The sequence below is a fragment of the Heteronotia binoei genome, chromosome 15 (assembly GCF_032191835.1).
Source record: "Heteronotia binoei isolate CCM8104 ecotype False Entrance Well chromosome 15, APGP_CSIRO_Hbin_v1, whole genome shotgun sequence".
In the NCBI taxonomy this organism is placed as follows: Eukaryota; Metazoa; Chordata; class Lepidosauria; order Squamata; family Gekkonidae; genus Heteronotia; species Heteronotia binoei.
In genome coordinates this window covers 34,446,290-34,518,221 of record NC_083237.1, presented here as the reverse complement: position 1 = coordinate 34,518,221, position 71,932 = coordinate 34,446,290, and the positions used below count along the sequence as shown (strand labels likewise).

The following is a 71,932-nucleotide window of genomic DNA, read 5'->3' as shown; positions in this document are numbered from 1 at the left end:
TCCCCGCGTCGGCGAGGCGGCACGTCAGAAGCCGATGGTCGACCGTGTCGAACGCAGCCGACAGGTCTGTAATAGGAAACAGAGAGTGAATATAAATGGGCAGTCTTCGCAGTGGAGGATGGTAAGCAGTGGGGTGCCGCAGGGCTCGGTACTGGGTCCCATGCTCTTTAACTTGTTCATAAATGATTTAGAGTTGGGAGTGAGCAGTGAAGTGGCCAAGTTTGCGGATGACACTAAATTGTTCAGGGTGGTGAGAACCAGAGAGGATTGTGAGGAACTCCAAAGGGATCTGTTGAGGCTGGGTGAGTGGGCGTCAACGTGGCAGATGCGGTTCAATGTGGCCAAGTGCAAAGTAATGCACATTGGGGCCAAGAATCCCAGCTACAAATACAAGTTGATGGGGTGTGAACTGGCAGAGACTGACCAAGAGAGAGATCTTGGGGTCATGGTAGATAACTCACTGAAAATGTCAAGACAGTGTGCGTTTGCAATAAAAAAGGCCAACGCCATGCTGGGAATTATTAGGAAGGGAATTGAAAACAAATCAGCCAGTATCATAATGCCCCTGTATAAATCGATGGTGCGGTCTCATTTGGAGTACTGTGTGCAGTTCTGGTCGCCACACCTCAAAAAGGATATTATAGCATTGGAGAAAGTCCAGAAAAGGGCAACTAGAATGATTAAAGGGCTGGAGCACTTTCCCTATGAAGAAAGGTTGAAATGCTTGGGACTTTTTAGCTTGGAGAAATGTCGACTGCGGGGTGACATGATAAAGGTTTACAAGATAATGCATGGGATGGCTCAGTGGCTCAGTCTGAGCCACTCAGCCACGGCCCGTAATGCCCGGTCAAGATTTTCCGGGGCGCAGACTGGCCGGCCGTCCATCAGTAGATAGAGCTGGGTGTCATCAGCATACTGATGACACCCCAGCCCATACCTTCGGGCAATCTGGGCAAGAGGCCGCATGTAGATGTTGAATAACATTGGGGAGAGAACTGCCCCTTGGGGCACACCACAATCGAGTGTGCGCCTCCGGGATAGCTCCCCCCCAATTACAACCCTTTGTCCCCGACCTTCCAGGAAAGAGGAAAGCCACTGTAAGGCCAACCCCTGAATCCCCGCGTCGGCGAGGCGGCACGTCAGAAGCCGATGGTCGACCGTGTCGAACGCAGCCGACAGGTCTGTAATAGGAAACAGAGAGTGAATATAAATGGGCAGTCTTCGCAGTGGAGGATGGTAAGCAGTGGGGTGCCGCAGGGCTCGGTACTGGGTCCCATGCTCTTTAACTTGTTCATAAATGATTTAGAGTTGGGAGTGAGCAGTGAAGTGGCCAAGTTTGCGGATGACACTAAATTGTTCAGGGTGGTGAGAACCAGAGAGGATTGTGAGGAACTCCAAAGGGATCTGTTGAGGCTGGGTGAGTGGGCGTCAACGTGGCAGATGCGGTTCAATGTGGCCAAGTGCAAAGTAATGCACATTGGGGCCAAGAATCCCAGCTACAAATACAAGTTGATGGGGTGTGAACTGGCAGAGACTGACCAAGAGAGAGATCTTGGGGTCGTGGTAGATAACTCACTGAAAATGTCAAGACAGTGTGCGTTTGCAATAAAAAAGGCCAACGCCATGCTGGGAATTATTAGGAAGGGAATTGAAAACAAATCAGCCAGTATCATAATGCCCCTGTATAAATCGATGGTGCGGTCTCATTTGGAGTACTGTGTGCAGTTCTGGTCGCCACACCTCAAAAAGGATATTATAGCATTGGAGAAAGTCCAGAAAAGGGCAACTAGAATGATTAAAGGGCTGGAGCACTTTCCCTATGAAGAAAGGTTGAAATGCTTGGGACTTTTTAGCTTGGAGAAATGTCGACTGCGGGGTGACATGATAAAGGTTTACAAGATAATGCATGGGATGGAGAAAGTAGAGAAAGAAGTACTTTTCTCCCTTTCTCACAGTACAAGAACTCGTGGGCATTCGATGACATTGCTGAGCAGACAGGTTAAAACGGATAAAAGGAAGTACTTCTTCACCCAAAGGGTGATTAACATGTGGAATTCACTGCCACAGGAGGTGGTGGCAGCCACAAGTATAGCCACCTTCAAGAGGGGTTTAGATAAAAATATGGAGCACAGGTCCATCAGTGGCTATTAGCCACAGTGTGTGTGTATATATAAAGTTTTTGGCCACTGTGTGACACAGAGTGTTGGACTGGATGGGCCGTTGGCCTGATCCAACATGGCTTCTCTTATGTTCTTAAGATCAAGAGAGTGATTAACCCGGTGACCGTGGAGTTGGAACTGCCAGCAGCTCTTGGTAAAATAAACCCTGTATTTCATTGCAGCCTGCTCCGTCGGGACCCCGGCTCTTCAATTTGGCATCCTCAAGCATCAGCTTCCCTGCGAACGCTAGCGGGGACCCAAAGCCACCACGAGGTCCACGAAAATCTGGACTCTAAAGCCAACCAGCTCCACCAAATGTCGCAAGCGGTGGAGGGGGCTTAGGGGGGGCAGTATGTCAAGTCTGATTAAAACTCTGGTCAAGTCTGCACCTAATCACTGGTTCAGGAGAAAAGCATCCTGGGTAAAGCCATACTGTATTCCATTGCTGCTAGCTTGAACTCCCCTCACCCCCCTCCCTTTTCTTTGTTATGTAGTATTGCTTTGAAATGGGAATATGCAAACCATTTATCTGAGCCTTCTCAGGCTGGGCACCGGGGGAGGTTGGAGCCAGAGACGCTCAAGGCCAAACCGGGCCTGAGAAAGAAATTTTTTTTTTTGAGTTTTTAACTTTTTATTACATTTAACAACAACAATAACGATATATATATATACACAAAACATAAACTTAGGGATGTAGACAGCGGGATGCATTATATACTTATATCATTAGAATACAAATCCTTTGTTCTAACCTAAACCAAATCATACATACTACAGTTAACCCCTTTTTACACTATATTCTTATTATCTTTCCCCCATAACCATTCATACAATAAGTTCCATTTCCCTTCTGTTTGTCTATTTGTTAATTTCTTCTCTTAATATCTCCATCAGAGTATCTACCTCAGCTCAGTCTAGAACCAACCAAAAATACTTTCTTTCTTCTACACTGTGATCCAAAAGAACATTTGGCATTTCAAGTCATCTTACTTTATTTATAAATTACACAGTATCAATTTAATTCCCTGCAACAACAACAACAAAAAAACCCCAGCAAGTTTGGAATACACTTTAATACAATAAGTTCCGTTTTCCTTCTATCTAATTGTTAATTTCTTCTCTTAGTATCTCCATCAGAGTATCTACCTCAGCTAAGTCTAGAACTAACGAAAAAGAAAACTTTCTTTCTTCTAAACTGTGGTCCAAAAAAGAAGAAAAAAAAAACATTGGCATTTCAAATCATCTTACTTTGTTTGTGAATTGCATGGTATCAATTTGTTTCCCTGCAACAAAGCAACCAGCAGTTTCGGAATACACTTTCTTCAGTTTTATTGGTGTAATATGCCAACGATATAACTTTAATGATTTGTCTCTCATCGTCTGGCAGACCAATTCCTTCATTTTCCTCCTAATACACCTTATATAAACCTCTCTCAGCAGGCGGTGTTCCTTGAAAAAAATAAGGCAAGCTCTATAGCCATTTTCTATATCTTTCTCCAATTCCTTTTTCTTCATACCAAGAACTGGTGTCAAGATCTCTACTATCACCTCCTTTATATGGTCATACCTATCCTCTGGAATATTCTGCATTCCTGAAATATACTCTACCTGCACCGTTTCTATTCTCACTAATCTGTCCCCTTTGTATTTTTGAACTTTTTCAATCTCCTCAGACTTTTCATTCACTACTTCCAACTTTCCTTCCACATATTTTGCAGATTGTGTCAAGCCATGAATCTCTTCCTTTACTTCCGTCAATTGCTTTTGCAGGCCATCTAATTTCTTATTTACTCCATCTAATTGTTCTGTCAGATTTGCCTGCACCTGACTCAATGCATTCATAAAATACAATTGCATAGAATTCTGCACTTCCTCTATAACTTCCTGTGAGGACATTATCTCCATCAGTTTTAAAGTTGCCAATAGTGGGACTAACCTATCTATTTTGTCTTACTTGTATGTCATACTCATTTTTCTATTATCCAAGGTCTTACTGACACCCCAATTCCAATTCATATACTACTACTTCGCCTTACTTCACTCAAAATTCATACATCACCTTCCTTTAACACTCTCACATACCAGTTGGTTTTTATATCCTTAAATTACTATTCTTTACCACCAAACACCCTTCACCTGAACATTCACATTAACTCATTACATATAGAAAATCATACAGAAAATCAGCAGTAATCAAATTAACAATAGTTAATTATTCAATCCATTAATTATTTGTTAACTGTCTCTTTTGAATCCTTAATATTTCCCAACCGCTTATCCTTCTGTCTTCCTCTTCTTCTTTTCCTTTTTCTTCCTCTTCTTAATCTCAATCTCTGCTCCTCTCTTCTGCTACCAGTTCAAAAAGCCAGTTCAGTAAATCCATTCCTGTTCTTCCACATCTCTGCCAACGGAATTCCAGCCTCTCCACTTCACCTCCGCCCTTGCGTTCCTGGAAACTCTATACTAACATCAAAAGTCTCCCATCTTCAGATTCAACTCATTTCAAAGGTCCAGTGACTTTATTTCCACCCTGTATATTATAACCACTGTTGAGCCTTTATTTAGCTCCCTGTCTCTTTAAGAAAATCGCCATGCACAAGCATATGGGAAAAGGGAGAGGAAAAGAGGTTCGTGAAGGCTCCCTTTAAATCGTCAGAAATCTCCTGCTTCTTTCCTCTTTTCCCCCCTTCTTCACCTCCTCTGTCTCAGTGCTCTTCACAAACTTTTACAATCATAGCCAGTCTACGACTCCCAACCTCTGCCGTTGCTGCCAAGGTAGTCCTCCACCACTCCTCCGCTTTCTACCTTTGTGCATTCGCCAAACCAGGTCTCTTTCCCCCCAGCGTCGGATTCCACTTGAGAGTAGGGGCAAAACAACGCACTTAGTAAGTTCTTTCCTTCGTTTATATCTTCAGTTTAGGGTCAGATATACTTTCCCCCCCCTTCTTCACCATTTATTCTGTCCTCCAAATGCCGCTTCGCCTACTCCCCTTCTCCGGTGGTCACAGCTAATCCGCCATTAAGGCGTCTGGTCTATCCGGGCTTGAAGTAATATGTTGAACGGGCTCTATGCTCAGAAAAACCGGCACAGAGCACCCAGCACTCCTCCGCACGAGTGCCCCTCCAACAGAGGCACCACCGAGTTCTTACCAACTGAAGAACCCCCCCCAAAAAGACCAGCACAGACGCTGCAGAGCCGGAGCTCCTACAAACACGTCTGTTAGCACCGTGCCATTACCGGAAACTCCCCAGAAAGAAATTGTAACATCAATGTGTGAATGTGCCCTGCATAGTACCCCTCCCTCAAGAATCCCTTTGAAGTACACCTTATATGATTGCATTCTACTGTATGATCTTTAGTCTTTCAATCTTACTGTAGTCGAGAACCATGATATCAATAAACTAGATACTTTGTTTCAACGAAGACTCATTATTGAATCTACAGACTTGACACCCAAGGTAGTCTACCCTGCTAAATTCATCAGGGAAGGTATTCCCCCAATAGTGCATATAACTATTGGCTTGGATCATAAAGTACTCCACCTCCTCCGGAACCCCATCGAAGGTGGCTTTCAGTTCCCGTCCCCGACCTCCTTCTCGGGGCATCAGGGGCGCCGCCAGCTGCGGGGCCGGGGCTGGAGGGTGCGGGGCGGGCGGCGCTGCCGGTGGGGCAGCTGGAGGTCTGTCCGGGGGGAGCTGTAGTGCCCTCCTTGATCAAGGCACACCTAAGGCTCAGTTAAGCTGCCTGTTAAATCCCCCAGCCATTCGGGTGGTCATCACCTGCATCTCATCACGCAGCCCTTTGATGACGTCTTCCACCTCCTTCTGGACCATTCCTCAGAACTCCCGGGCTATCTCATCCTCCTCCTCTTTCGGGGCCGGGGTATCCGGGACTCCCCCACCTGGGGCATCTGAGTCATCCCTTTCCTGCGCCAGATCGGGGTTCGGCAGGGGAATGACTAGTATGCTGTCGATCTCCTCCGGCTCTCCCAGTCCTGGGTTGCCCGGGTGGCCACCCCTTTCTTTGGTCATCTTCACCTTCCGCATGTGCCTGGTGAGGATGGCCTCCCTGCGCGCCAGGGCCTCATCCATCGTGGTTGTCGAAGTCCGTGGCTGCCACTGCCAGGGGTGACTAGCAGCTGTTGAATGTGGAGAGGTGAACTCGTCCCTATCCTTGCATCTAGGACGTGCCACAGAGGGGCCGGTGCGGGCACCCCCTTGTCAGGCTCTGGGAATTCACCACCTCCTGGAATCCTTTCGGCCATCAGGTTACAAGGTAGCCACGGCGGTTAAACTCCTTAGCGGATTCTTCTCAAAATGTCAAGCATGCGGGTTCAATGACGAGTCGAAATTGCTTCAAAGACTACGTTTATTGATAGACTGATACTTTGGCCGAAGCCAGTTCTTGAGACGAATGAAACTGTTACAATGATACAATACTTTTAAGGATTACATCAAAGGAATTCCAAGGGAGGGGAGATGGGATGAGAGCGTTCACACAGATAGCGTCAAAACTATTCACATTCCTAGAGTGTTATCGGGCTCCGACCTTGCCATACACAGATGGCCAATCCTCTCTTCAGAAGTTCCTTGGGAAGGCGCTGATTATTTAGTTCTCTTCTCACTACATCTAAGTAACAACCATAAAGGAAAGAATAACAAACTTTCAGATCTGGGTCCCCCCTTTACATTCTCCAGACCAGCCTTTTGGCAGGACCCTAAACCCATTGATTATAAATCAGAATTAGACATGCTTGACAGTGATAGATCAATAAGTTTCATCGAATCATTTCAAGAGTTATGTTTACAATTTTAAACTACATATGTGTATTGCAAAATTCTGCCTGTCCAGATGCGGAGACACCCACACTCATACTCGTGTGTGTGTGTGTGTGTGTGTGTGTGTGTGTGTGTGTGTGTATATATATATATGCAGTATGTATAGCCTCCTCTTTAATTGGCTTGTTTTTGAATTTGGCTTGAGCTTACAGAAAAGCTCTCATGGTCTTAAATTTTTTATAAACAAGCAATACCCCTGAACTTTACACTCTGTCCATTCACTTCTTCTCGCCATTTGCACTCTATTTTTACACTTCATTTCTGGAAGTGCAGTCCCCAATGGCAGTGCCACAAGGCACCATGAATGTGCGGTCATCATATCATAAGAACATAAGAGAAGCCATGTTGGATCAGGCCAATGGCCCATCCAGTCCAACACTCTGTGTCACACAGTGGTCAAAAAATTTATACACACACACACACATACACTGTGGCTAATAGCCACTGATGGACCTCTGCTCCATATTTTTATCTAACCCCCTCTTGAAGCTGTCTATGCTTGTAGCCGCCACCACCTCCTGTGGCAGTGAATTCTACATGTTAATCACCCTTTGGGTGAAGAAGTACTTCCTTTTATCCATTCTAACCCGACTGCTCAGCAATCAGGAACTCTCTGCCAAATAACATTTGCACCCTGTGGCACCTTATGCAGTTACACAGGGTGTGCAAGGCAGTGATGTTTCACCAGGCTTTTGGTTGAGGATAGTGACAGGTTCCAACTCATCTGGCACTCTTCCTCCTTGCTTTTCTGCCCTCCATTTGGCAGTGATACATGGATACAGGGAATGGATACAGCTTTTCTCGTTGGAACTCTCTTTCTGGGGCAATGATGCTCTGTATTCTTGGTGTTTGGGGTGGGGGGCACAGTGGAAGGGCTTCTACTGTCCTGGCCCCACTGCGGACCTCCCGATGGCACTTGGGTTTCTTTGGCCACTGTGTGGCACAGAGTTTTGGACTGGATGGACCATTGGCTTGATCCAACATGGCTTCTCTTATGTGGTACAACCTGTAGTTTTAGCACCATCTGATAGTGTTTTAAATGTGTTATTTTATTGTGAATTGTTTTTATCAATTTATGAATGTTTTTATGTTGTTGTTCATCACTCTTAGCCTTATGTATACAGGGAAGAGCGGTTGAGAAGTTTAATATATTAGAATAATGACCATATTTTAACTATGGTTCCCATTTAATATTTGTTGTGAACAACAGAAGAATGTTATCAAACAGAATCTCCAGATTGTTTTTGTTTGTATATTGTATTTATGTATTTATCATATTTCTGTGCCACTTTTCTCCCAGAACACAGTACTAAAAGTGGTTTACAAACATTAAAGACATAGAAAAATCTAAGATAAGTATAATCACTGAAAACGTTAATATATCAAAACATATCTTGCTTATACTCTTATTACCACAAAATTCAAAACTGGAGAAAAAAATAATGAAGGTTTAGGTTTATTGGATTTATATCCCACCCTCAGTGAGAAGAAGACCCCTAATTTCATAACTTCATAGTCACCCGTTTGGTTGCCAGGGTGCCTGGAGACTCAACTCACACACATCTGCCAGGAAAACGTGGGTTTTGTCTACCAGACTCTAAGGGACTTATGTTGCAGCAGCACTCCGTGTCTCTAGAAAAGTGCTAAACAGGAGAATAGATGGGTTTCCAGTCGCTCCATGCCATCACCATCTCGGCCGTTTCAGCGGAAGAAGTTGCGCCACCAGGAACTGTTCAGGCAAGCGGTTTCCAGCCTTAACCATAGAATCCATATTGGGAGACTAACATCACCAGCAACTATCTTTCTGCAGTGCCAGACTCCATTACAGCGAAGCAGGAGGCTCACATACTCAACAGATGTCACCTATGCATGAGACCATCAAGTTTATCTTAGGTGTGGACCCTGTCAGACCACCTAAGCCTTTGTCCAACGGAACTCAAGACAAAGGATGGTGCCAGTAAAAGACTGAAGAAGAGGAAGAACATCTTCACCCAGAGCTAAGTTTCTTTGTATAGACCAGGTGTTACCTTAGGTAGCAATTTGGCCATCTATTATCACCTTTTTAGATAAAGTTGATAGCCTTAATCACCTCCACCCCAGTAATTTCACCCATTCTTTCTCTTAATGGTCATCCTGGAGCCTCCCCCTTTGGCCCATTGTCCAATCAGGTAACCAGGGCCAAGTCTGCTCATTGGCCACATATGGGCATCCAATCAGGTGCCCCCAATAAACTGGCTATTGGCTACCGCATAAGTCCAGCCCTTATGGTCATTGCAGAGCCTCCCCTTTTTCTGAGTTCATGTACCAGCTGACCACCTGTCATCCGCCCCTGTACCTTCCATCCCCTAAGGGCTCAAGGTAGTCCTTATAACCTGTGACCCAGCTCCCCACAGGTGTGCATCTAGCAGTACCCCATTCCTGCCGTTTCGATACATCCCCAATTCCTGATCTGTTGAGTGTCCCTTCCCCCTAGTCCTCGTTTATCACCATTGGAGCCTTCCTTGAAGACTACGATCGGTAATTATCACCCTGTTTGTCCATCCTTATGTTACCTCTATGCATTTCTCTCTATTTTTATTAGGACTGTATGTGTGTTGTATGTATTCATTACCTTGTATGCGTGTGCTATATTTTTCTGTAATAAATTCTTAATGGCTTTATTTAATTAGTGTCCTTGCAAATGTAAGCGATAATTTCTGGAAGTGGAATCCTGTATACATAGATTCTAGATCCTTTTTAAGCCGAAGATGCCCACCTGTCAATTCCCCAACCTCTTTTGAGGGCATTTTGGCTTACACCTCCCTGCCAAAGCAGGCTCTGGGCTGCTCACAACCAAACAGTATACCAACAAGAAAACACCTAAAGAGTCACACGCACACAAAGCTATGAAACACAGATACTAAGAATAGGGAAGCAAAACACAGAGAGTGTGATTACAGACCAGCACTTTGGGCCAACTCAGAGACATCTCAGAAATCAACATTATGCTGTGTTTGGCAGGTTATGACTGACAAAACAAACAGAATAGTGGAACAAGGCAAAAACAGTCATACAGAATAGAGTAGAATTTTTACAACAGAGGAAAATAGGGTTGTGTGATCTCAACTGGCCTTCTCCAAACCACAATTTTCAAGATTCATTGGGAAGAAGGGGCGGCTATTAAATCAGTTTACATCTAATGCACATCTTAGAGAGAATGTTCAGAACTGGTATTTATTTATTTTTATTTTATTTTATCAGATTATATCCCACCCTCCCCTGACGGGCTTAGGGAGGCTAACAACAACAAATTAAACCACATAAATCATTAAAAAAACAAAATACACAATAAAATCATTCATACAGTTTACAATCATTAAAACCAAAATGTGTGTTTCTGATTACTCTGATGCTCTTGATTCATTTATAATGATTCAGTGGGATTATCATTGCCATGGAGTAATAGCTACCTCCCTTCAACAGTTAAAAGAGAGTTTAAATAATTTGGTCTTACAGGCCCTGTGGAACATTTACACGTGAATATTGAAAATCCCAGACAAAATTGTCGAATGACAGAATTCACTGGTGTATCTCTAACGTTCCTGACATTCACCACACTAATTTAGAATTGTCAACATTCACATTAGTGCTTTTTACCGTGTTTTCAGTTGTAACGCAAATTGGTCCTAAGGAATATTGTTGTCAGTTAATTATAATCTTCGTGGCTTGCCCTGCCTCTGTTACAACCCCACAGTATTACTGTGAGGAAAAACCCCTTATAGAACATCGTAGTCACCAACTTGGTTGCCAGAGCACCTGGAGAAGTAGCTCACACACGTCTGGCCAGAGAGTGTGAGTAAACCTATCCAGGGGTGAATGGGACTTATGCAGTACTAGCAGCCATAATGCTACGAAGGCACTCGAGACCGGTACAAGAGTGCCCACCAGGAGAACAGATGACTTCCCGTCATTCTGGATGACGTCCATCTCAGCCATGGAGCAGAGGAGGTTGCGCCGCCAGGAGCTTTCCAGGCGAACGGTTTTGAAGCACCGACCATGGAATCCACTGTGGAGGGCTAACACCACACGCAGCTATCTTCCTACCATGCCAGACTCCATTCCAGCGAAGCAGATGGCTCACGTACTCACCAGATGTCACCTGTGGCTGCAGGCAAGCGACCCACCCCAGGCGTGGACAACTATCCAACCGCCACTGTCTTTGTCCAGCGAAACCTTGGACAAAACACTGGTGACAATAGAAGACTGAAGAAGAGGAAGAACATCTTCACCCGGAGCCAAGTGTCTTTTTACCTATTGGATGTCACCTTAGATAACAATTTGGCCATCTATTGTCATCAGCTCGGTCTAGTTCTAACCACTCCCATGTACCTCCACCCCAGTGATTTCCCCCATTCTTCTCTGTACTGTCACCTTGGAGCACCCCCACCCTGGTCCATTTCAACCTGAAAGTTCACTCAGGCAACCAGGACCCAAGCCTGTTCATTGGTCAGTTATGGGCACCCAATTAGGTGCCACCAATGAACTATTTGCTATCGCAGTAGTCCAGCCCTTATGCGAAGCCTCCCCTTTTTGGAAGGTCAGGCATCAGCTGATCACCTTCCTCCTCCCTCGTACCTCCCATCCCCTAAGGGCTCAAGGTAGTTCTTATAACCTGTGGACTAGCTACCCACAGGTGTGCTTCTAGCAGTATCCCAATTCCGCTGTCTAGATCCATCCCCGATTCTAAGGCCAAGTTTCGGGTCCCCTCTCCCAGTTCCTCGCTCGTCGCCATTGGAGCCTTCCTTGAAGACTACGATCAGTAAATATCACCCTGTTTGCCTACCCATGTGTTTCTCTATATCTCTATCTAATTTTCTTAGGACTGTATGTATGATTTTATGAGTATTTTGACCTTGTGTGTGTGATCTATAATTTTCTAGAATAAGTTTTACTTGTTTTTACTTCATTCGTGTCCTTGGCATATTTTGAGCAATAGTTTCTGGACGTGGAGCCTGTATATATAGACTCTTGTTCCTTTTAAAGTCAAGTGCCCACCTGTCAATTCCACAACCTTGGTTTTGAGGGCATTTCGGCATACATTACAACCCCACAAATTCCCATCTAGCTTAGATTTTAATTGGAGCTTAAGATGAACTCTGCCCCTTTCATTCCCATCTACTTAACTGCCTAGTGCTTGCAACCCCAGCGCATAGGGCCCCTACCATATCTTCCTTGTCCCGATAAAACACAGACACGTAGCATTTGGAATAAGCACGGAATAAAAATGGCCACAACTTTTATAGGTTACAGCTGTAAGTACCATTGGCACAGTATGGGTCTATAAATCCAGCATCAATTAACCCTCCTGCTGGTCAGTGCATCTCTGTTGCCCCCCAGCCAGATGGATGGGGGTGGGAAGAACATTAAATGACAGCTATCTGGGATTCCATCATGGTAGCCACCACTAGGTAGTCTCCCCTGGCACCTGAGTATGAGGGTCACTTGTGGGCAGCCCCTGAGCTGGGCATTCCCTGATCACCCCCACTCCAAGATCCCCATATCCCAGAAATGGCACACAGGCCAATTTTCCCTTAATGGATCCAGTCCTCTGCTGTTACTACTCAAAGTTGTGACAAAGAATACATACAATTTCCATATAATATACCTCTCACCCCACCCTAATGGCCCAAGTAAAGTTCAAATTAGACCTGCATTCACTACTCTGCATGCACCATGGCACAGAGTGGTAAAGCTGCAGTACTGCAGTCGGAGCCCTCTGCTCACGACCTGAGTTTGATTCCAGCGGAAAATGGTTCAGGTAGCCGGCTTGAGGTTGACTTAGCCTTCCATCCTTCCGAGGTCAGTAAAATAAGTACCCAGCTTGCTGGGGGGAAAGTGTAATTACCGAGCAAGGCAATGGCAAACCACCCCATAAAAAGGTCTGCCGTGAAAATGTTGTGAAAGCAGCATCACCCCAGAGTCGGAAATGACTGATGCTTGCACAGGGAACCTCTCCTTTTCCTTTCACTATAAGTAGCTATCTAATAAAAGGAGGGAGAGTGGGCCAAGAGATGCAGAGTGGGTGGTGTTCCAGGAGCTTAAAACCATCCAACTGACCCATCCCTTTATCACTCCCCACAGGTCCCATTTGGACTTAGGGCTGCCAAGATCCCACTGGCGGTGGGGGAAACCCCTGGTTTGGGGGACCCCAACCCACCAACATAGAGCAGGCCGCTGGGGGGATCCCCAACCCCAAAGAGCTCCATCATTGCGTGACATGCCTGGTGCAATGATGTAACATGAAAGTGATGTCATCACCCAGGGCACTCTAACATTCAAGTTTTGAATCTGACCCACAGTTTAGGGAAGCAAAAGGACAACACATCTTCTTCCAAGCCACCATTACTGTTAAGCAGCCACATTACATCCACAGCTGCAGTCATGTCTATGCATATGGAAAATTCTTGGTTCAGATGAAAGATGGTCACACCAATGGAGCCAGGAATTCATCAGCAAGTCAATCTCTCTCTCGGCTTGGCTTCGCGAATGAAGATTTAAGAAGGGTGCAATAGTCCACGTCTGCCGCAGGCTCATTGGTGGCTGACAAGACCAATGCGGGACAGACAGATCCGGCCACAGTGGCTGCAGGGAAAAGTCTGATTTAGGGTTGATGCTGTAGCAGTGCGATTCTTCCTCAATCTCCTTTTGTCCTCAAGACCAGCTATGCGTGCGTTCTCAAAGGAAGAGACAGCCTGGTGGATGGTGTGCCTCCCTTCCCAAGATTGCCCTGTATGGCAAACTCTCCACCGGCCATCGAAATAGAGGGGCACCAAAAAAGAGGTACAAGGACTCCTTGAAGAAATCCCTTGGCACCTGTTGCAGCAAGTCAATAACCACCATCAAAATGCTGCAGCCAACAGGTCACATCCATTGTTTTGCCTTCCCTCCTTTTTGTCTTGCTAAAGTTTCCTGGAGGTGTCACCGGTAGTTAGCACCTAGACTCCAAATTCTCACATGGTAACAGAATCCCAGACTTCATTGGTCCTCCCTGGGAACCAATCAGTAGGACAGGGATCAGGTGTCCACTCCAATCAGAGTCACTGCCCAAATGGCCACTGCCCCTTTTGCCACAGGTTATGAATCTATTTAAGGTCAGGTAAGTGGGTGTTCATTGTTCTCCTGTTGGTATCCCCCTTGTATTGCCAGCAGTAATAGCCCCCATATTCTGATCAGGTGTGGGTCCATTATTGTGAGATTCACTGGTCGGTTCTTGCTACCCCATTCCCTCCTGACAATTGCTGTTGAGATCTTTTCTGCCCTTCGAAGAGGTAATTGTACAGCTCATGATCATTGCTTCAGTCCTGCTACTGCAAATGTCTCTTATCTAATTTTCACCTCTGTATATTCTTAGTTTTTTAGTGAGTGTGCGAATGCTAGCATAACTGTATGATTGTATGATCTTTAATTTCCAATAAAACACATTGAATTTTAGCAATCAATCTCCTCATATTTCATTGGGTCTCTGGGGAAGTCTGACTCCCATAGACACAGGTTGTTGATTCTGCTCTTGCCATTTGCCTATTAATTTTAATTCCCCAATTCAACCTCAGAGGTAATTTGGCTAACACAGGGTAAAACTCTATGGTATCATATCCATGTGGGGCTTGGAGTTCTCCCACCTTTACAAATGATCTCCAGTAGGCAGAGATCACCTTTCCTGGAGAAAATGGTGTCAGACGTTGGAATTCAAAGTAAACGGATCAACATTTGTTGCAAAAGTTATTTGATATCTCAAAGTTCTGAATAGGCAGTTATTGGAACTGATACATTTTGGTGTCAGGCACCTGGTTTTAAGTCTTTACATCAAAGCAATTCTAAACAATAAAGTATTCTCACACTTCTAGTCTACAAGTAACACTTCCCCTATATCTTATCGCTTGTGGCTCTTCTTCCCATGGGGGAACCCTGCTGGTTCTCCTGGAGGCGCGTTATCTTCAAAGGACTGTTGCTTTTGTTAGTACTATGCAGAAGAATTCCCAGAGGGAGTTAGTAACATCTAAAGCCGTTTGATATGCAGGTTCTTTGCTTCACGGTTAGTAATTAGGATTCAAAATGGAGTTAGTCATGTCAAGAGGCAGGTTACATATTACATTCAGCATAGCATCATAACAGTATTCTCCAATGTCTGACATACTACCCCCCCCCCTAAGCTCTTGCTTGGGGTAGGTAAAATGTCTTTAAAAGAGCAGGAGCCCGTAGGTCAGATGATTTGACCACTCATCATAACTTGTAGGGAAATATTTCCAATGAACCAGATACTATAGTACCCCCCTTTGTACCTTTGCGTCCAGAACCTCCTGCACCTCATGATGACTCTGACCCTTCACTTGAATTGCTTGAGGCTCTGGAGGGCGGGAATGCCAAGACGTAACTCCAGGATCTTTGCGAAGAAGACTGCAATGAAAAACGGGGTGAATCTTACTAAACATCTTTGGAAGGTCCAGTTCTACTGTCACCCTGTTTATTACCCTTTTGATTTTAAATGGGCCTAGGAATTTATATGCCAATTTCTTGCAAGTCTGTGGTAGGGGAAGGTTTTTCGTGGACAAGAACACACTCTCCCCTTCTTTAAAGTCCCATTCTGGGGAGTGTTTCTTGTCGAAGTAGGCCTTGTAGTCCCGTTTGGCTGCTTCCAAATTTTCCCGAATGACTGCCCAGCCCTTTTTCACTCCTTCCCACCATTGCTGACATGAGCTAGATGGTGCTGTTCCCTCAAGACTTGGTAGTAATGGGAACGGCTTGTCTTCATAACCGTTTACTATCTGAAAGGGCGAGGCTTTGCTGGAGCTGTGCAAGCTGTTGTTATAGCCATACTCGGCAAACGGGAGCAGTTCCACCCAGTTGGACTGCTGGTAATTTATGTAGCACCTTAAGTATTGTTCCAGAAGACTGTTTACGCGTTCCGTCTGTCCGTCAGTTTGGGGGTGATAGGCGGAACTCAGCCCTTGCTCTATCCCCACCATTTTGCAAAACTCCCACCAGAAGTTGGCAACAAACTGCGGCCCACGGTCGCTAATGACCTTGTCAGGGAATGAGTGGAACCTGACCACATGGTGAAAGAATAAATAGGCTAGCTTCTTAGCTGTTGGCAATTGTTTACAGGGGATAAAATGCGCTTGTTTGGAAAAAGTGTCCACCACCACCAGCACCACCTTTTTTCCTTGAGACACTGGGAGCTCTACTACAAAATCCATTGAAACCACTGACCATGGCCGGCTATCCATGGGAATGGGCTGTAGCAACCCCAGTGGCTTCCCCCCCTTCATTTGGCCATGAGGCAGATAGGGCACGAGCCCACAAACTCAGAAATGTCCTTTTTCATCCGGGGCCACCAGAATTGGCGGTTCACCAGATGTAGCATTTTCACATAACTAAAGTGGCCGGCTAGTTTGCTGCAGTGGCAATGCTGGAGGACCTCTGATAGGAGGGACTTTGGTACGTAGAATTTCCCCTCGTAGTACCAAAAACCCCCCTCTCCTTTCACTACTCCCTCCGGCCTCTCTTCTCCCTCCTTCTCTGTTTCCTCGATAAGTTTGCTGCCCCCCACCACGGCTCTGGCTGCCCTGTTTTCTTCCCGGAGCAGGTGGTCACCCCCCCCCCTCAGCTATTGCAGAAGGAGGGATGATTGAGTCTATTACTTCCTCTCTTTGGCTCTCGTGCTGGGGCAGGTGGGATAAAGCGTCAGCCAAGAAGTTTTTGGAGCCTGGGATGTGCTTGAGTACAAAGTCAAATTTCGCAAAGAACCCTGCCCACAGAATTTGCTTGGCGGTTAATTTCCGCCGGCCTGTTAAGGCTTCTAGGTTCTTGTCGTCCATCCAGATCTCGAACGGTACCCTGGTCCCCTCTAACCAGAACCTCCAGGTTTTCAGGGCGTACGTTACAGCAAATGCCTCTTTGTCCCAGACCAACCAATTGCGCTGCTCATGTGAGAATTTACGCGAAATGTAAGCGCACGGTCGGAGCCTCCCCTCCTCATCTCTCTGCATTAATATGGCTCCTAAGGCCACGTTGGAGGCGTCACATTGGACCACGAAGGGCTTTAGCTCCTTTGGATGGGCCAACACGAGTTCACTAGTGAGCAGTCTTTTAAGCTCATCAAACGCTGCCTGGCAGCTAGGAGTCCACAGGAGTTTCACCCCCGGTTTCTTGGCTTCTGGCCCCTTTCCTTTCATTTTTAAGAGGTCAGTTAATGGCAACATCACTGTCAGATGTTGTAATTCAGTCTTAATACTATAGTAGAAACATGCTTGCTTGGCATGACTAACCCCATTTTGTAAGCTGTTATATTCTGTGTCTTTTACTAACCCTGGGAACAGAGATGTGCATTTCATTCAAAGCAATCACTAACCGCAAGGGAAGGAATTTCTCACTTGGTACAAAGAACATCTGGGGCCTTTGAAGTTAGCAGGTCCCAAGGTAACCAGCAGGGTTCCTTCTCTGGGAAGGAGATAAGGGGGCATGGGAAGCGTCGACTGTCTCTGAGAGTGTGAGAGTCGTTTCTTTGTTATGCATATCTTTAAAGTACAAAACCCCGAGGCATAGCCTTGGAGAGTATCAAACTCAATCTGCTTCTATACCAGACCACTTGTTCTCAAATAAATGGATTAATCTTACAACAATTATTCGTTCTTGTTTTGAAGTTAAACGTCTGACAATCACTTGGGCAAATCCTTGTATGAACCCCCTATAAAAATTTGCGAACCCAAGGAAAGATTGGAGTTGTTTGCATGTCCTCGGGGGTTCCCAGTCTAGCACTGCTTGTATTTTAGCTGGGTCCATCGCTAATCCCTCCCCGGACACTCGAAATCCCAAGTAGTCGAGTTCCGTTTGATGGAACTCGCACTTGGATAGTTTGGCGTACAGCTTGTGCTTATATAAGGTTGTCAGCACCTTTCGCACCAGGGGCACATGCGACTCTAGATCTTTCGAATAGATAATGTCATCCAGGTACACCACCACCCCCTTGTACAAAAACTCTCACAAAACTTCATTTATAAAGTTCATAAAAAACCCCGGCACCCCTTGTAAGCCGAACGGCATTACGAAGTATTCAAACTGTCCCATGGGCGTATTGAATGCTGTTTTCCACTCGTCCCCTTCTTTAATCCTGATGCGAAAGTAAGCGTCCCTCAGGTCTAGCTTGGTAAACACTGACCCCTCCGACACTGTGCTCAGTAAGTCTTTGATCAGGGGGATGGGATAGGCATTGAACATTGAAATCCCGTTCATCCCGTGAAAGTCTGTGCAAAGTCTTAGGCTCCCGTCCTTCTTCTTCCAGAAGAGGACTGGGGCGGCGTGGGACACCGTCACTGGCCTAATGAAAGTCTGGGGGTGCTACTGGAGCCTACTCTAACTATGGAGGCCCAGATAGCAGCCACTGCCAAGTCCGCATTTTTTCATCTTAGGCGGGCAAGGCAGTTGGCCCCTTTCCTGGAGGATGGCGACCTGGCAACAGTGATCCATGCAACAGTCACCTCTACATGGGGCTGCCCCTGTGCCGAACCCGGAAGTTGCAGCTAGTGCAGAATGCCGCAGCCCGGCTGTTGTTAGGGCTCCCTAGACGGGAGCACATTCAGCCGGGGCTTCGGGAACTGCACTGGCTGCCGATAACATACCGAGTTCGGTACAAGGTGCTGCTTATGACCTTTAAAGCCCTTTATGGTCTGGGACCTGCCTACCTTAGGGACCGTCTCTCCCCACATGTTCCCCAGAGAGTGCTGAGGTCGGGGTCTCAGAACCTCCTTACAATCCCTGGGCCAAAGGAGGCCCATCTGAAAGCGACCAGGGACAGGGCCTTCTCGATTGCAGCTCCCTGTTGGTGGAATCAGCTCCCGGAGGAGGTGAGGGCCCTGCGGAACCTTGAACAGTTCCTCAGGGCCTGTAAAACAACCCTCTTCCGGTTGGCATATAATTAATTGTGATCGGAATGCCTGAATATAAAATCTGAAACATCAGATTATTGAATACTGGAAAATTTGAAAGACTGATTTAAGGAAAGGTAGCATAGTGTATATCGACGTGAGTTTTATGTATTTTTAGGTTTTTATGTATTTTATTGTATAATTATTAACGTATTTAAACTGATCTTTGTTAGTTTTTCTCTGTTGTAAGCCGCCCTGAGCCCACCTCGGTGGGGAGGGTGGGATATAAATCGAATAAAAATAAAATAAATAAAATAAAATAATGAACCCCTGTTAAGTTTTTATCGATGAATTTCCGCAATTCGTCTTTCTCGGCCCACCCCATTGAATACAGTTTGGCTTTGGGTAACTCTTGCTCCGGTATCAGTTCAATTGCACAGTCAGTGTCTCGGTGGGGTGGGAGCTCATTGGCCTTCTCCTCACTAAACACTCTGCAGAGGTCTCGGTACTCTTTGGGGCTAGAGCGGACCTCCTCCACTGACACGCATGTCTTTTCGTTCATTTCCCCTGCCAGTGCTGGTGGGTGCACCGCCGGTCAGTAAAGTCTATCATCTGCACTTCCTATTGTATGTCCGGCTGGTGGTGAGCCAGCCATCCCACCCCACCACTACATCAAAGGATGAGGAGGGGGCAATCATGAAGACTTCCACCCCCCAGTGTTCCTGAATCCCCACGGGCAGCCCCTGGGTCTCCTCCATGCAAGGCTCCCCCCTGATGGCTGTCCCGTCCATCTGCTCGAATTGGATCGGGTGAGGGAGTGGGACCTTCGCTATTCCTAAAGCGTCCACTAGCCTCGGGGTGATGATCTTGCGGGTGCAGCCGGAGTCTACTAAAGCTTGGGCGTGCATGAACTGCTTCAACTTCGGGTTTAGCAAAGTTACTGGCACAAAGAGCAGGGCCCCCATTATTCTCACCCGTAGTGGTGCCGTCAAATCCACAACCTGCCGTTCGGCACAAATCAGTGCAGGTTGCTCTCGTTTCCCACCGACTCTGCTTCCCACGATTCTTCTCCCGAATCCTCGGTGATTATAGAATCCTTGTCAAGCGCCATGGATGTGCCGACGCTGCCCCGGCTGGGCTCTTTGGGCTTGCTCCCGGTCTTCTTCTGGCCGGCCGCTGTCGGTTTTGGGGTCACGGGGGGCGCGCATGGCTTCTCCAGGCAGATAGCTGCCAGGTGCCCTGGGTCGCTGCATCGGAAGCACCGGCGCCGGGGGGCTGCTTTGGGGGTGCTTGCCTGGGGTGTTACTATCTTTGGCTCGGGCTTAGTCCCTGTCTTGGATTCTAGCCCCCCTTTCACCCCCTGTTGCTGCTGGCGTCGTAGGGCCACATGCTTCAGGTTGGTTTCTACTTCCCCGGCCAGTTGTATACATCCCACCAAGGTAGTGGGATGAGCCTGCTGGAAACATCGGTCGAGGATGTTCGCATTGAGGCTGTTGTGGAAGGCTTCATACTTCATCCTCTTGTTTCAGCCTCGCACCTTGGAGCAGTGGGCTCGGAGGTCGGCAGCGTATTCCCACACCAACCTCGCCCCTTGCTGTAGCTCTCGTAGAGCAGCGAGGGCCCTAACTTCCTGCAAGGGGTCACCGTACTGCTGTAACATTGCTTGCAGGAATCCCGCCACGGTGGTTAGTTCAGGCCCCCGGGTTTCATACAGGCTTACAAACCATCTTCTCACTGCTCGCTTCAGCTTGGACCGCAGGTAATCCACTCGGCTGAGCTCAGTGGGGAAGGTGTTCCCCCAGTGGGTCATGAAACTGTTGCACTGGATGGTAAAGTACTCCACCTCCTCCGGATCGCCATCAAAGGTGTTCTGCAGCTCCTGGCCTCTGCCTCCTGCCCAGAGCATCAGGGGTGGCGGGGCTGCCGGCCCCATCAGCCATCCAGGTGGAAGGATCGGCGCTGGCAGGGCAGCCGGGCCAGGGATCAGCAGTGGGCCTTCTGGGGTTGGCGGCGGCGCCGGCTCTGCTGGGAGGCCCCTCGGCTGATCTGGGGCTGGTCGGTCTGGGGGAAGTTCTGCTGGATCTCCCGGAGGGCCGGTCGGTGGATCCGGCGGCGGCCCCTCTGGTTCTGGTCTGGGTGCGGGCTCACCCGGCGGGACCCGCATTTGCTCTCGCGTCAGATCCAGCTGCCTTTGCACCTCGTGGGCAATGTGAATGTTGCTCACTTGGAATTTGTTTCGGATCTCTCTCATCCAGACCCGCATCTCATTCCTAAGCAGTTGGACACCCTCGCCTGCTCTCAGGGCCCGGCTTTCGTCTTCTCCCGGGCTGCCACCTCGGTTGTCCCTGAGCGATGCGTCTTCCCCTTCCGTCCCCGCTCCGGAGAACAGGTTGCTAAACCACCCGGCTGCCTCGTCCATGAGTGTGGTCGAGGTGCAGGGCTGCCACTTCTTTGGGGTGAAGAGTAGCGTTGAGAAATGCAGCGGGGATCCCCCCTTCCTCCGGTTGATTGTGACGCCCGGCGGGATCCCTTGCCCCTCAGTAGTTTCAGTAGGTTCTCCGTTATCCGGTACTTTGGCGGCCATCCAGCTAACAAGTTGCCGGTTCGGATAAACCCGTATTGGATCAGTTCCAAAATGTCAGACGTGTCATGGGTGCTGGGGACCCTGCGGAAAAAGCCGAGCCTGTGGAAGAAACTGTGCCCCTATCACCTGCACCAGTGCCCCTGCCTCCTGCTGGAGAAGAGTCAAGCCCCCCTGCCTCGCCCTCTCAGGTGGCTCGTGTGCGTGACCGCCTTCGTCAGGACCTCAGGGATCGAAGGAGGGCGGCACGCTCACGAGCAAGACGCTCCCTGATCCCTGAGTTTTAAAAGGATTCTGGCCCTTCTAGGAGTGAGGATGCTTGAGTCTCAGCAGGATCCTGGCTGCCTCTCTGAGCCAGCAATTAGCCCAAATGAGCAACAGACAGCAGAGGGCTATATAACTGTGGGCCTTGGGAGGAGGCTTTGTGGAAGCAGCTAGTCCGTTACCTGATGTTCTAGCATCCACTTTGGCTCCTGGACCCCCTGACTTCGGCTTCTGAACCTCTGACCTGCGATACCTGGATGGTGATTCGGTTTTGGCACTTTGGACCCTCCTTGCTACCCAGCTACAGACCTTGGACTGCCCCTGGACTGCCCCTGGACTTCGCCTGGCCTGGCCCCAGCCCGTGACAAGACGCTGGAATTCAAAGTAAACATTTTGTTGCAAAAGTTAAGGCGTTTATTTGATATCTCAAAGTTCTGAATAGGCAGTTATTGGAACTGATACATTTTGGTGTCAGGCACCTGGTTTTAAGTCTTTACATCAAAGCAATTCTAAACAATAAAGTATTCTCACACTTCTAGTCTACAAGTAACACTTCCCCTATATCTTATCGCTTGTGGCTCTTCTTCCCACGGAGGAACCCTGCTGGTTCTCCTGGAGGCGCGTTATCTTCAAAGGACTGTTGCTTTTGTTAGTACTATGCAGAAGAATTCCCAGAGGGAGTTAGTAACATCTAAAGCCGTTTGATATGCAGGTTCTTTGCTTCACGGTTAGTAATTAGGATTTAAAATGGAGTTAGTCATGTCAAGAGGCAGGTTACATATTACATTCAGCATAGCATCATAACAGTATTCTCCAATGTCTGACAAATGGCTTCTTTGAAGGGTGGATTCTATGGCATTGAACCATGCTGAAGCATCTCCCCAAACTCCTCCCCAAACCTCACTCTCTCCCAGATCCATCCCCAAAGTCTCCAGGTATTTTCCATTGCAGATCTATAAGATTATTGCTGTTTGGAATTTGTGTTTGTACAAAGAAAAATTAGTACAATTTGAATGACTGGGGAATGCATGCTTTGCACTGTTTTTATCAGGACCTCAAGGTCATTTTCTCTTACCCACCTCAGCAACTACAATGACAACATGACAGTCAAACTTGTAAAGATTTGCTTCTTCTCCTCTATTCCATCATATGCTGTTCCCATTCCAGATTGGGACCATAACAGCATTCAGAAGGACCTTCAGTTTCTCCAACACTATTATCCAGATCAGAAACAATCCAGAGAAGGAAATATTTAGTGCAGGAGTGGCCAAACTGAGGTCAGGAACCACATCCAGCTCTTTCACACACAGTCCCCACCACTCCATCTGCTGGCTTGGAGAAGGCATTTGTCTCTTTAAATCACTTCTCCAAGCCAAGGCAGCCAGCAGCTTGGAGAATGCATTTTAAGTTAAAGTTGCTTTCTTTTCCACCTCTCCTTCCCTCCCATCTATTTGGTTTCCTTCCTTCTAACATCTGATGTTCATGTCTTGTGGCTTTCAAATATCATGTTTATTCTTTGTGGCCCTTACATTAAGCAAGTATGGCCACCTCTGATTCAGCCCGTTCCAGAAGATCATGTATTGTCTGCTAGTTTTGACTCTGCTAGGTCACACAGTAGAACGCATGTCTAACCGAATTCTCCTATCAGCATTGGCTCCCAAAATGATGGTGCTGCCCACTGTGGGGGCAGAGGAATTACTTGTGGGGGCTCTAAGAGGCAAGGGGGCAGCAGGTGTGGAGGTGTGGTTCTTTGCCCATGTTGTTCACTTATTTACAATTGACCAGCCAACAACAACAAAGTCTAGAGCCTACAGCAAAACACCTTCCTTGGTTTGTTTTTCAAGTTTTACTGGTCTTATTGTTTTCAGTTATTTCCTTTGGCCACATTTGTAATAGTCACAAGATAGCCAATGGCCTTTGCATAGTGCTGAAATTTTGTGGAAACTGTTGGAATTTTAGTAAATACACTACCAGAGCTCTAGTCAGACCAGTATACCACATTTTGAGAAACTGTCTTCACTGCGTGTGTTTTTGTCTCTTCGTCATTTTTCAAATTTTTTGCTGTTTAGTCCTTAATGTAATAGTATGTGTGTCATTTATTTATATTATACTAGCCTGAAACCCATGCTTCGCTATGGCATTTAACTATGTTTAAATCTTTTTGTTTGTTTTAGGTAGTAAAGGTGTTTTGTTTTTTGGAAGATTTATAAACTCAGTTGACATACTGACTGTTATGAAAAATGCCTATTCTGGTTTAGAGCTAACTTCCCCTTTTAGTCTGCACAACAACCCTGTGAGGTAAGTTAGGCTGAAAGTTTGTGCGTGGTCTGAAATCACAATGTGGACCAAAACAGAAGAGAAGCAACCTCAGTGGGGTATAATGACACTGAGTCTACCCTGCAAAACAGCCATTTTCTTCAGGGGAGCTGATCTCTGCCATCTGGAGAGCAGTTGTAATTCTGAGTGATCTCCAGTTCTCACCTGGAGAGTTGCAACAATAGTTCCCCTGGAGGAAGTGACTGGTTTGGAGGGTAGAGTCTATGGCATTGTACCTGTCTGAGGTCCCACCTCTTCTCAAACCCCACCATCTCCAGGCTCTACCCCTCAGATCTCCAGGAATTTCCCAACCTGGAGTTAGAACCATATCTCTTTCCCGGCAGCAGTAGCAATGTTATTACACAGGTCCAGGGGTTGGCTGGGTGTTGATGAGTCAGTCAGGACACCTGTTCAACTGTCTGCAGAGAGAGGGGGTGGATGCAGGCAGGACCCTGCCAGGCACACAGCACAGCTTTATCCCTTATGAAAATAAATTTTACCCTTTTTGACCCCCTTAGGAGTGGAATTTCTAAAAATCCCTTCTTAGTGGGTGCTTATAACATGGAAGGAATGCAGTTCCCGAATTTTAGGCTTCTAGGTCTACAGGTTTGGGCTGGGTGTTGATGAGTCTGTCAGGACACTTCCTATTATTTATACAGATGAGAAAAGGTCTTTTCTAATGAGGCAATGAAGCCTTCCAGACTGACAAGGCAGACAAGAACTTAACATTTTTGCAGTCCCTTTGTGACAAATTTCAAAAGCAGCCAACACTGTCAAGCATGTTTTTTTCAGTGCTTCTAAACAATACACTGATGGTTTGCATGTATCATACAATATTTCATTGTTGATTGCTAAGTCTGGAAAGCCACATACAATTGGTGAAGAACTCATCCCACCAGCAGTTAGACAGATTCTTGAGTACTGTTTTGTATAAATCCCCACACTATCTTCAAGCTGATTCCTCTCATCAACGATTCAGTGCAATGACATGTGGAAAAAATGGCTGCAAATGTGGAAGATACATTATGCAGAGTACTAATATGGAACTACATTGTGAAAGATACATTGTGCAGATAAATTGTGCAAATGTGGAAGACACATTGTGCTGCATACTTTTCTTCAGGTTTTCTTTCTTTGTCCAGACCACCTTTTTGCTGATGTTTTCAGGATAAATGGATCCAAAGTGTATTTGTGGGTATTTCCCCAGCAGCAGTTGTCTATAATATTTTTAAGATAACTGCTTATGTCACAATTTTGCTATATCCATACATGATTTTTACTTTTGTATTGAATTTTGGCTTAGTTTTTATTTTCTGCTTAGTTTTGCAACTGTTTTCATGTGAATCTGTTGTTTCCCCTGCTGATGCATGTAGCTTCTCTTTTTCTTAAAAAAAAACCCAACAAATTATCTTGTTATAGTAGTATATTGCCATGCGTAATGTGATTTATATTTTTTTAGTATTTATTTTGTACAACTTACTCAAATTTCAGCATATGGCTCATGTTTTAAATCTTGTGTTCTGATAAATATGTACTGTGCTTTTCTAAGTGCAGCAACAACTGTGAAAACCAGATCTGCATCTTTGTTAGGGTTGCCAAGTCCAATTCAAGAAATATCTGGAGACTTTGGGGTGGAGCCAGGAGACTTTGGGGGTGGAGCCAGGAGACATTAGGGGTGGAGCCAAGATCAAGGCTGTGACAAGCATCATTGAACTCCAAAGGGAGTTCTGGCCATCACATTTAAAGGGACAGCACACCTATTCAATTCCTTCCTTCCATAGGAAATAATGAAGGATAGGGGCACCTTCTTTTGGGGCTCATAGAATTGGACCCCCTGGTCCAATCTTTATGAAACTTGGGGGGTATTTTGGGGAGAGGCACTAGATGCTAAACTGAAATTTTTGTGCCTCTACCTCAAAAAACAGCCTCCCACCACAACCCCACATCTCCAGGCATTCCCCTCGCCCAGCTGGCAACCCCCTCCCCCCAAGAGGGAATATTCTCCTTTGAGGCCTTCCCCCCCCCCCGGCCACCCAACTGTAGAAATCTTCATCGTGTCCTGCAGGCCAGCCAGTGAGGGCATGCAGGCAGTTCCCTAGAACTACAAAGAATTCCCAAAGTCCAGATTACCTGAGGGGGGGGTGGCTTAGGTCCGGCCGAAAAGGTCTTTTGTTCTCCACCCAAAACAAACCCCCCCCCCCCGTGCGCGTTTCTAGGCATTTCCCATCCTGGCTGGAGCTGACCTCCCCGGCCCCCCACCGCCCTTTACCGAGGCTCTCCAAACGAGCTGGTGCACCGCGCCTTCCCTCTTCAGGGAAGAGCCTTGCAGCCACAGGGCCAGCCCGGCTGCGCGCCGCCTTCCCAGCCAGACTCGGCTCCCGGAGCCTTGGCTCTCTCCGGTCCCTGCCCCCCGGCCTGGCTGAGCGGTGAAGGCTGCAGGGAGGCCGCCGCTTGGTCCCCGCGCACCTTCCCCGACAGCGCCCGCGACGCCTGACCAGCCATGCTTTCAGAAGCAGCAGCAGCGGGCAGCCAGCCAGGAGTGAGGCGCGCCCGGCACCGCTGCCGCCTCTGGAGCCACTGGCTGGGCTGCCCTCAAGGGTGGGAAGGGAAGGGGCGAGGAGAAGCTGCTGGGTGGGAAGGGCCGCCATTCCCCCCGCTTTCCAGATTTTTGGCGAGCGGGAGGAGAAGGCTCCAAATCGGGGGTCCCCAGGCCAGGCGGGGGATTTGGGAAGCTTAACCTTTGTGCAGAAACAGCTGTAGTTACCCTTTGCTTTTGGCACAGGTTGATAGAGCTCTTCTTATCTCTGTGTGACAAGGGTAGCTTTAGGAACTGTTAAGAACTGAATGGTCAGAACTTCTGGTGAGCAGCTGAGGCATTATTTTTCTTTTTAATTTTTCTCCCCAGGATGATTGCCCCCCTCTTTGGCCCCAGTTTCCATTCATCAATTAGCTGATCATTGGTAGGAAGGGCTATGGTCTTATGCCATAAGAGTGCTAATGGCAACCAATGGTCTTGCTAATTTGTCTCTACTACTTAGTGGAGCAGTTCACACCCTGAGCAGAATATAATTGCTGTAATCTTAAAACGGGCAATGGGCAGATTGCTGTGGGGCTTTTTGTGTTAATGAATGGCTGCTCATGCACAAAACTTAGAGGGTACATTGACAGGAACCCAACTTCTGCTTTACCTTGACCCCATCTCCCTTCTTGCCTTACTTTCTGTCTTCTCTGACTCCCCTGGCCATATTTTCTACCTGCCTTTCCTTCAGGTTCTTCTTTCCCCAGACATTCACACCCTGCTCTGCCTTTGAATTCTTCTTACTTCACAGAGCCTCTTTTTATCATATATATATTTATCATATATATATCATATATATTTATATATATATAAGAGCCCCATGGCACAGAGTGGTAAAACTGTAGTACTGCAGTCTGAACTCTCTGCTCACGACCTGAGTCCAGCAGAAGCTGGTTTCAGGAAGCTGGCTCAGGTTGACTCAGCCTTCCATCCTTCCGAGGTCAGTAAAATGAGTACCCAGCTTGCTGGGGGGAAAGTGTAGATGACTGGGGAAGGCAATGACAAACCACCCCATAAAAAGTCTGCCGTGGAAACGTTGTGAAAGCAACATCACCACGACTGGTGCTTGCACAGAGAACTACCTTTACCTTTATATATATATGATTTTAAAACTATACCTATTTACAAATGAATCCATGTAATCTATTTGCTCTCCAAGAATTCCTCTGGACAAAATATACATTCTCATGTTAGCAATCACCAGCTACAAAAATTTTCTAAGCATTGTGTCCTATTGCCCTCTTGTGCCTGTATCCAGAAATGCAGGCCAGCAAGTCCAGATGAAAAGACTCTCTCATCCCTAGGTTAGCAGCTTTGAGAGCAATCTCTCTTGGGGTTTAATGTCAGTAGGAAATTCTGATTGGTGACAATTGGGGGCTTCTGAGGTAGAAAAAACTAGAGCAGCACAAAAAAGTATTTTCAACCCCTATATATTCCAGAATGTGAGTTGTTATAGTGCAGAAAATCTTTTCTCCCATCATGTACGGTGGAGAATGTTGCAGTCAAACAGAATGGAAATTATTTTCTGCATCTGTGTGCAAAGGTCAAAAGTGGGGTATTGACTTTTGCCTTTGCGGAGATAAGTTGCTTCCTTATCATTATTGAAGTTATTGTAACAGGACTAATTTCTCTGCCATGGCTAGGTACCACACCTGTTTTTCTTCCTTATGATTATTGAACTTATAACTGACATGATTTTCCTGCCATAGCAAAGTCCAGGTGCTAGATACAGGAAAACTGAAAGGAATGTTTACATATAGCCCTCAAGTATTTGCTCTGTGAAGACCAGGCTAGATACATAGTGTTACATTTGGTGCTGGGTAGTAGCAATATCACTGAAACCTCCATCTTTCTCCCCAAGGAGACCCAAAGCTGCTTATATTATTCTCTTCTCTATTGTATTCTGACAACAACCCTGTGAGGTAGGTTATGTTGAGACAGTGTGATTGGTCCAAGGTCATCCAGTGACCTTCCATAACAGAGAGGGGATTTGACCCTGGTTCTCCCTGATCCTAGTCCAACACTCTGACCACTACTCCACACTGGCAGTCTCTCAGCCTTGACTGAATATTCTCCCATCAAAAGCCTAAACTGAAATCTGCATCTCAATGACAAACACTGGAATCGAGATTTTTCTTCTTCTAGCTCTGTGCATCTGAGTCAGCCTGACCACAGTGGGGAGAATTATATGTGCCCAATAAGGCTCTTTCTTTGACAGTGATCTCACAAGAATGTGAGAGAAACCTGTTATCTTAGATTAGTTGGCAATCACAATCCATATTTTTATCCGATAAGAGTATCCTGTCCTTCTTAACTACCTTCCTAGTGAGCCCTAATAAGATAACTATCATCACCTGTACAGAACGCCCCCATGTCTAAGTCCTTCCATGTTGTCAAAATAAAGAATATTAGTTCATTGGGCTGGATCCAGCCATCTTCCCCAGAGATGAAAAAGGGAGGAGGGGTCCTCTCTGAACATCCAATAAAGCAGAGGTGGCCAATGGTAGCTCTCCAGATGTTTTTGCCTACAACTCCCATCAGCCCCAGTCATTGGCCATGCTGGCTGGGGCTGATGGGAGTTGTAGGCAAAAAACATCTGGAGAGCTACCGTTGGCCACCCCTGCAATAAAGCTATGCTGAGGGACATAAAGGACCTAAATGGACAAAACCTTAAATAAGGAGGTGAAATTAGGCAAGATTGAGTGGATAGAACCCATTATTTTTCAATGTTTGCTGCTGAGATCCTTCCAGCTGTGCACATGTCAATCATCTCAAAGATATAGTCTGTGATTAGGATATCCTGCTTCAAGATGGAGAAGGAGTCTCTGACTCCAAGTGACCTCAAAGGAGGGGATGAACTCAAGGAACTGACCTTTGCCCTTGATTTAAGGTTGGCAGCCTAGCACTGGCAACCTCCTGTCAAGTCTGTCTATAACTCTGGCTCAGTCAAAGAGCATTCTGGGTAGAACCAAAGTATAACCAAATGCTGCTAGCTCATACTCTCCCTACCCCCTCCTTTCCTGTAGAGGGTAGCTGTGCTTTGAAATGGAAATATGTGAAAGTCGTATCTGTGCCTTCTCAGGCCTGGCTCATGGAAGGGAGTCAGGAGCCCACTATGATCAAGGCCATACAAGCCTGAGAACGAATTGGTAACATCAATGTGTGAATGTTCCCTGCATAGTCCCCCCCCTTAGGAATTCCTTTGAAGTATCCCTTATATGCAATGTATCTACAGTATGTTCTTTAGTCTTTTCAATGCTTGGCTCAGGCCTCAAGTATCAGTATCAATAAAGTAGTTTCTTTGTATCAACAATGACTCGTTATTGAATCTGCTGACTTGACACCTCCAGGAGATGGCAGGGTGGACCACAGTTTTGGATGAATCCTAGAGCATTGTGCTAACACAGTGACATCACTTACAGGTTCACATTAGATATTGTGGAGTTGGCACAAACCTGCTCCCCCATTTTACTCCCAACACTCCACCAAGCAGCAGAGGGAGCCAGTAGCCCCAGGATGTTTCTCACCAAAGCAGGAGATCTGGCATGGCTACCTATATGCAACATCACGGCATGGGACATCACAGGATGTGACATCACAGCATTACTGTGCTCCCTTCCTTCACTCTGCCACTGCCTCCAAATCTCCGTGAATGTCTCAAGCCAGGGATGGCAACCCTAGAGGGCAGCTAGGAGCAGGCAAAGGCATTGACTGCCACTATTAGCCTCTTGGGGGGCTTCTTCATGCATAAAAGCCTATGATTTGTTATACAAGGAGGTGTGGCTAGAGGAAAGGGGACAAAAGGCCAGAACAGGAGAAAGGGGGGGAGAAGGTCCACAATGCGGGAAATCTGTGGTCTATGTTTTCTGATTTGTATTTGTAGCCACATAGTGTTAAGTGGGTGATCTGTAACATCCAGTCAAGCACTGAGAAAGTTCTGACCACACATCACCACCTTATCAGAAGGAAAGACATGCCATTCTTTTCACCATTTGGCAGCATGTTATGAATATCTAGCTTATTGCATTCCAGAGTAGTAGCTGCATTCAAACAGAGAGTGATTAAAATGTGGAAGTTGCTGCCTGAAGATGTAGTGATAACCACAGGAATAAACAACTTTGAAAGGGGATCAAATTCATGAAGAATAGGGATAGCTCCATACACTGAATCTAAACCTGAGCCAGGAGGCAACATCAGGGAAAGGACTCAGCCTATATGCCTTGTTGTTGACCCTCCAGATGAATTGGTTGGCCACTGTGTGGTACAGGATCCTGAACTAGATGGACCATTGGTCTGATCCAGCAGGGCTTTTCTTAACAGTTTTGTGATAGACTTATTAAGAAGGGTTCCTTTGTCTGACTGTTAACTGCCTATATTTTTTATCATTCAGTTTTTTGCTGGTTTTATATTTTTGTAATGGGTTGCCTTGGTTGTAAATTATGTTTAATGTATTATCTGCTATTATAGTATATATCTCAGGATCTATTTGCTGACAATTTATTAATTAGTGACAGAGTCCCTTCTGTTCTTAGAATGCTATCAAGTGAGGCCAGTGCAGTACATCATGGGATCCCTGCTCCTTTAAGTGTGTGAAAACAGGCTACAATAGCTCACTAGTGAGAGGGAGGGGAAACACACTGTGATGGGCCCAACCAACTTTTTCCCTGGGGATGCTGGGAATTATGGGATCAACATAGACAAAAGCCATGTGGGGTAGAGACTAAATAAGGAAGAATATTGGGCAAGATGGAGTGAAAAAGTCGACTGGATCTCATCTTCTGTTCATTCTTAGAGATAGTTTATTTTGTAAGGGTTTCTGTAAACACAAGGCAGAGCCAAAGATGTGAGGTGATGCTAAATGCCTCTGGCAAGCTGAGGGAAGGTTTGACTACAAGGCCATACCTGTAAGAGACTTCTTTTTACTGAGCTGCTGAAAGTGCAAACAAGTGTTTCTTCAAACTGAATGGACGTTTTTTCCTACTTGTCTTATCTGGCAAGTACTTCACAGCTTGCTATTTGTAGAATTGAACACAAGGGGGAACCATACAACTTCCTTGCTGCAAAACTTGATTACTTTACAAGACTGCAGTTCTCAAGGGCCCTGCAGGAATTCAGTACATATAAATGCATATATCATAATCCTGATTCCCCACCACACCACCACCTTTTTTAAAAAATGGGGAAACTGAAGCAAAGGAAAATGAAAATTGTGCCACCTCAGTAAAGTTTCCTCCCTATCTATACTCTGGTTGCCAGGTACAACTCAGGAATTATTTAGGGACTTAAGAACATAACAGAAGCCATGTTGGATCAGGCCAACGGCCCATTCAGTCCAACACTCTGTGTCACACAGTGGCCAAAATATTACACACACTGTGACTAATAGCCACTGATGGACCTCTGCTCCATATTTTTATCTAACCCACTCTTGAAGCTGGCTATGCTTGTAGCCGCCTCCACCTCCTGTGGCAGTGAAATCCACATGTTAATCACCCTTTGGGTGAAGAAATACCTCCTTTTATCCGTTCTAACCTGACTGCTCAGCAATTTCATTGAATGCCCACGAGTTATTGTATTGTGAGAAAGGGAGAAAAGTACTTCTTTCTCTACCTTCTCCATCCCATGCATAATCTTGTAAACCTCTATCATGTCACCCCGCAGTCGATGTTTCTCCAAGCTAAAGAGCCCCAAGCATTTTAACCTTTCTTCATAGGGAAAGTGTTCCAACCCTTTAATCATTCTAGTTGCCCTTTTCTGGACTTTTTCCAATGCTATAATATCCTTTTTGAGGTGCGGTGACCAGAATTGCACACAGTATTCCAAATGAGACCACATCATGGATTTATACAGGGGCATTATGATACTGGCTGATTTGTTTTCAATTCCCTTCCTAATAATTCCCAGCATGGCATTGGCCTTTTTTATTGCAAACGCACACTGTCTTGACATTTTCAGTGAGTTATCTACCATGAACCCAAGTTCTCTCTATTGGTCAGTCTCTGCGAATTCACACCCCATCAACTTGTATTTGTAGCTGGGATTCTTGGCCCCAATGTGCATTACTTTGCACTTGGCCACATTAAACCTCATCTGCCACGTTGACGCCCACTCACCCAGCCTCAACAGATCCCTTTGGAGTTCCTCACAATCCTCTCTGGTTCTCACCACCCTGAACAATTTAGTGTCATCCGCAAACTTGGCCACTTCACTGCTTACTCTCAACTCCAAATCATTTATGAACAAATTAAAGAGCATGGGACCCAGTACTCAGCCCTGCGGCACTCCACTGCTTACCGTCCTCCACTGCGAAGACTGCCCACTTATACTCACTCTCTGCTTCCTATTACTCAGCCAGTTTTTGATCCACAAGAGGATCTGTCCTTTTACTCCATGACTCTCAAGCTTACTAAGGAGCCTTTGATGAGGAACTTTATCAAAAGCTTTCTGGAAGTCAAGGTAAACAATATCTATCGGGTCTCCTTTGTCCACATTTGTTCACCCCCTCAAAGAAATGTAACAGGTTAGTGAGGCAAGATCTTCCCTTACAGAACCTATGCTGAGTCTTCATCAATAACCTGTATTCATCAATGTGCCTACTCATTCTGTCCTTGATAATGCTTTCTACCAACTTTCCCGGTATTGAAGTCAGACTGACTGGCCTGTAGTTTCCCAAATCTCCTCTGGAACCCTTTTTAAAGATGGGGTTGACATTTGCTACCTTCCAGTCCTCAGGAACGGAGGCAGACTTGTGGGGGAGGGGGGTTGGAGCCAGGAGATATTGGGTGTGGAGCCAGGAGCAAGGTTGTGCCAAGCATGATAGAACTCCAAAGGGTCTTCTGGCTGCCACATTCCTTTTAAGTGCCTTCCTTCCATTGGAAATAATGGAGGTACCTTCTTTTGGAGCTCATAGAATTGGACCCCCTGGTCCAATCTTTTTGAAACTTTGGGTGGGGGGATTGAGGAGAGGCATCAGATGCTATGCTGAAAATCTGGTTCCTCTATCTCAAAAAAACAGGCCACCCAGAGCCCCAGATACCCATGGATTGATTCTTCATTATTGTCAGCGAAGGTTCATTGAAGTTTCCAAATGAGCAGACTTGTTATTTGAAACAAAGTTGCATTTATTGTATACTCCAAAGTTACTTCAGCATGAAAGACATTGGAACTGATGGCAAGCAGTTCAAGTCATTGGTATTTAACATTATACATCAAAGCAATGGTAACTAACCCCCAATTCCCAAAACAAAGGCTGTTTTTGCATGTGAGACTTTTCACACGGCCCACCTTATCTTCTACAGTTGGTGGTTACATTTCCCGGCGGCAATGTCCTTGCTGCCTCTAGGGGGGAGGTGAGAATCTGCCAGGCATTCGCTACTTCAAAGACTGCCTAACAACCTTTGATATTCTTGGGAAGCTACTCCTTGGCTATTCCCTACTTGCCCCCCCTCCACTATTTTACTATTACAGGTTAGTGGGCATCTATATTAATCAATCTGTTTAGTAGTCAGCATACAGAAATAGTATCAATGAACAGAGTCTGACAATTATACCCTATAGGTACCAGTCTCCATAAGGTATAATGAAGTGCCCAGTAGACATTCAACCCCTCCGCCCTTTCTGGTAACCCTGAAATGGGGGGAGAGCCTCCAAACTAGGGGGTCCCATGCCCACAACTGGGAACTGGCAAGCCTAATCTATACCTTCCTTTTTTCATTGATTTCAAGGTAGCCTACTTGGTTCTCCCCTCCTCCATTTTATCCTCACAACCCTCTGAGGTAAGTTAAGCTGAAAAAGTGGCTGACTCCTGAGAACCCTGTTAGCTTCATGACTGAGCAGGCATTTGTAGCAAGGCTCCTCAGTCCTGGACTAGTGCTCCAGCCAGCAAACTATACTGGCTTTCCAGTGCGCGTCTCCAGAAAGTAGGTGTTTAAAAATGCAGAAAGTTCTCCAAGATTTTTTTTTCTCTATTAAGAAAATGATTATCTGCTATTTGGTTGTATGTTATGTTCAAGGCACAAACAAATCTTCTCACTGCACACTGCAAATATACTCCCCAAACTTAGGATCCAGGGCAGGATTCAGCCACTTTCCCACTCAGTCTTGCCCAGTTCTCCTCCTTACTACAGCCCCCAATCCATATAGGTCTGAGCCACACAAATCCTCAGCATCATCTCAGTAATTCTTACAAGGTTGGTTTTATTATCTTCATATTTCTGACAGAAAAATAGGGACAAATATACTGCCTGAAGCCATAAGTGACATTGTGGCAAATTTCCCCTTTCTCTGATATAACATCAGTCTAACCCTGAGTGGCAGCAAAAGCCATACACCCCAAGTCAAATCTAGGATGCCTTAGGATCAGTTCATGCATACTTATTCTTCATTGATTCAAATGATTGCCTAAGTGTGTTCATGAACCATCGTTAATTTAATTGCCAATGCAAGAACTCCCAGATTATCCTGTATCAACTCCAACAACCAAATCACATCAAAATTAGAATTGACAAAGAAATACAGAGGGGGAGAATGAAAAAATTACTCTGAATCCATCTGTAGAAGAAACACTGTAAAATACAGCAGAAAAGAGCAAGGGTTCAGTAGCACCTTAAATACTAACAAAAAAAATATCTTAAAGATGCTACTTTTCTACTGTTATGGACAAACACAGCTGCCCATCTTCTAAAACTACATGCACTTATGGAGGCGGGGGAATGGTATTTTACATGAAGCTTCTGATGTGCCCTTCCATATAGACCAGCCCAGACTAGACACACAGACCTCAGCCTGCACAGTCCAGACCCCTTTATTGAGCAGATTTTGGGCAGTGGGTAGTTTGGATGCCTGCCAACCGCAACCAGTATCTTCTTGTGGAAAGCAGGTAACTGAAGGGCCACCACAGGGGAAGCCTGTGAGAAACAGTTTGAGCTGTTTCAGGACAGGTTCACACCGGAAGAAAGTAAAATTACTTGGAAACAATGCTTGTTCCTCTCAGCCAGCATGAGTTTAGCTACCTATGAGCCAGCACACCTGTGCATTTTGGCCTGTGGAAAAAGACTTCATTCTCCCCTTTCCATGAATATTTTACCACCTGACACTGCATAAAATGTGGCAGCTAAGAACCTGGGCTGGGAACCAAAATCTGAGGTTCAAGCCCTTGGCCATTAACTCCTAGGAAGCCTAGTACTAATCCTGCCGTACCTTACAAGGAACGGTAACTGAGAAAACCACACTAATGTTATTCTGACCAGCAGAGGTTGACAGAATGTACTCACTTGCCAGTGAAGGCCATGAGTATGGATGACTTCAAAATGGGATTAGACAAATACATGGTGGATAGGCTCATCAGTGGCTACTAGTCATGGGGTCTAAAGGGAATCTCCATTTTTAGAGTCAGTAAATCTGAATACCAATTCAAGAAGGCAATATCAGGGAAGGCCTGGGCCTCTATGATAGGCTGGCCCTCCAGGGAAACTAGCTGGCCATTGAGTGAGATGGTATGATACATTAGATTGTCCATTGGGCTGAACCAGCAGGGTTCCTCTTATGCTCTTAATGGTACAGCAGACGTTTTGCATAGAATGTCTCCTTAGAAACATAGGCAAGAGATGAAGAAAAAAAGAGCTAATGGAGACACCTCCATTAGAACCAATCTGTGAGCAAAAAATGAACTTCGCACAATTCCACTTCTGCAAGTAATTAGCCCAGCTGCAATAATGCACAGCATTTCAATGTAATGTTTAATACAACAACTTTATGGAGGAATGGAATGTACAACAGTTGGTACACATGATCTAATTTAATTTGGTTTTGAAATTGTGTGGGAAGAGATATCTTGCACTATGACTGGTATGCATGGAAAAGATGGTGGGGATACAATCACTTTCATTTAGCACAAGGTGACACCAAGGAGTAACTTTTAGGACTTCTACATATGCAAGGACTTTTGATTATATGCAGAAATCTGTGGTACCCAACCCAATGTTAGCAATTTGTATAAATAATGGCTTTTGGTGTTTTTTCCAGTAAATAAAGAAATATTCCATGGAGCAATGGCATAGATATCATATTTTAATTATGTTCATTTTTGAAAAAACCCTCTCTGAGATGAATGCTTTTTATTACCAGCATGCTCATCAGAGAGCATGCACTGTGTTAAGAGATTTCATCATTCACTGCCCCAGAATATGCATCCATACTAGAATGGTTAGCAACAGACATTTTCAACCACGAACTGTCAGCCATCTACTGTCCTTTCAACGGAAGCATATTTGAACATCATCCCTTAGGAAAGCTCATTAAGTAGTGCCATGTTGTTTCAGTAACAGGTTCCTTATGCTTCCCCCCACCCCATTCCTGAATTTTCCAAGCCCAAACTTTGGAAGAACATGATTCTCTGATGTGTCAGCAACCATTCCAGACAAACTGTGTCCACTCCAGTAGGGCACCACAGCATTGCCACAAGCAAACCAGGCCCAGTGTTCCATATTCCTTCACAGGCTGCTTTATGGGCACAGGTTATGACATTTCCAAGGAGACGACATTATGAGTGTGACCCTACCCTCACCCTCCAGTCAGTACAGAAAGGGCACCCTCCCATCCTCATGAATCCTCTGGTGAGCAGAGAGATCCTTTTGTTTGCTGAAGCAGTTTCCGCAAGTGTCACAAATGTAAGGCCAATCCCCTTGGTGTCCCTTCTGGTGTTTATAAAAATTGGACAGGTCCTCAAAGGTTTTCCCACACTCTGTACACTGATAGGGCTTCTCAGTCACATGGCTCCTCTGGTGCTTGTAAAAATTGGAGGCATCTGCATATTGCTTCCCACACTCGGTGCAGTGGTAAGGCTTCTCGCCTGAGTGAATCCACCTGTGTGTGGTGAGGTGGTAGAGCTGGGTAAACCTCTTCCCACAAACAGCACAAGGGAAGGGCCTCTCCCGCCGGTGGATCCTCTTGTGCAAAGCAAGTTCTTGTTTCACTCTGAAGCTCTCCCTGCACTCACAACATTGGTGAGTTTTTTCTCCCCAGAAGAAAGTCCTTGTTTGGCTTTCTGTGTCCTTCAGTTCCTCCCTAGTCTTAGGAGTTGGTGAAGGGAAGAACACTGGAAACTTTCTAGGCCCTTTTGTTTGAACAGTAAATTTGTCTTCCGAAGAGCCAGTCTGCTCACCCAGTTGTTTGTCCTCTTCCCACTCTGAGGATGTTGCCTCACCCATATTCCCCCATGTATCCTTGAGCATTTCCATGGCTACAAGAGTCTTCCTCAGATGGGATGTCTGCAGTCTGTCTTGCAGCCCTGGTACCTGCTGAATTTTTTAAGAAAGAAAGATAATTTTATTCCCATTGCCACACTCGCATTATTTTTAGCAACAGGGTGCACTTGTGGTGCTTTCTTTTGGACTTCCATTTGTATAAACAGCAGAATTGTGCGACAGAAGGTCTTTCTGGGTTGTAACACATCGAGACTGCAGGTGGAAGGTGGCATATCTGAATGATCCCCCAATCTCCTTCCATGTTAAAAGCATATCAGGAAAAAAGAGATCGGCTTAGCCTTCTCTACTGTATGGCATTTTATAGGCAAAAAGAGCATTTTCACAAAAATAGTGTGCCTCCCCCTCTCCAAAGTCAATACCTTTGTAAGACCTGGGGACAGGAGATTGGGGGGGAGGGTCTTATGTTGCATGACTATAACCTTTTCAGTCAGTTGCCGTTCTCTTTTCAGTCCTGAATTCTTGTCCTATTATTATGAGGATGATACCATTGTACAGGGTATGTCACAGAGTAACAGAACAAGAAAAACACAGAAATGGGTCCTTGCTCTCAAACAATGCACAATCTAAATGCAAGTTTCATCTCCACATTGCGGGCTGTAAATCACTCTAAGGCACTGTCCATGTCACAAGTAGGGATGATAATAGCAATAAGAATACAGTTTTTCACCACACTACTTGGGGAACTTTGTTTTCAAAAGCTTTATATGCGGTGTGCTTTTGCAGTGCTTGTGTCACTGGTTTAAAGAGGTGCTTATTTATATTTTTCTAAAAGAAACACATACATCTGCTATTTTTGGGACCTACATTTCACATTTTTTCTTTAATATATTTCAGGCACATCTTTTTCTTCTCTTCTGCCAGAGGAATTTCATATTCATTGTGTGGGTGGAATATCATGTACACAGACTTCAAAGACTATGATGATGAGGTAAAAAAAATGAAGCTGAACCTCATTTTTCACAAATGCTCAGGAAGGCCTAGTTCCCTCACTCCAGCTTGATTTCCAAGCCATTTAAAGAAAAACAAGACCCCTACACCCTCAGCCTCAATGGTTACTTAGCAACTGAGTTGCCTCTGCTCATGGTACCATGACCAGCCCTAAGGGCTCATGGGTAAGTATCACAGCACCCACCCACTAAACTAGCCATGACCTGCTCCAGCTTAAGGCCAGCAGCAGCTTACAAGGTGTGCTCTATCCAAACCTGCTTCAGGAGCTTGTTGAGCCAGTAAGAGTCACTGTGCATGAAAGAATGCATTCATGTCCAGACTGAAACACTTTTTCACACATGACTGATTTTTCCCCTTCAAGTGTTCCTCCCCCTCCCTCCATAAAACTGGTCATAGTGGTCCAACGGAACGAACAAAAAAGCTTGTGCAACAAACACTGCACTGCTAAATGAGAGATAAAAATTCAGGATTGCCTACACCAGCTTTCTTCTATATAATTCATACCCCATGCATACCTTGTGCAATGCTCTCCTTATACGACATCCAGCCAAAATTACAGTCCCAATTCTGATTTGAGGTTGTGCATGTGTGTGGATGCAATACTAGCACTTCTGCTATATTCTTTATTATGATTGTCTGGGTATCTGGTTACATCCCCCATTCTAATCAATTCCTCACTGCACCACTCCTTCTCCCTGGCTTTTTTTTTAAAGGTTTAGTTTTTATACCCTGCCCTTCACTACCCTGTGAGGTAGGTGAGGCTTAGAGAGTTTTGAGAGAAGTGTGACTCGCCCAAGGTTACCCAGCTGGCTTTAGGTGGAGGGGTGGGTAATCAAACCTGGTTATCCAGATTACAGTCTGTCACTCTTAACCACTAAACCAAAAAGTTGATATATGAGATTGAAAATGTGAATCTCTGCCTATGCACCTTTTCTAGACTCCTGTTTGCTTCCTGACACTACACAGGACCAAGTTTCACAGTAAAAAGAAGGTCTCTTGATTTACACATCCCCATTTTTAAAAATTGACTTGCAAAGGTATCAGCAAAATTCTAGAATGGCAAAGAGCAGACTGTGCATATCTCATCTCTCTGCGTTTTTTTTACATTTCAGATCCAAAGCGTAACCCACACACCCTTGAAAGGAAGGAACATATATGAACAAGAAACACAAACAGCAGTAGAGGGACAGAGACAGAAATACATGCATTAACAGGTTGGACCTACTATAGTAGAGACCTAGGTTTAAACCCCTATTCACCTCTGAGGTTTATTGAGTGACCTTGAGCAAGTAACTAAATCCCAACCTAACCATTTTCAGATGGTTATTGTGAAGAGAAAATGGAATAGCCCTGGAGCAGGGGTGGCCAAATTTGCCTATTATAAGAGCCACATAGAATAAACATCAGATGTTTGAGAGCTGCAAGTCATTAATGACAGATGTTTGAGGGAGGGAAAATAAATGGGGAGAGAGAGGTGGAAGGAAAGCAACTTTAACTTTAAATGTATTCTCCAAGCCACCTGCTGGCTTGACGAAGTAATTTAAAGACACAAGTGCATTCTCCAAGCCAGCCATTAGGGCAGTGGGGGCTTTGAGAGCCACACACCAAATCCACTTTTGCTGGTTATCTGCCTGAGCTACTGCTCTTTTCACTGTTTGGCATCAATTCTACAGCTGAAGTTTTATCCATAGTACAGTCTTCTCTTCCTCAGCACACTTGCTGGAATCATCATTTATTGGGAAGAATGGCTGCCTCCCACCCCAAGCACTAAATAATTGCTTCAGAGCAAGGCCTGTGGGCCAGATGAGCTGCATCCCCATACCTTGAGAGTTTCACCAGAAGTGGGGTACCCAGGACAGCCACTCCAGAAGAACTGTTCATCACTTTTGCTGATGCATACTTGTCCATAATCCCCACTCTGCCTTCTACTTGTAGACACTTCTACATGTTCGGAAAAAACCTGCCACTACTCCTCCTTCCTTTTACTTGCATAAACAGATTTCATTTTGCTCCATCACAATGTGTGAGTAATAAAGCATTTACCAAGACATACAAATTTGGGCTGAATCCAGGAGACAGCAGTAAGGTAACCCTTGTGGTCTTTGAACCCAGCCCTTGAGTCTAATTCAAGGATTACACAGACCACATTGGCCTGGTGTAGTGGTTAGGATGTCAGGAAATGACAACCAGGTACAACCAGGTTCCAATCCCTGCTCTGCCATGGAAGCTGATCAGGTAACTTTGAACCTGTCACAATCTTTCAGCCTAATCTACCTTACAGCACTGCTGTTGACACAAGGACAGAGCAGGAGAGGGAAGATTTGTTGTTCAATTTCTAGAGGCTGCAGAAAAGTGTCAATGGGAGGTGTTTTTAGATATGGGTTTTATTTAAGTTTTTTTGGTTTTATTGTTCAAGACCTTGGTCTAAGAACAAGAGATGAAAGAAGAGGAGGAGCAGCAACAATGTGATAGTTCCCAAGAGGGAGAAAAGCAGGATGTTTTAAAAAATGAATAAAATTACCTATCTTCTGTGGAGGCTGAGCCTCTTCTCTAGTCAGCTTATACTGGGCTTCATTCCATCTGGCTGCCTCCTGTGAGTGGCATGTAGAGTGGGACTCAGAGTAAGGAATGTCCCACAATGAGGCCGGGGGTGCCATCTCCTCATCAGAGATCACTTCCTCCATCTTCATGACCTGAGATTGAATCAAACATATAATTTCCAAACTGAAATGGGATGTCTGGGATGAAATGGGAGGGTCTTCATTAATGTCCTCCCCCACTCTTTGTACTGCAGGATATCTGAAGACAGATCACCCCAGATAATTTCAAGCCTGACATGTAACTATCAAACCTATCTCTAGGGGTTCCCATTCAAAAGTTCCTAGCCACCCCTGAGAAAACTACTCTATTGCTAGCTGCTTTGAAGTGGTTCTAATTTAAAATGTCAGTGTTTCTCATTCCAATAATACACACAACCAGAGTGCTTTAAATTCATGCAGTGTGGATACAGCATGTCATGGGGTACATTAGTGGCATAGGGTACACTATTAATGGAAGTGGCCCTCCACAGTGATTTAGAATGTTTTTGACTATAGGTACCATAGAGTTTTTTCCTCCAAAAAAATGCTAGTGTGTCCAGGAAAACCATAGAGTTTTCCCAGAAACGCCTATATCAGCCAACACACAACATCGCTGGTGCAATGACGTCACTTGCATGTGACATTATCATGCCGCATGCGCTTTGCAAGTGCGAAACAACTCCTCTGCTAAAGCCTATGGGGAACTTGGCAACCCTAAGATCATCTGCCATTACTGATTTCCCACTTGAGGAGTGCTAGATAATCTGTCAAAGTTCTCTGGAACAGAACCTGAAAAACCACTGTTCTATGGGAAAAGATACCTGCCTCTTTTTATGGTTCCTCATACCTGAGCTCTTCCTGCCTTAAGAAGACACCAGGTGTTTCCTCTACATACCTGTATAGATCCCTTCCAGAATGCATTCTGTGAACATGCTAGTTATATTGGGCAACACTTGGCCATCACATGTGGGCAGAGGCATCAGTTGCAGCAGAAGGTTTGACAGGACTCCTCCCTTGTAATGAAGCTCCACTACTTGCTTCCAGACATAAGCCAATGAATGCATGAAGATACAGAAAAAGCGAATACAGATATAATTTATGTTGTTGTCACACGGGAGATTAAATAGCCTCCTGCCTCTTTGTTTGTGTGGGGGAAAGCAAATGAGATAGAAAATAAAAAGCTCTCATAGACAGAAATGAATCCATGAGAGTTTTGTATCATTTCCAAAACTAAAACTTTTTTTCCTTACACGGAGGAGAACACCCCTCTAAATCTGGGCACCTCAAGTTCATTCACCTGAAAATCTGACCTCTTGCTGCCGGGCGGTAAATTCTTCCACCAAGGCTACAGCCTGGGCACAGGTCTCTGGATGACATTCCCAAACCCAAGTCCGTACTTCCTCTGGCAAGATGTTCAGGAACTGCTCCAGGATCAACAGTTCCAGAATCTGCTCCTTAGAACAGACCTCAGGTTTCAGCCACTGATGGCAAATTTTGTTCAAGCATCTCCAAGTCTGGCAGGGCCCAGCAGCCTCCTGGGCCCCAACCTGCCTGAAGCGTTGCCGTCGAGTCTCACTACCAGTGTCACAGCAGCACAAGATGGCAGCCTTCACCTTCCTGTAATCTTTTCTGTCCCTCAAGTCAAGGCAATGATAGGCCTCTCGGGCTGCTCCACTGAGGGCAGGCACAAGTCGGACCACCCATTGCTCTCTTGGCCACTGGCAGGCATCAGCCACACATTCAAAAGTGGACAGGTAGACCTCAATATCATCTGCCAGTGTGAGTTGAGGCACCTGGAGGTTACCACATGCAGGAGAGAAGGCTGATGGAACTTAATCAGCCACTTTTTCCTGCCACTGGACTTTCCAGCTTTGTTATGTCTCCTGGTGTTGATTCCTGGATTGTGGCAATGCCACCCATCTCAAAAGCTCTTCTGATGTCCCCATCTGAATAATAAGAGGGGATTTTCTTACACCCTTCAGGTCCTTCTTTGGCACTGAGTCTGCTGGGTCTTGTTCTTCCATTTTGACCACTGGTGGTAAGCCCCATTCAAGCAAAGTGTCACTCTGAAGATTCAAGATTTTTGCTGCTCCCTGCTTTGAAGTCATTGTTCTTTTTAGCCTATCTCTGTAATTTCACACCAGGATCCACCTTGTCTGCTGTGTGGTGGGTGAGACAATGCTGGGAACTGCTGACCTCAAAGCTCAAATGTAAGCCATTGAGTCCTTAATGGTTTCCATGGCAGGCCTGTGAGGACATGTTGCTTCAAATACAGATGTTTTTCTGCTAAAGCCCCCAAGCTTCTCCCTTGGATACAGAAATGCAAACAAGCATGAGAACATATGATGAAATATCCCCTTTCACACACACACACACACTCACACTCACCCTTTCAGCAGCATTATCATAGACATAACGATCTGGCCACAAATGTAAAGTTACCAGAATCAATGCAGGGCTGAGCTCCTAAGAATTTCAAGGACTGCAGCTCCTGCATTCTACATCTCACCCCTGTAACACAATCAAAGTCCTCCTTTCTACTCAGTTTTTTCGTTCTCTTTCCACTCCTATGGCCTACAATTCTTAAGCAGTATTAATCAATACCAAGTAATTTACTGTGAGGATTTTATCCTTCTCTAAACCCCCTCTCCAAGGCTTAGGGTCAAAACATGGTTTGGAACCCAAAATTCAGTGACTCAATTTTGTGGATCTGAAGGCTAGGAAAGAGAAGGTACTGCATTGGATCTTAGCCCAAAGTCCAAGAAGTGATGGAAAGAGAAGGGAGAATGGGGTGAACTAGGAGAGGCAGCTCTGGGAAGTTGAGGGACAGCATGTTACGTGTGGCCTGCAATGGTCTGGGAGATCCAGGTTCAAATTCTCACTTTGTTGTGGAAGCTCACTGGGTGACCTGAGACCAGTAAATCTCAGCCTAACCTACCTAACAAGGTTGTTACTGTAAAGATAAAATGAAGGAAGATGAGAGAATGATGTTGTATGTCCTTTGCGTCCCCCAATGGGGCAAAAAGCAGTGTAATAAATATTTAAACATGGAGTTGCCTGTGCATATAAAGTGCAAAAAGGCCACATAATACAGGCTATCACTCAATAATGCTATATATGTATAAATACTAGAACAATGAAAAATAAAATATCAATTGTTTTCTGTATTAACTGATGTAAGCATCTTGTGTTTTATTTGGTGGAGAGGTAAGCATCATTGGAATTATTCTGCATGTAGATCCCCCAAAGTAGTGTAAGTTTAGAAGCAAGTCCTGCTTTTAAAAATTTGAGATTCTGTGTTGTACAGGAAAATATTATTTATTACACTTGCACTGCATCCTTTTTTCAAAATGCTCACAATGGCAATGTTTACCTCACAGGCAGATAAAGTAACTTAAGTTGACAGAGAGTGACTAGTAGGGATGCTAGCCTTCATGTAGGACCTGGGGTCTCCTGGAATTACATCTCATCTACAGAGATCAGTTCCCCTGGAAACTAGGAGGAAAGTTTGATTTATACCACACTCTTCATTGGTAGTCTCAAAGTGGCTTACAACCTCCTTCTCTTCTTTTCTCCACAAGAAACACCCTGTGAGGTAGGTGAGCCTGAGAGAGCTCTGAGAAGACTAGGACTGACCCAAGATCGCCCAGCTGGCTGTAAGTGGAGGAGTGGAGTATCAAACCTGATTCTCCAGATTAGAGTCTGCCACACTGAGCCATTACACCAAACTACCTCCAAACTGATGCTCTGGAGGGTAGACTCTATGGCACTGTACCCCACTGTGGCCCTTGTCCTCCCCAGATTCCACCCCCAAATCTCCAACCTGGATCTGGCAACCGCAGCAACCCTAGTGACTAATCCAAAGCCATGCCAAGGGCTTCTGAGCAGGGGATTTGAACCAGGCTGCAGTTTCCCTCTGCTGCTACACACTATTTAAACTGCACATTTTTCAATTTATAAACCTTCTTCCATCATTCATTTCAACAATTAAAGTACTAGGCAGATCTTGGTTTTCTGTTTTACAAATGGACAACTGATGCAAAAAAAATTCTGTGAATTCACAGAGGAATATTCAGATAAGGCAGGACCCCCTACCTCCCACCTCTTTTCCTCTGAAAAAACTCTAGCCAGTCTAAACCACAAAAGCTCCCTACAAATGCATTTAGTAATAACAACCACCACTGAGTCATTTCATATGCTGTATGTGGGGAGACTGAAAAAACAATAGCAGAGCTATTTACTGCTTTGCCCTGGAGGAAAAATCCCTCCTCAGCTTCAAATTTAAATCACAAGTATGACAAAAGAGCACAGTCCTAGCCACTACCCTGACCTTAAAAATCTTCCTAAAAGTTTGATCTTGTTCTTTCTAATATCCCACCTACAGTTATGACTGGAGGGGGGGGCTCTGAAATCTTCATATAGAGATTTAATCCCCCCCCCTCACATCAATAGATATCCAACCAGAGAAATGTATTTTTTGTTGTTGGGAGATTTGAGACAGTTGGTGTTGTATGCTAGTTTGGCATAATTGTTAAGAGCATGGACCACAGACTCTAATCTGGGAGAGCTGGGTTTGATTCCTCATTCCTCCACATGCAGCTGCAGGGTGACCTTGGGTCAATCACAGTTGTCTCAGAGCTGTTTTCGAAAGAGCTGTCTCAGTCTCACCTACCTCGCAGGGTATCTGTTGTGGGGAGAGGAAGGGAAAGGCAATCACAAGCCACTCTGAGACTCCCAAGTGAAGGGCAGGGTATATATCCAATCTCTTCTTTTTCTACCAGAAGAATATTGGAATAAAATAAGAATTTAAGTCCTTGCTCAAATGTGAAGCTTTCTTGGGGGACTAGATTGGGACAGACATTATCTCTTACTATAACCTACCTCACACATATTCACGTGAAGCTAAAATAGGGGGAACACAATAGAACTTTGGAAAAGAAAAACAATGTTGATGATTTGGGGGGGGGGGGGACCGCAGTAATTTTGGTCATACAAAATATATATATTTCCCTACTGTTTAGAAAACATGTAGCCTGGAGAGAAGGCGGCTGCAGGGCCGGCTCTTCCGCTAGGCAAACTAGGCGGTTGCGTAGGGCGCCGGGAGCGTGCGGGTAAAAAATTGGGCTCCCCACCCCCCCTCCCGGTGCCCCAAAGTTTGCCTTTGGCCGCAGCCCGCCCCTCCATTCCCTTCCTACTTTCGCCTCCCCGCCGCGCCTCCTCCTCCCTTCAATCCTTTGAACCCTTTCCCAGCCTGGCGTGTCAATTTCAACGCCAGAACCGGCTCCAGCGCCGAGTTCCGGCCCTCTAAAGCCCCCCCCCCCTCGAATCGCGGGTAAAACAGCGCTGCGGGGCTGGACTGCGCTCACCATCTCTCTGCAACAGCCAGAGCAAGCAGGGAGTTTAACCTGAGTAAAAAAAAAAAAAAAAGCTGCAGACATTTGAAGTAAATAATCATTACTTTGAGCAAGCTTCATTATACCCTGGAAGTGTAACAAAAACTATATGACGATTTTGCAGATTTGAGCCCTGGATGCCAGCTGACCAGAAATATTACTGTTATCATTAATATTATTACATTCCAGCCATTCCCCCCCCCCTTTTTTTTAATAGTCACCCGATCTATAGGAAGCAACATGAAGTCTTTCCACTTCGGAAAGATGAAACATTATCTTCTGTTTAGAGCTGCACGCTAAGTTATTATTTAAGCCTGACGGGCACTTTTGAGAAGTCTGTCACTTTTAAGCACTGTCGAGGCAAAAATAATTCAGTTCAGGCGAGGGCGCTCTTGGAACAGCAGAATTTGCAGGCTTTTTGAAATCTATTCTAGATCTAAACGCGAGGAGTACCAGTTGGTGGAACTCTAAGCTCCATTAACCAAAGACAAGATCTGTGCATAGGGAGAAAGGTCCTCGGGGTCAGTTCTGTAACCTCCCAATCATAGGGATATTTCCTCCGAAGTAAGTCTCACTGCGTTACTCCCAGGTAAATGTGCACAGGACTGCAGTTACTCGATTGACTGGACATACTTCCGAGGAAAAATGCCTAAAACCAGGCTTCCAGGATCTTTTTTTAAAGTGCTTTTTAGGTAAGCTTCATGCTGTAATTGTATGATCACTTACCTCGGAATAAGTTTCCTTGACTCCCTGGGACATACGCCGAGTAAACAGGCTAAAAAGCGCCGCTTTTAAAACGAGCAGAAAGATTTACAGCAGTTTATTCCCAGTCTTTCCCTTCACAGGCAACAATATTGTTTATTTGCCCTGGCTATTCTTCTGAGTCTCAAACCATTTCTCTTTCCATCGCCCCCAAGAGCACCCTGAAAAGCTCTCTGCTCCCCAGATCGCTTGCGAGAAGATGAACTTCCTGCCCCTAGCACAATCGGGGCGGCTCTAGGACCCAGAGGGCTCAACCCATTTAACCCTTCCTCATCTGGTTTAGCTAAAACGAAGCTGTATTTGAATCAGAGCTGAAGATCTCGAACCTTTTTATAAAAAAAACAACGGGGGGAGACTCTCAACACTCGGAACAGACGAAAGAGTAGTCAAGAAGGAAGGGTTCCTGAGCATAAGCAGAGTGCCATTCCAACGCCAGGGCATAATGCACGGCCAATTTCCACATCTCTGGGATCACCAGGGGGAAGGACTTCCCAGGTCAGAGGGATGCAGTTTCCGGGCAGGCTTAAGCCCCGGCACCTCTTTATTTTGGAAATTAACCGCCGGCAGCAGCTCCAGGCTAGGTCAAGGAGAATAAGCCCGCAGGAGCAGAAGCCTTGGCTGAAGTTGCCTTCCCAGGATTGTTAAGCAAGGCTCAGCGCCCTGTCCTTTACCCACCCGGTGCCAAGTGCATGCCGCGGGGCAGAACTTACTACCAGCCGGGGGCTCACCGAAGGTATCGATCTACCGTCCGAAGCTGCTGCATCAATGCAAATATCCTGAGTGTCTTAGTACACCGAGGGTGAGTGGGACGAGGAAGTATTGGACCTGTTCCTTCCACTGTTTGCTTTGCGCAGTAGATCCAAGGGGGTAGCCGTGTTGGTCTGAAGCAGTAGAACAAAGCAGGAATCAAGTTGCACCTTAAGACCAACTGAATAAAAATTGGTTGGTCTTAAAGGTGAAACTTGATTCCTGCTTTGTTCTACTGCTTTGCGCAGTGGTAGACCATAGAAACAGGCAGCTCATCCACGGCACGATGAAGAATGCTGTGGGACCCAGAGATGTCTTGGGGAGGGAAGAGAATGGGGAAAATGTAACTACCGTTTTTTTGTTTAAAATGCCTATTGCTTGACTTTCAGGAGGGGGCGGCGGGGGCAAACCCTGCCAGACCAGTTTTAAAATGATTAGCAAAGAGGCGTTGGGAGGCACTGTTTGTTTTTAACTGTAAAGGGGCAGTTTGGAACTGCTGTTCAATGGGTTGTGTTTATAACCCGGCGTTAAGCGAAAGGAAGAAACCAGCTTCCCCTTCTGGTCACTGGGGCAAATGGCATTGCAATCCTATGGCGTGTTTGCCGGTGATGAGTAAGCCCCACTTGAACCGGGTGAGACTTGCTTTTGAGCAAAGCTGCATAGAATCAGACTTCAAGAGCAGAGAGAATAGAGTGAAATCCTGAACACCTGTAGGAGCAGTATGTAAAGATGTATCCACACCAGCCTCCTACATTGATTGATGGGAGACTGGTCAGTAGGTACAAACGATTTGAGCATGGGAAATAAAGCTTCGAGATTAAAGGAGGATTTATACCCAAGCAAGTGTGGTTAGGAGTGGAATCTTAATAAGTTTGTCGAAAAGGGAATTTTTAGCTAGTGCAGCTTTCTCACACCTGTTCGCAAACTACACTGACCAAAATTCTCTCTTTTATGTGCCATTTAAAGCTATAGGAACCCTTACTTGTTTTGGGTCAGACTGCCTTCTAACCTGGGTATTCCTTTTGAACATTCCAGATTTTAAGGAGCTTCATTTCCAAGTAGGCCAAGTTTTAGTAGCCCATGATTTGGCTCACTTGCTTGAGCCATATAGAGCTCTTCACACAGTACCTGAGAGGTGTTGAGGTATGAATTGAGGATTTCAGCACACACTGCAAAAATCATGCTCTAGTGTTCCTGCCTTTGTTTCTTTTTCTGTAAAACTTTCCACCATATTGCTCCCATTTTGAGAGTGGGTATGGCAATCTCAAGAGGACTGTTTTTCCTTGGTGCCCAATACAGTAACTTTTCCCCCTGTCCCTTGCTTTCTAATGCCTGATCTGACGGCTGTTGAGTGCGATGTGTTATTTACCATGTGATATGTAGTCAAGACACATAAGGAAGTAAAGTAAGAAAAAAGTGTGATGAAGGGATCTTTGTTTTGCTGTTGGTTCTACACATTGCCAGCTGCATTAGGATCTCTTACTGTACTTGCTCCTATGATGCTAGCAGTCTCACTTAAATTTGGTTCCCATTTTACAGAAGGCAACTGAGGTTGACTGGCTTGCTGCATTTAAGTAACGTTTGCTAACTGACAGGCCACCCTTTTATTAGCTGTAATAAAACTCTCAGCTCCTTTATGATGCTTTTAATGGGTACCTTGAAGGTTTACTTGTAGTCCCATGCAAACTAGGCTTTAGTTCTGGAACCCTTAGAGGCAAACACTCACAGTACTGTGATTGCTTTAATCACTTTGTAATGGTTACTGCTTTATATAAAGAGTGCACCTCCAGAAAGTGAATTAAAATCAATTATTAGAAAGGAAATGAAAACAGGTTTTTTAATAAAAAACAGATTTTTAAAACAGGTTTTGATATATTTTTTTGTTTCAAAATATGCATCTTAAAATAGCTTGGTTAAAATTAAATCTGAATGTAAGCGTGTTAAACCTGCAGTCACAATCTCTAACTGAACTGGTGGTGACCCTCAGTCAGCTGCATTGAGCCAGAGCCCTCTTTATATGTATATATATATGTGTGTGTGTGTGTGTATATATATATATATATATATGTGTGTGTGTGTGTGTATATATATATGTGTGTGTGTGTGTGTGTGTGTGTGTGTGTGTATGTATGTATAAAGCATTGCAAGTCTAGCTGAAACTGGTCCTATAGTGTATTATTCTTATGAGCTTGATACTGTAAGCAGGAGAACGGCAAGTGATCGCAGGCACCAGGGTCCAAGAGATGTCCCTCATTGTCACTGAGGAAAACAGTCCACTCTGCCAGCCTGAGTTGTGTCTATTTTTTAACGTTTAACTTTGTGGTTTGACATTGTGCTGTCATTCAGTGCACATAATGAGTAAATCTATCCATGAAATAAGCAGTAATTTCTAATATGAGGTAGAAGATCGAGTTTCCTATTAGATAGGTAATTACACTAAATGTATTATCATGGATGGCAGAAATGGGCTGTTTAACTGTAAGCCATTTGATTATTGGCTTTATACCTCATTTTCCTCCCCAGTGGGGATTCAAACTGGCTTACAACATTTTCCCCTTTTCAATTTTATTCTCACAACAATCTTCTGAGGTAGGTTAAGCTGAGTGTGTGACGGTCCCAAGATTACCTAGAAAGCTTCCATGGCAGACTGTGGGTTCAAACTTGCCACTCATCCAGGGCTTTTTTTGTAGCAGGAACTCCTTTGCATATTAGGCTACACACCCCTGATGTAGCCCATTTGCCTAGAACAGGGGTGGCCAAACTTGTGTAATGTAAGAGCCACATAGAATAAACATCAGATCTTTGAGAGCTGCAAGACAATTAAAATGAGATGTTTGAGAGCTGCAAAACATGAATATGAGATGTTTGAGAGCCTCAAGACGTGAACATCAGATATTTGAGAGCAGGAAAGAAGGAAGGCAAATGGAGGAAGGGAGGGAGGAAGAGAAGGAAAGAAAGCAACTTTAAATACATGCTTCAAGCTGCCAGCTGGCTTGGCTTGGAGAGGTGATTTAAAGAGAGAAATGCTTTCTCCAAGTTGGCAGATGGAGGGGGGCCTTCAAGAGCCACACAGTATGTGTGAAAGAGCCAGTTTGACCACCCCTGGCCTAGAGCTTACAGTAGGCCCTGAACTAAGAACCCTGTAAGTTCTTGGAGGATTGGCTACATCGGGGAGGGTGTCCTGATATGCAAAGGGGTTCCTGCTACAAAAAAAAGCCTGAAGTCTCATCCTAGTATAATATGGACCACTACACCACACTGGCTCTAACATATTTTAGTGACCACATTACCCAGTTACTCTGGTTTAAGCAATACGATGTGGTGGAAAGTGCTGTCAAGTCACAGCTGAGTTATGGTGACCCCGTAGCATTGTCAAGGCAAGAGACATTCAGAAATGGTTTGCCGTTGCCAGTTGTAAGTATTGTAATGTGTAGTATAGTGTATGTGTGGTATAGCCAGGAGATCCTAAGATTGTCTGGTAGCCAGAAGTTCTAGTTCTTTTAGCATTATGCACAACTAGGTGACAAGCTAGACTTGTTCTTAAGGCAAGAAGCATTCAGAGGTGGCTTGCCATTGCTTGCCTTTGTGTCACACTCCTGGTATTCCTGGGAGGACACCCATTGAAATACCAGTCAGGGCCAGCTCTGCTTAGCTTCCAAGGTCTGACAAGATTGGTGTAGCCTGGGCTATACAGATCAGGGCCAACCCTGCTTAGCTTCCAAGATGTGACCAGATCAAACTAGCCTGGGCTGTCCATATGATGGCAATGGAAAATGTGATTTAAATCAGTCCCTCTTAGCTGCTCGACAATTGCAGAGTGCCTCATTCTGAACACAAAGGATTGTTCTGCTGGGCATCCTGTGCCTTTGGTAACTGCATGACAGGAACATGGTAGGGCAAGTTTTTGCACAGTATTGGTTTTCCTCATTGTGAAATGCTGTACCTGTAGATTAAAAACCTTTTGCACATAAGGATTCCTACTCAAGACTGAATTGCTGGGGGCAGAAGATAAGTGTACATGCAGACCATTAAGTTCCTCTGAATTCCATGGGACTTGCTTTTAAGTGTGTGTACACTGAATGCATCCTTTCATGTGGCTTCTTTATCCCTTAATGCTCTTCTCCTGCAAATCATAATTTGGGTGTTTAAAGAGCAGAATTTTGTACCCCACCTTTTGCATATATACTTATTGTACAGAAAATGGGGATTAAAATCAGGGTTATAATTGTGGCTATAAACCCGGATAGGGGCGTTTATGGTCTTTTAACATCCTTACCATGTACACCTTTCAAAACTAAGATCCTCTGTATGCATTTTCCAGTCGCATGACAAGCAAAAATAGTTCTGTCAAAAAGTAGAGATCCCGTCTTGTTACAGCACTAGAGTTTTAAAATGCGCTGTACGTTGATTTAAAAAAGACTCATATTCATAAATCCCTAAAAAGTTTTAAGTGACAGTTTTTGTATGCCTATGGCTTTAGAAGTCAGAACCGTGGATGTGTATTCTGCATGCATTTGGAAAAATGACCATTGTAACTGGTTGGGGCAGAGGTCAGTCTGGAAGAGGAAGGAGCCAAGCAGTCTAGCCCGCTGATGGCCCTCTTTTGTGAAACAAAATCTGTCACCTGGCCTGGGCTTTTCCGTATGCATGCCATACCAACTGTATACATTGAAACACTCAAAGACTCTGTGTAAAGGAAATACAAAAAAATTCTGTCATGCACCTGGACACAGTGAACCCTAGTCATTTGTACAGTCCACTTCTGCTCAGCATGCTTGAGAAAGCGATGGGTGGGTAGAATAGTGACAAAAGATGGCACAGGTTGTGGGCTGCAAAGGCAAGAGGTTAGGAAAGAGAGTGGCTAGATCCTAAAAGCAGATAAGAGCACCTTTTTTTTTGAACTTGACATGCATTCCTTGATACCTGCTTAACTAATTCAGCATTCTTTGGTTGGCAGGGAGCATTTGCTGTTTAAAACTTAATTTGTGAGAGGGTTTTTGGTACCATTTCCTGGCATCTTCCTACTTTGCTTTCCTTGTGCTATTTAATTACGGTTGCTTTTAACAGCTTATTGTTCTGCAGGATTGTCATTTTTTTCTTTAAAAAATGTATTTGGCATCCAGTAATGTAACAGATATTACTTTTTCTGACAAGGGGATAAACAGTGGGAGAAGCTTGAGATGCTTTATTTCTATGTGTCAGGCTGCTGTATTTATTTATATCCTGTTTTTCTCCCCAATAAGGTCTCAAAGTGGCTAACATCATTCTCTTCTTTTGTTTTATCCTCACAACAACCCTGTGCTGCAAAAGGCAGTTTTGGGATTTCTTAAAAAAAAAAAAAAAAGTAGCCCTGCTTAAGAGTGCACTAGGGTCAATTCTATGTGGGGGTGCCAGTCCCAGGTTGGGAAATGCCTGGAGATTTTGTGGGGTGGAGTCTGAAGAGAGCAGCATTTGAGGAGGGTATGAAGCACTTCTGTGCTGCTTGGCACTGGGAGAATCCCTTGTTTCCTGTCTCCCCCCCCCCCCCACAGTCACTTAGAGGAGTTGTGTCTTCCTATGATTTTTGTGAAACCCAGCTGATGCATTGGAGTGGTGGGTATGAGTGGAAATCCTGGTTTTTATGAGTAAGAGCATCCAACTTTTTGGCTGGTGAAAAAATGCGAGAAGGGTTCCCTTGGACCACCTAGGGATTTGGGGACCTGCATGGATAAAAGCCATGTGAGGTGAAGGCTGTAATAAGGAGGGAAACTGGGTGAGATGGTTTTGTGGATTTAAAAAACTCCCATCTTGTCAGTCTTCCCAAACAGGGTTTAGAAACTGAGGGAAGTGCGGCAGGTGTTGCTGATCACACAGGGATGAGAAAGGCTCTGCTTGTTAGGTTTCCATCTGTGACAGTTCCTAAAATGGTACAAAGTCTTCCTCTCCATATGAAAACAAAGGCATTAAAGATGCATAAGGGTCACCACCCAAAATGTTTTGAGGCATGAGACAATTTCCTTCAAGAAGTAAACAAACAAGTTCCTTCAAAAAGGCCAATCTTTTCAATATCACACTTTGGACTCCTGAAGGAATTGTCTCTTCTTTCAACATTTTGGGCCCAAACCAATGGACTTCTGACTTGAGGTACTTTTTTTGTGCTTTGTGTTCCCTTTACTGCTACTTTCCTTTGGTTTCTCTATATCTGGACATCCTTTGCTACACATTACATTGGGAGGGCATTCTTCACAACATATACAAATGTATTAAGAACATAAGAAAAGCCTTCTGGATCAGACTAGTGATCCACCTAGGCCAGCATACTGTTTCATATAGTGGCCAACCAGTTGTCCTGAAGGTCCAGACAAACAGGGCATAGATGCCTCCCAACACTGGTATTTGGGGGTTTGCTGCCTCTGTATATGACTGTTTTCTTCAGTCACAATAGCTTTGTAGCCATTGATGGGACTCTCACTGATTAATGTCTAAACCCCTTTTAAAGCTATCTGTCCTTGAGGCCATCATTAGCCCACTGGCAGTGAATTCCACAATTTCAATTATTTGTTGAGTAATCCTTTTGTTTGACCTGATCTTGTGGTCAACAGTTTCATTTGGTGCCCCTCAATTCTAAAGGTAAAGGTAGTCCCCTGTGCAAGCACCAGTCGTTTTCCGACTCTGAGGTGATGTCGCATCACGACGTTTTCACGGCAGACTTTTTACAGGGTGGTTTGCCATTGCCTTCCCCAGTCATCTACACTTTCCCCCCAGCAAGCTGAGTACTCATTTTACCAACCTTGGAAAAATGGAAAGGCTGACTCAACCTTGAGCCGGCTACCTGAACTTCCGCCAGGATCAAACACAGGTTGTGAGCAGAGCTTGGACTGCAGTACTGCAGCTTACCACTCTGTACCACGAGGCTTCTTCTCCCTCAATTCTAGTGCTTTGGAAAGAGGAGAAAAAGCTCCCTCTACCCACTTTCTCCGTTCCATGCTTAATTTTATAAACTTGAATGTCTCCCCTTAGCTGTCCTTTTCTACTGAAGTGTCGCAGACTCTCCAGGCTTTCCTAATAGGAAAAACACTCCATTTGCCTTGGTTGCTCTCTTCTGCACTTTTTTCCAGCTCTGCAGTCTTTTTTTTTTTAGACATGATGTTCAGAACTTTACATAGATGTGCATAGTCTTTCAAGGCAGTTCTTGTTTTCCAAGGGTATTGCATTTCCCTGGCGTAGGACAGCAATATTTGCCACTGGGAAAAGACAATTTCTCTCCCACTTTAGATGGCAGGTTTGTTGCTTATTGGGATTACTTTGTGCCACAAGGTTGTAAGAATGTTACAGGCTGCATATAGCTTGTGACCAGAATAAGCCCAGAGCCATGCAACTTTTCTTCTTTATTAACCGTTTCCCTGCCTGCAAGCAAACTACTACATTTTTTTGTTTTTATTTATTTAATTTGTTTGCAGGCTGAGCTTTTCACTGAGGTTTACCAGTACAGAAGTGCTCCTCTAAGGCTGACCCTTAGACTTGTTTTACTTCCATTCTTGTGACTTGTTTTACTTCCATCCCATTTTGGCAGGTGGGAGGCTGCACGTTCCACCTCTCCTGTCCAGATAGCAAAATACTACATGTCCTACAGAATATGGCCATCTCCCACACAACCAGGCTCTTGGGTTTTGTGGTTTTTCTGTGTTCCTAATGAGGGCCTAACTATGTGGGTAGAAGAAGAAGAATTGCAGATTTATATCCCGCCCTTCTCTCTGAATAAGAGACTCAGAGCGGCTTACAATCTCTTTTATCTTCTTCTCCCCCCACAACAGTTACTGAAATGTACCATTAGCACCAAATTGTTTTAATATGTTTAAACTGTTATTATTGTTCAATTTTTTAATTAATTAATGCTTAATATTTGTAAATGTTTTTATTGTTGTGAACCACCCTGAGCCTGCTTCAGCGGGGAGGGCGGAATATAAATCCAATAAAATAAATAAACAGACACCCTGTGAGGTAGGTGGGGCTGAGAGGGCTCTCACAGCAGCTGCCCTTTCAAGGACAATCTTTGCCAGAACTATGGCTAACTCAAGGCCATTCCAGCAGTTGCAAGTGGAGGAGTGGGGAATCAAACCCGGTTCTTCCATATAAGAGTCCACGCACTTAATCACTACACCAAACTGGCTCTCCAAGTATAGCAAACAAGCTTCTAGACCAGGGGTGTCAAACATGTGGCTGAGGGGCCAAATCTGACCCTCAGAGGGCTCCTGTCAGGCCCCTGAGCAACTGGTTATCATCTGCTTCCTTCTCCCTATACTTGTTTGTTATCTATGAACAAGTACAACTGACCCTCCTTGAATGTGGGCTTTATTTTTCTCTTTCAAGAGAAGTCTTTTCAAAAGTAAAAAATCTGAAGTACAGAAAAGACGCTTAAACTTTTCCATACCTACGTATTTTCTGCTCAAAATCCTAACCTCATTTGTATTTGGAATGCCACATAGGGGAAACGAACAATTTGGAGCAGAAAATTGGCACGTGGAAAATGTTCTAAGCATCCCTCTTCCATGCACCCAACCCTGCTAAAGTGGATTTTCCCAGTCACCACAGCCCTTTTCACAAGTTATGATTCTGTGGTTTCATCCCCATATTTGTTCAGATACTGGTTCTCTTTTCCATTCGTCAAGTGCAAATGCATTGGTGTAGGGCATACATACATTCACTGAATACATTCATTTGAATACATTCATTTGCATGTACCTTGTAGCAAGGCAGACAGCTGAAGGTGACTTTGCTTGAGTACTGAGGCTGGATTTTTATTTACATATATAAATCAACTGACACATAGTTACAACTTTTTAAAAAGTGTTATGGATCAAACAAACTTCTAGACCAGGGGTGTCAAAACATGACCAAGGGACCGAATCAGACCCCCAGAGGGCTCCTATTAGGCACCCAAGCAACTGGTTATCATCTGCTTTCTTCTCCCTATCTCTTGCTTCCTTCTGCATAACAGCTTGCTTTGCAAGGTTTGCTCAATCACACAGGAGCTGCAGAGTAAAACCTCTGTTTTCTCCATTGGCTGAGGCTCCTCCCTTGGAGAGGAAGTGGGGGGGAGGTAGAGTTTGTTTTTCCAGGCTGTCTCAATCGCACAGCAGAGCTACTGAGCCAAGCCTCTTTCCCTTCTATTGGCTGAGGCTCCTCCCTCCCCTGTCACTTGGGGAAGGAAGGAAAGAGCCACAGCTTCCTTTGCCTAGTTCCCTGGATTCCATGGGAGAAATACAAAGAAAGCACCTTTAAGACCAATGAGTGCTAATATTTTAAGTATGATTTAAGTTTTTCTTTTAAAAAAATGTGTTTGTCTGTTTCCTTCATAAAGTTTATATCTCTGCTACCTAATCTTAAATAGGTACACACATGGCCCAGCCCAGCTCGACCCAACATGGCCCAGCCCAACAAGGTCTCATTTATGTCAGATCAGTCCCTCATAACAAATGTGTTCAACACCCCTGTTCTAGACCTAGTTTTTTTATTAGTTTGCTTTTATTATAAGGGATGGGGGTGCTGCAGATTTGATTGGTGTGGAAAAGGCTGATTTTTCTTATCCAAATCCTTGTACACCTTCCACTTTTCTTGCTTGTAGCTTTTCCCTGTGGGTGAAAAGCAGTCTGGGGAGGGTGGTTTTTCTGATTGGGAAAGCAAACTGTGGGGCGGGACTAATCAAACACCCACTGTGCCATTCAAATGCATATGTCTTCAAGGCTGTGTCTCAGTTGATAACATGAGATTGTTGGATAGGAATCTTGTGTCATAACTAATCTGGTCTCTTGTCCATCACCAAACCATATTTTACAGCCTTGTGTTGAGGAAAGAGGGAAAACCAACAACTCAGCAGCAGAAGGAGAAAGAGATATCCTGTGACATAGGATATCTCTATCTGGCTCAGTTTTACAAAACTGAACCAAATTGTATCATTTCTCTTTTCCAATACTTTTTTTTTTTCATAGAGAGCTCAGTCTTATACAGATGGAAGAAAATTGCTCTCCCACCCCCAATATTTTAGAATAAAGTTTGACAGAGAGCCAGTTTGGTGTAGTGGTTAAGTGCGCGGACTCTTATCTGGGAGAACCGGGTTTGATTCCCCACTCCTCCACTTGCACCTGCTGGAATGGCCTTGGGTCAGCCATAGCTCTGGCAGAGGTTGTCCTTGAAAGGGCAGCTGCTGTGAGAGCCCTCTCCAGCCCCACCCACCTCACAGGGTGTCTGTTGTGGGGGGGGGGAAGGTAAAGGAGATTGTGAGCCGCTCTGAGACTCTTCGGAGTGGAGGGCGGGATATAAATCCAATATCTTCTTCTTCTTCTTCTTCAGACTAATATTGTGTATGCTTACACAAAAGTAAATCCTACTAAGTTCCATAGGACTTACGCCTGTAAATGTGCAGTCTTACAGTGCAGAGCTGCATCCTTTGAAGTCCAATAAGGCAGTGTATTTAGACAGGTGTAACTCTACTTAGGGTGGCACTATAATAGGAAAAGGCCTGGTTTCTAGTCAGTCACAGATTTAAACAACCCAACTTGTTAACATGGGATGTTTTTTTGAAAAAAAATTAAACCAAATTACAGATATTTTCAAAAGAGAGTGATGCAGCTAGAATTCAGACTTTTCTTTGCTGTATCCATATTCATTAGCTTGAGAAGTTTGCCTCATGAGGGCAACATGGTAAGAGTTTAAGCTCCTTCTTGCTGATGAATCTCTCCAAACAGCTGCATCCCCATTATTGATGTCACTTAAATGAGAATTTGAATGGTTGCTTTCATGTTTGATATTTGTTCTGTGACTGTTGCTCTTCCAGGTTGGTATCCAGACCTAAAGACTCTTTCATTTCCAAACTGGTCAGGGGAAATCCATCTCCTCTAGAGGTAGACTACACAAGGCCAGTGAAGGTCAGCACCAAGAATGAGGAGGAAAATAACAGCAAAGCGAAACATGGTGGCCCAGTATTTCCAGTGTCAAGCGCCACTAGAGCAAAGAGTCCAGCCTTTGGTGAAAACGGAGAAGGAGACAGACCCAACAGGGACTGACCCACTGGGGATATCAGAGGGTTCAGTCAAAACCTTTCGTATTGTGCAGCTTGGGACAACTGTGGGAAGCCTAAAACCGCTAGCATCTCAGCGGGCTAGGAATGAGCGACAGGAAGCTCCCCAGCTCTGGGAAATCCAAGGTCAGGAATTGCCAACCCCGGACCTTACACCAGTCCAATCACCTGCATGGAGGAACCTCCAAGTGCCAGAACTCACACCAACAGAAGATGTTGAAACTTACTTGGCTACCTTTGAACATGTGGCCGATGCCTGCAAGTGGCCAAAAGAACAATGGGTCACCCGGCTTGTCCCAGCCCTAAACGGGGCTGCGCTCCAAGCTTACAATAACTTGGATCCCAGGGAAAGCGGAGATTACAGGAGGGTAAAAGCTGCCATTCTACGAGAAGATGCTGCCAGCCTCGAAAGGCAACGTCAGAACTTCAGGCACTTCCGTTACCAGGAGGCCGAGGGGCCTCGTGAGGCCTGTAGCCGGTTACGGGGGCTCTGCCATTGCTGGTTGGAACCTGAGAGCCGCACTAAGGAGCAGATCATAGAGCTGCTGATCCTGGAGCAATTCTTGACTGTCCTGCCAGAGGAAATGCAAGACTGGGTTCAGGAGTATCACCCCAAGACCTGTATCCAGGCAGTGGCTCTGGCAGAGCATTATTTATTGAAGCAACGAGAGGGAGAGAGGTGGGATCAGCAGGTGAGTCCTTTTAATTCAGGTAGCCAGAAGCCTAGGAAGTGCACAGCTGAGAGCTAATGTAAAATGCAAACATTTGTTGTGTCCTGGGGAATCTCTATTTTAAATTTATTTTTTAAAAGAGTTTCAGCTTTTGCTGTTGAGTGCAAGATATAATCCTGAAATACATCAAAGAAGATCTTTGTGATTTTTGTGTTTGCTGTGCTGGTGTTGCTTCCTCCTCCAGAGTTCTGCTTCTTCTTCCCTTCTAAGTGGTACTTCTGATCACCTAGACAGGGCTGTTTTATGTCTAGAGAGTAGAGCAGAGGACAGCTCTGGTGCAGCCTCACTTGATCTTAGGGAAGGTGAACTTAGAGTGGGAGGAGAAGCTCTATGGATCGAATCCAGCCAGATTTTCACTTAGTGGGTTGGATCCAGGCAGCTTTTCTACTAGTGGGCAAAAAAGGGAAGAGTATGTCCCTTTTGGCCACCATAAATGGCAACCATGATCCATATTGGACATTCATGGGTTAAAGCCATGACTGGGACTGTAATAGAGGAGATGGCAAGATTTAATGAAAAAGCTGTGTGGATCCACCCATTTCCCCTACATCTCCCATTGCTTTTGTCCGTTACAGTCTCTTCACACCTAGCAAAAATTCTAGGTGTGATAACTAGCAGGTTTTGGTGGTCAAGGGGGACTCCATTCCCTTTTGAACCTGCAGAAAAGCTGGTTGAACTTAACCTGGTGTTCCCTTAAAACTGATGTGAACAGTACAGAAGTAAAGCGTGCTTTCCTGAAGGACCCCTGTCAAGGTATAGCAATAACTGAAACCACACTATTTGTGGCCTACAGGGTTGAATGCAGCCCAGCACTGGCCTGCCAGAAGCCTACTAATCCCACTTCTTCATCCTGCTTCTCTCATCCCCTCAGCTGAATCAACTCCAGTTTGGCCAGATAGTCTTTCTCCTGGGAGTTGCTTTCCAGTTTGATATGTAGATATCTCTTTGCTTTACCTCTGAAGCACCAAGAAGCTGAAAGTGGGACTGTTGCCCAGAGCCTGACACCTGCAGCCATGGCTTCATAAAGTAGAACCAATACCAATAATCTTTAATGGCATAGCAATAGCTTACAGAAAGGAATGAGCATACAATTTGCCCATATGTCAAGATAAAATAATATAGATACATTGAATTATAATGCCAATTGATAATTAATAATAATAGGGATAAAAAGGACAATCTTAATCTTGAGTATCACAGACAAAAAAAAGAATGAAATTTTACAGTAAAAGGGCTTAACAGGGGGCATGATTAAACATTTAAAAAAACGATAATGGGATAAAACATAGACAGGATCCAAAATGGGCAAAACCAAGTAAAAAATTTCACTATAAAATAGAATATGTGTAGATACTGTTCCATTTCTAAAAGCAGATCCAAGTTTTAATACTAGAGCAAGAGACATACATATCCAGCTGTCAAGGTGAGGCAGGCAGGGTGGCTAGTTTTAGTCTGTGGATCAGGCTGACAAAAGTCCTCAGTGCTGTTCAATTTCCTGTACAACTAGGTTCAACACAGCCCACTTGACTTGCATTGTGGCCTTGCCAAAAACTCCATAACATTTTGCCACTCTCTGTGACCTAGGGCTGCAGAGACCTGTGTTCAAATCCCCACTCAGCCAGGAAGCTCAGATGGGTCACCTTGGGCTGGTTATTCTTTCTCCGCCTAACCCATTTTGTGGGATTGTCGTAAGGAGAATTGTGTGACCTCTTCCCCTGAGCCACTTGGGAGAATGGTGGGATAAAATTGGAAATATTGACATGCCTAAGCTTCCCTTCATTGCCCGTCCCATTTGCAGGAACTTTGAGAAGATATGTAGTTTTGCATCTCTCTCTTTACATATTAAGAAAATCAAGTCGTGCCTTTTAGGCAAAGTAATTTTTTTATTTACAAGAGCTCTTGTAGGTAATTGTCTACTTCATCAGTGCTACAGGGACTTTGAGCTACAAGCTACAAGTTGTAATGGAATATTTATCAAGAAGTCTTAAGTCCCTTTAAGAGTTCTTGTGCAAGCTTTCCACCACACCTGATTTCCTGAGCCTGCTACTCATAGTCCTAATAGTGTCTGATAAAGTAGACAATTACTACAAAAACTCATGTTCTGTAAATACAATAAATTAATCTAAACGGTGCAGCTGGATTTTCTAAACACTAGTTTCTGTGAAGACTGATACAGTTGCATTTGTATAATGTTTATGTATTAATCTGGGATTATAGTACAAGAATCCTCAACTTTTTTTTAGGAGAATAGTTCTGTTCATGTTCTCTGTATAACTACCTGTCTGTAGCCCTTCTTTGTGTTGGATCCAGCCAGCTTTTTTATTTAGTATCCCCCTATTCCCTTCCTTACTGTAACCCTTGTTCCACTTGGGTTTTGTACATACAGGTCTTGTGATCTCCAATAAACCTTTTTGGGTTGATCCAGGGGGACCCCTTACTTTTTATAGACAGAAAAGCTTTATCTGTCTTAATTGAAAATAGCTTCCCCCCCTTTCCCCACTCTGAACCTGAACCTTTGCTAATATTTTGCTAATATTTCAGGTGCTGGGACCATATGTGCTAGAGGAGGCTGTAAGCTTCCCAGAAACAGAACAAATGACGTTGGACTCCAGGCAGATGACACTTTGCAGAGAGGCCAAAGAAGAGATTAATGAGAACCCCAGTTCCCTGGGTAAGGATTCATGTGCCCCGCATGCAGATAGGGTAATAGCCTTATGTATCACTGTCTGGGGAATTGTCCATGTAGAGACAAGATAACTAACAGGCTATATGCCAGGAGTCTTTCAAATTATTGATGTGATGAAGGAAATACATAGATGAAACTTCTTCAACCTCTCCCAGAGTACTAGACTTCAAGAACATCCAGTGATGGCTAGCTGATTAAAAAATGGAATATGACTTAATTCCATGAATAACTAACTTGTGGAAGTCACAGCTTCTAATTTAGGTTGTTTTAAAAGGAGTTTAGAGAAACGAGTGGAATAAATAATTCCAGCCATTTAGTTAGGGGTATTAGCCATTATGTCTTCGTATTTAGAAAAAGTAACCTTCAGAATAGTGGTGGAAGGGAGCAGTGGGGGAAGCAACAACGGTCTGCATGCTCTGCTTTAAGCCTTCCAGGGGCATTTGTGTGGCCATGATCAAAAGGATGCTGGACTAGATGGAACATTGGTTTGAAGGAGTGTGGTTGCCCTGACATTCTTCTAATCCAGGGGTGGCCAATGGTAGCTCTCCAGATGTTTTTTGCCTACAACTCCCATCAGCCCCAGTGAGCATGGCCAATGGCTGGGGCTGATGGAAGTTGTAGACAAAAAACATCTGGAGAGCTAACGTTGGCCACCCCTGTATCTAATCTAATAATAAGTCATGTTTTAAATGTGACATTGACAGGCCAAGAGAACTTAACAGTGCAACTTTTCACATGTCCAGCATTTCATTTAATATGGCCACACAGCTGCTACATATGTAATGCTGGTATACCAGAGATCTCTAGCCTAGGTGGATATTGTGTTGGCTGTGTTGTATTTAAGTCATGCCTTAATAGCATGGCTGCACAAGCTTTTAATAAAAGGCAAGCCATGCAGTCAACAGAATTGCTGATGAATGTGAATGGAACACTGAATTTTATTAATCCAATTAATATCTCCATGTATGTAGAACTGGCACAGCAGACTGAAGGTTAAACTAGGATCCTTCTTACTGTGCTTGCTTTCCACAAGCAAGGAGCTCTGAATATGGAAGAGCAGCTTAGTTATTTTTTTCTGCATTTGGTAGTGACCATTCTTCAGTTGTGTGAAAAGAGCAGCAAAGCATGGGCAGAGTGTCACACCGCTGCCTCTGACCTTCTGTGGAGGAGAAAAATACACTTTGAGGATGCTGTTCGCAACCCTTTAACTAGAAAATGTAGACTCACCCAGAAGTGTCTGACCTTCAATTCCATAGAGTATCTTTCATTCACTCACCTCCATCCCTGGCTGGGAAAGCGGGGGGGGGGGGGGAGGACTGCAAATGAGTTTTCCTGCCTCTGTTTTTATCTACAATGTGGCGTGTTGGTGACCTAATTCCAGAATTATTTCTGGGGATCATTTTCAATTCCAGCTCTCAAATTTGGACTAATGGCATTATCCATTTTGCTTCCAAACTGGGGCAGCTGGGCTTCAACCATGTGCAGAAATCCTGGCCTTTGCCAGCTGTATATCACAGCTACTGTTTGTATATTTAGGAAGCATAAAGTAGTGTGTGACTTTCAGCACATTTTGAGGGCTGGCATCTCTCCCTTTGTATTAAGTAGTTCCAGGGCGCTTTTTTGTAGCAGGAACTCCTATGCATATTAGGACACCTCCCCCCCCCCCAATGTAGCCAATCCTCCAAGAGCTTACAGGGCCCTTATTACAGGACCTAATGTAAGCTCTTGGAGGACTGGCAACATCAGGGAGGTGTGGCAAGATATGCAAAGGAGTTCCTGGTACAAAAAAAGCCCTGAGCAGTTCCATCCTTATACAGTTGCTGTGTGACTGAAGATTATAAAGCAGCTTACTACTTGAAGAAACTGCTACATAAAATAAAATCAGTTAATGGGAAATTCATGTTTTCAATCCCAGCAGAGGATGAGATCCCAACAAAAAATGAGGAAGAGTTTCTAGTCCAGGAAAGTACGAAGAGGCAAAGGAGCCGGCTCTTCCCCAACCTTCAACCAGCTCCATTTGCCCGCCAAAATACTGACAGCCTGCTGTCTATGAACAAACAGGCCCTTCACAAGCAAGAAGCATTGTTCCCGTGCCCCGAATGTGGGAAGAACTTTTCTCGTAAGTCGACCCTCACCAGACATCGGAGGGTTCACACGGGCGTCAAACCCCACCAGTGTTCCGAATGTGGGAAAAGGTTCCTTCACAAATTCAACCTGGTGAATCACATGAGAACCCATGTGCGGGAAGAGCCAAGCTGTTGTACACTGTGTGGGAAAAACGCAAGGCGGAATTCAGGTCAGGTGGGCCTGGAGAAAAAGACTGGGTGTTGTGAGTGCGATGAAAGTTTCGTGGCACAATATGACATAGAGCAGAGGGTGCAGGAGAGAGAGGAGGCCTTCAGCTGACTTGAATGTAGAAGAAATGTAGCTGACTTGAATGTAGGAAGAAACTTAGAAAATGCTCTGAACCCTGGGATGGGTGGCTCTCTCTTAAAGCAGCCCCCCCTTTCTGATAATATGGTAGCTGCCCTAAACACAGGAGCGACACAAAGTGCTACCAGCAGCTCTCAAGCTCCATGTCTTTGTGTTTGTTCCTTTTGCTCATTTGGTACTTGTGGAAGCCTATGGAGAGGGAATAGGGGCAGCAAAGTTCCAGTCTACGTTTATAATACAATGTTATGTTCCTCCTGAGTCCACTGTGAAGGAGAAATCTGGGCAAAGATCACTGGTATGTCAAATGCATATGACATAAAAGATTTGAACAGAAGTAGTCAAAATTCCAGTCGCAGCATATTGGTTTAAAGTCATTAAATGGCATCTGTCCATAGACAAGGATTTCCACTAATGGAGTGTGGATTCTCCCACCCTCAGCCTGAGATGCCCCTAGAAATCCTGTTCTTGGGGGATGGGACAAAATTTCAGGGGACGTTTTAGGCTGCCATGAGATGGAGGAGGTGAGAAAATCATACTTCTTGCATCTGTGGAATTCTCTTGTCTGGATTTATCCCACTGGGTTTCCTTCAGGAATAACAGGATATCAAATGGGAAGTATAATGTCTGCCTCTGAGCAGTGAAAATGTAAGGTTCACTTCCAGTATTGTGAGATCAACATAACATGAATGCTCATAAATGAGATATGGGTCTGTGCCATACAGACATATTTCGGATAATTAATAATGTAGTCAGGATTCCACTTGGTTGGAGTAACTCTCCAGGTAACGGTGTGGTGGAATAACACCTCAGAGGCCTTTTGTCCAGTGCTTCCTTTACAGTGGTTTTGTTCCCCTTTTAGCATGACATACAGATATTGTGATGTAGATAAGAATTTTACTGACTGTTGCCTTTTCGTTGAGCTTATTTTCTAATAGTGCCTCCATAAGAGGTGGAACAGTTTAAGAGGATGTCTTCCGTAATGGTTGTTTGTATTAGGAATTCTCCTACCTGTAATATTGCTGGGCATTTTTCCCCTTATAAATAATTTTAGGGATTATTTTGAAATACAGTTACTTAATCTGGCAAAGATTTAAAGAACCATAGTGTTAATGCTCCTGGCACCCAAGAGAGCTTTGGATTCATGAGTCTCAAACAGCAGCTGCCTGTGCTGTCTAACCATTAGAAACCAGTTTGTGATATGGAAAGGAGGCTTACTATTCAAAGGGGGTGGGGGGCGGGACATACAAAAATCCCACTGGATTAGATTTTTGGATCCCGGTCTCAGAGTTTGGGCTTGGCTGTTTTGTTTTTTGGTACATGTTTGTCAGAAAGGAGTTTCTAGTGTCAAGTATTCCAAGGCCTTCTACACTACCATTTTTAACCCCTGTGATACTGTTGATATACCAAAATTGCATGTTTGGGATTTTGCAGTGAACAGCTGCATCTGTACATTATAGATTTTTTTAAAAAAAGGAAAAAAAGTTATGTTTTTGTATAAATTTTTATTAAAGCTTTATTTTTTGTAGTTTGCACATTAAAATTTAATGTTGTAATAAGAAACTTTAGTTCCTAGTATTCTGTGGATTGCGGAGGTAAGGAAAGAGTATTTATTCATAATTCTTCGATTTGTTACCGGCTTTAGAGTACATACAGCCCACCTGATTCCAAACACTACTGAGTAGACTGACTTGTTTAAAATATTTGTGTGCCACTTAATGGTCTCCAAAGCAGCATTACACAATTATATACACACACAAATTTTTAAATCAAATAGCCATAGAAAGGGATTACAATCAGGGCAAAAGACATTGCAATCTAATTGCAGGGGAAATGTTGGGAGACAGAGGCATGCCCAATAGTTCTCCTTCATGAAATTGATTTTAATTTAAATTATCCTGTAGCAGCTTTCTTGAATAAATAATAATACAAGAGTCTGTCTAGAATCTGTCTGTCTGTGGCAGGCATAGCTAATTACAAAATGAAGCTGGATTCCTCAAAATTGGCCACTGGCCAGAGGAGGGATGTTGAACTAACTTGTTATGAGGGCTGGATCTGACATAAATGAGACCTTTTTGGGCCAGGCCATGTCAGGTCAGGCTGGGCCATGTGTGTACCTATTTAAGATTAAGTAACAGATATATAAACTTTATAAAGGACACTGTTATGCCCCACCTGTGAACTGCCGTCGCCTTGCAGCCCCCGGGGCCCCACTCTGGGGTGGCCGGGAGGTCTCAGAAGAAGGTGGAGGGCTGGGTTGCTTCACCCTGTCGCCCCTCTGGCTGGTTTGTCCTGGCTGGGCCTCCATCTTACTTTCACTCTCTCTCTGGCTGCGGCAGGCTCTCTCGTTCCAGCTTCACCTTTGGGTTATCACCGACCGACCTCCTGGCCGCCCTTCTTTCCTTTTATTCCCCTCCCTTGCCTTCCTCCCAGTGGCTGCTCTCCCAAGCCCCGTCCTCCACAGATGCCCAGCAGCCCCCTCCCACTCCTGGGGCTTGCTGGGTCTGCTGCTGACAGCTGTTGTCCAGGGTGCTGTGCAGCAGGCCCACAGAGCCTGCCCCAGCTTGAAACACTTTGCCCTCATTCCCACCGCTCTGGCCACCCTCCTCCTCCGTCCTCACCACCCTGACCGCGGAGTCCCAGAGGGGGCCGGACAGCACTGCACCCGTGTTTGGGGTTGGACCTGCCTGCTGCGGGGGGGGGGCCAGCAGCAGCATCTTCGCGGGGCCTCGCTTCTTCCCCACTCTTCTGGATGGCTGCCTCTGTGGCAGCAGGCACTCACTCCTTCTTCCCCCAGGTAAGCGTGGGTGGTTGGGGCTCCTTGCTTCCTGGGTCAGGGGGGCCATGCTGGTCCAGGGGATGGGTCGGCAGGCCAGGGGGTCCACACTGGTTCGGGGGGGGGGGCAGTGCTGGGGGCAGTCTTGGCTGGGCATGGAGGGAAAAGACACAAACAAGATTATATACTTTTCTAAAAGCTTAAAACATGCTTAAAACCTTAGCACTCGATCTTCAAGGTACTTTCTTTGTATTTCTCCTATGGGATCCAAGGAATGGGGCAAAGGAAGCTCTGGCTATTTCTTTCCTTCCCCAGGGAACTGGGAGAGAGGAGCCTCAGGCAATAGAAGGGAGAGAGGCTTGGCTCAGTAGCTCTGCTGTGTGATTGAGAGCCTGGAAAAACAAGCTTCCTCCCCAAGGAAGGAGCCTCAGCCAATGGAGAAAATAGAGGTTTTGCTCTGTAGCTCCTATGCAATTGAGCAAGCCTTGCAATGCACACTATTATGCAGAGGGAAGCAAGATATAGGGAGAAGGGAATGAGATCACTGTCAGTTGCTCAGAGGCCTGAAAGGAGCCCTCCGGGGGCCTGATTCAACCCCCAAACCACATGTTCGACACCTAGAGGATTATTGTGAGAGGAGAACTTGTCAGACTCTGGAAAATTACTGTACTGAAATGCTTAGCTTAAATGAATGTAATGAAATGCTTAGCTTAACTGACTCCATTTGCTAACCTATGTTACTAACCATGGGAAGAGACCTTGCATATCAAAGTAGGAGCATAGTATTTACTAACACTGGTGTGAATTCCTGTCCGGGGAACTAACAAAGGCAATTCCCCTTTGAAGATAAAATGCCTCCGGGGATGGCAGCTTGGCCATGCCCGTGAGATTAAGGACCACATAGAGATAAGAGAGTCGCTGTGTGAAAAGTAACACTTCATATTAAGAATGCTTGGGAACACAGTTTTGTTTAGAAAACCTTTGATGTACAATTCTTTAAAGTGACTCCTCACCAGGGAGAATGTATCAGTTCCAATCTTGCTACACTCAGAAACCATGAACTATCAAATAAAGCCTTAAACTTTGTATCTAATGGAGTCTGGTTGATTTGAGGTTCCATCGTCTGACAGAACTGGAACATCCTGGCCTACAGTTTCCAGAAATCCCCACCCCAGTTTTTCCACACGAAAACTGTAGTTCCAGATTCAAATCCTAACTCGGTTGTGTAGGTCAGGACACAATATTGGCACTGTCTGCCTACTCAGTCCTCAGAGGTTTCTTGCATGGAAAGCCATGTGTGTCACCCCCAGACGCCTTAGAGGTGTGGTGAGATAATACCTCAGTAGGCAGAAGGAAATGTGGTAGGGGAAACCTATCCCATCACTTTTGGATTGGTAAAGGTGAGATCTCTGGATGGCAGCCCTCATTATATGTTGAATTGACACCAATTCATTCCATGCATACAATTGAAGATTGAAATCCCTGGAATCCATTTTGGTAGTAGCGTTCTTCCGGGACATACTAAAACTATGAACAGCAGTAGCCAATAGATTACACGTGCTTCCCAATAGAGAATACATCCTTGCCCTTAAAGAATAATGGAGACCATTATTTTTCAAGTGCCCATAGGGAGTACTTGAAAATCCTGTGAATTTAGGGGGAGGTATTGTGAGTTTCCTACATTGAACAAGGGGTTGGACTGGATTACCTTGGAGGTCCCTTCCAATTCTGTGATTCTATGACCATGCTTACCCATAGGGAATCATGGAGACCATGCTTGCCCATAGGGAATAATTGAAATTAGGTTTCACCTAAGAACAGCAATTGCCCATAGACTTCACATGATTGCCAACAGACAATCCATGCTTGAACATAGAGAATAATAGAGACCACGCTTGGCCATAGGAAATAATGGAGAACAGGCTTGCCCAAAGGACAGTGTTTGCCCATAGCCTATACATGCTTGCCAATAGAGAATGCATGCTTGCCAACAAGGAACAATGGAGACCACATCTGCCCAAAGGGAATGATGGAAATTAGGCTTCACCTAAAGAGCCCCATGGTGCAGAGTGGTAAAGCTGCAGTACAGCACTCCTAAGCTCTGCTCATGACCTGAGTTAGATCCCAATGGAAGCTGGTTCAGGTAGCTGGCTCTAGGTTGACTCCGCCTTCCATCCTTCCAAGGTCGGTAAAATGAGTACCCAGCTTGCTGGGGGGAAAGTGTAGATGACTGGGAAAGGCAATGGCAAACCACCCCGTAATAAGTCTGCCGTGAAAACGTTGTGAAAGCTATGTCACCCCAGAGTCGAAAACAACTGGTGCTTGCTTGCCCAGGGGACTACCTTTACCTTTTAAAAGAAAGCAATTGTCCATAGAGTATAGACGACTGCCAGTAAAGAATGCACGCTTGCCAATAGGAACACAGGAGACCAAGCTTGCCCATAAAGAACAATGGAAATTAGGCTTGTCCTAAGGACAGCGATTGCCCATAGACTGTACATACTTCCCATTACAAGATGCATCCTTGGCAATAGAGAATAATGGAGACCACACATGCCTATATGGAATAATGGAAATTAGGATTACCCTGAGAACAGTGATTACCCATAGATTATACATGCTTGCCAATACAAAATGCATGCTTGCCAATAGGGAACACTGAAGACCATGCTTGAACATAGGGAATAATGGAAATTAGGCTTCACCTAAAAACAGCACTTCCCCATAGACTATACCTGCTTGCCAATAGAAAATGCATGCTTGCCTATAGGAAACACTGAAGACAATGCTTGCCCATAGGGAAAAATGAAAATTAGGCTTGCCCGGGGGAAAGCGATTGCCCATAGACTATACCTGCTTGCCAATAGAGTATGCATGCTTGCCCATAGGGAATAATAGAAATTAGGCTTCACCTAAAGATAGCAATTGCCCATAGAATATACATGCTTGCCAATGGAGAATGCACGCTTGCCAATAGGGAACACTGGAGACCATACTTGCATATAGGGAATAATGGAAATTAGGCTTCCCCTAAGGGCAGCAATTGCCCATGGACTATATATAACTGCGATTAGATAACGCACCCTTGCCAATCAGGAACAATGGAGACCAAGCTTGCCCATATGGAATAATGGATATTCTCTCTCTCTCTCTCTCTCTCTCGGCTTGACTTCGCGAACGGAGATTTAAGAAGGGTGCAGTAGTCCACGTCTGCTGCAGGCTCGCTGGTGGCTGACAAGACCAATGCGGGACAGGCAGATCCGGCCACAGTGCCTGCAGGGAAAAGTCTGATTTGGGGTTGGTGTTGTAGCAGTGCGATTCTTCCTCAATCTCCTTTTGTCCTCAAGACCAGCTATGCGTGCGTTCTCAAAGGAAGAGACAGCCTGGTGGATGGTGTGCCTCCATGCTTTGCGATCTGAGGCTAGGTCAGACCACTGGTGATGGCTGATGCGACAGGTGCCAAGGGATTTCTTCAAGGAGTCCTTGTACCTCTTCTTTGGTGCCCCTCTATTTCGATGGCCGGTGGAAAGTTTGCCATACAGAATGGATATTTCTCGGCTTGGCTTCGCGAACGAAGATTTAAGAAGGGTGCAATAGTCCACGTCTGCTGCAGGCTCGCTGGTGGCTGACAAGACCAATGCGGGACAGGCATGTCCGGCCACAGTGGCTGCAGGGAAAAGTCTGATTTAGGGTTGGTGCTGTAGCAGTGCGATTCTTCCTCAATCTCCTTTTGTCCTCAAGACCAGCTATGCGTGCATTCTCAAAAGAAGAGACAGCCTGGTGGATGGTGTGCCTCCATGCTTTGCGATCTGAGGCTAGGTCAGACCACTGGTGATGGTTGATGCGACAGGTGCCAAGGGATTTCTTCAAGGAGTCCTTGTACCTCTTCTTTGGTGCCCCTCTATTTCGATGGCCGGTGGAGA

At 45.1% G+C, this 71,932-nt stretch overlaps 1 protein-coding gene and 1 pseudogene across 3 annotated transcripts; one reads left to right on the top strand and one right to left on the bottom strand.

Moving 5' to 3' along the window:
- Window positions 1-37,208: 37,208 nt before the first annotated feature.
- LOC132583377 (zinc finger and SCAN domain-containing protein 21-like) lies at window positions 37,209-43,669 on the bottom strand (annotated as a pseudogene).
- Window positions 43,670-48,044: 4,375 nt separating this feature from the next.
- LOC132584524 (zinc finger protein 263-like) lies at window positions 48,045-66,796 on the top strand. Of its 3 annotated transcripts, none has more exons than XM_060256421.1 (4): window positions 48,045-48,382; window positions 59,144-60,078; window positions 62,659-62,788; window positions 64,722-66,796. In XM_060256421.1, exons 2-4 carry the CDS (start codon window positions 59,248-59,250, stop codon window positions 65,207-65,209), a joined length of 1,449 nt encoding a protein of 482 aa, XP_060112404.1. In that variant the 5' UTR covers window positions 48,045-48,382; window positions 59,144-59,247; the 3' UTR covers window positions 65,210-66,796. The 3 variants fall into 3 exon arrangements, with proteins under 3 accessions (XP_060112404.1, XP_060112403.1, XP_060112402.1); XM_060256420.1 differs by having other exon boundaries at window positions 48,046-48,316; window positions 64,719-66,796; XM_060256419.1 differs by having other exon boundaries at window positions 48,046-48,382; window positions 64,719-66,796.
- The last annotated feature ends 5,136 nt before the right edge of the window (window positions 66,797-71,932 follow it).

Bases quoted from the DNA above. Each gene is read 5' to 3' on its own strand.
- LOC132584524 (XM_060256420.1), top strand. From the start codon at position 59,248: ATGAGGAGGAAAATAACAGCAAAGCGAAACATGGTGGCCCAGTATTTC. The intron at 60,079-62,658 runs GTGAGTCCTTTT...CTAATATTTCAG, and splicing joins GAGAGAGGTGGGATCAGCAG to GTGCTGGGACCATATGTGCT. The intron at 62,789-64,718 runs GTAAGGATTCAT...TTTCAATCCCAG, and splicing joins TGAGAACCCCAGTTCCCTGG to CAGAGGATGAGATCCCAACA.